General features: G+C 31.2%; 2 protein-coding genes and 1 long non-coding RNA gene across 3 annotated transcripts; 1 reads left to right on the top strand and 2 right to left on the bottom strand.

The window, feature by feature from the left end:
* Positions 1 to 5182: 5182 nt before the first annotated feature.
* LOC133204222 (uncharacterized) lies at positions 5183 to 13691 on the bottom strand. Its single transcript, XM_061339966.1, has 10 exons — positions 13655 to 13691; positions 13198 to 13360; positions 11797 to 11951; positions 9267 to 9515; positions 9063 to 9173; positions 8700 to 8856; positions 8068 to 8279; positions 7591 to 7839; positions 7454 to 7492; positions 5183 to 5758 (listed from the first exon to the last, which is right to left on the bottom strand). Exons 1-10 carry the CDS (start codon positions 13689 to 13691, stop codon positions 5208 to 5210), a joined length of 1923 nt encoding a protein of 640 aa, XP_061195950.1. The 3' UTR covers positions 5183 to 5207.
* Positions 13692 to 23999: 10308 nt separating this feature from the next.
* Positions 24000 to 33123, top strand: LOC133204221 (synaptic vesicular amine transporter-like). Its single transcript, XM_061339965.1, has 16 exons — positions 24000 to 24108; positions 24559 to 24802; positions 24994 to 25052; positions 25251 to 25334; positions 25609 to 25701; positions 26364 to 26453; positions 27238 to 27278; positions 27385 to 27451; positions 27654 to 27749; positions 28979 to 29057; positions 29207 to 29258; positions 30272 to 30335; positions 30450 to 30569; positions 32545 to 32590; positions 32856 to 32943; positions 33025 to 33123. The coding sequence occupies exons 1-16, from the start codon at positions 24000 to 24002 to the stop codon at positions 33121 to 33123; spliced, it is 1431 nt and encodes a 476-aa protein (XP_061195949.1).
* Positions 33124 to 34162: 1039 nt separating this feature from the next.
* Positions 34163 to 40691, bottom strand: LOC133203899 (uncharacterized). The gene is made up of 4 exons (XR_009723495.1): positions 40625 to 40691; positions 40046 to 40096; positions 34792 to 34836; positions 34163 to 34268 (listed from the first exon to the last, which is right to left on the bottom strand). It is a non-coding gene; the product is annotated as an uncharacterized LOC133203899 (long non-coding RNA).
* Between the last annotated feature and the right edge of the window lie 14539 nt (positions 40692 to 55230).

The following is a 55230-nucleotide window of genomic DNA, read 5'->3' as shown; positions in this document are numbered from 1 at the left end:
ACTGGTAAATATCAGTATATTTACGTTTTTAAACATATTCTAAAATGTCCACCAAGTTATATGGTTAATCATGGTAATGGGAAAATCGGGCGGTTCCTTAATTCATAATTATATAACTTGTGTCATCATAGAATAGGAAGAGTGAGAGAGAAAAAAAAATAAGCGCGTTCGTATGAGAAATTAGTTATCTACACCGTATACATGTATTTATTTTTTATTCATGTAAATACGAGAAGGGTGAAATGACAAACCCCAGCTCGATCTCCTTATACAAAATATTTTTATCTAACTTGTGGAATGAACAAACCTTTTCATAACTCATAGCCATACAGGGTGGGAAGGGGGAGATATGGTGGGATCCCCCCCCCACCCTCCAATAATTTTGCTGAAATATATGTATAGTACATGTATATTATAGAAAACATCTACTTTATGCTTGTGCCCTCTCAATAATTAATAATTTTTTATGACTTTTGTTTAAAATAAGTGCCCCCCTCCCCAACTGAAAATGTTTTGTTGCCCCCCTCCCAAAGTGAGATTGCTTCCTACGGGCCTGTAACTTAATGTAAAATGGATCAAAAATTAAAAAAAAAAATATATCGCAACGTCAAACAAAGGCCAAAAGATTAAAAATTACTCAAAAATAAAATAGTGGTACATGATGTATTTAGGAATCTTTAAAATGTGTGGATTATACATTTTTTAAAACCATTTTTTTATGTAAAAAGCTTTAAACATTGTTATGTGGAATAATTTAAAAAAAAAAAAAACGACTGTGTGTAATTTAAAACAATAAACCCCATCTATATACAGACCGAAACAGGTAAACGGAATTGTACAGAATTAACGTTTACGAAAATACAAACAGAATTTGACATGAATAGAACGACTGATTTCTTTTGAAATTTGATAGACCAGTTGTACAGTCTATCTGCATCAATTTATATAGTATCGTGGACAGTGCGTAAAAACATAGAATATGGTTCATGAAAAAAGTCTTCCAATATCCAGGATATCTGCGAAGTAAAATTATTTTGTCCTGATCTTCTTTTCATACTGTTGAAATCACATGGCTTTAGATTGCTTTAATTCGACTGACAAAATTTTTTTTTATACCCTCAGTTTTGTCAGTCGGATTAAAGCGATCTTAAGGTTATAAGAAACAAATTACGTTTACCCGACAAAGTTTTTATGTCAGAGATATAGAATTTCTATGATAATTTTTATTTATATTTATATATTTATGTTAATATCTATATTTATAGTGTTTTAAAATCACCTCGATCATGAAACTGCTATGTAAAATTTCTCTGTTTTGTCAACAAATTCCTTACCCTTCATGCGCGGATCTAGAGGGCTGTCCCCCTGGAATTGACAGAGTCATTAAATGTAGATACTGAAGCAAAAAAAAAAATGCTTTGGATCCTCCCCCTTAAAAACGTGTCCGTAAGTACACGCACGTACGTGTGTGTTGATATACGAATACAAACATCAGTTGTACTTAAGATTGTTATTATATAATATTCCTGTCCCCTAGGGTTATAGTATATGTTGACAGTGTGTATTTACATGTATAAGGTTACAGTACTGCATGAATAGTGAAGTCAGCTGAGTGCATTTTTTCCAGTGGATTGTTACAACGCACTTTGAAAAATTACGCACTTGGAAAAAAAATTTCAAAGTGCGTTAAATTTGGGACCAAGTTAACGCACTTTGAAAAAAAAATACATTATTTCTTTTCGAAAATGCGTTAATATCGACCATATTAACGCACTTTGAAAAATAATGTGCACGGCTTGGTCAATATTCTTGCAAATTTAAGGTTTGATGAATAATTGTTTGAACCTAATTGGATAACTTTTCGGTGATGACGGCACTTCAGGATCTGGGATATATACGTTTTTAAGATTTTTGGGGTTGTCTTGTTCCGAAAGGTTCTCGTAAATGTTTCAAAAGGGAAATGGGTCTTTAGAAATAATGGACGAATGATTATTTAACAGCACAATTTTGTTTTTTGTTTGTTGTTTTTGTTTTTTGTTTGTTTGTTTGTTTGTTTGTTTGTTTGTTTTTTTTTTTATAATTTTTCCAGTCTGTAATAAGTTCGGTAGATGTAGGAGTCGATAAGTGACTTCAAGCATCTTATTTTTTAAAGGAAAAGGGGAGGAATTCTGGCTTTTTCATTGAAAATAATTTTCCCGCAATTGTGTTTTTCTTTATAATTATTTGATAAGTATTTAGAAGTTTGAAACAATTGTTAATTCCCGCACAATATGATGGCCTATTTTACAGTTGTTTGATTAGCATTAAGAGGTATAAAAGAATTACTTATGCATTTTATACAAGTTTTTTCCCATTTGCATTGTATTTGATTTTATGAAGCTACTTTGGCCAAAGTATAGTCAGTTGGATATTGTTGCTTAAATCAACGATATGGTCCCTGAGCCTCTCTCCTTGAATGTAACAAGATGCGTTATTATTATTATTTTTTTTTTTTTTGGGGGGGGGGGGGCTTAGGAAAGCTTATCTCAATTGTTTTCATTTATTTTACGTTGACTCAAATTTATTGAGAGAGTATATCAATGTCATACCAGTTATGTAAATACATATATTTGAGGAAAGATAGGAGAGTTGGGCTGAGGGACCTTGTATCTGTCTTCTCCTCGTTCTCGATGTGAGTATAGATCAATTCATTAGTTTTTTTTTTTTTTGAAAGAAATATATCATAATGATGCTGTCTATGACTAAAACCTAAGTCCAGAATTTTTGTTTTATACATATTTTTTTTCAAAGTGCGTTAAGTGTCTTCATGGTAAAAAATGTTGATGTACATGTACACTCTTAACTCACTTGGAAAAAAAAAATCAAAATGCGTTGATTTTGTTCCAGTTTTAACGCACCTTGAATTTTTTTTTTTTTCAAAGTGCGTAATTTTTTCAAAGTGCGTTGCCACAGTGGATCCTGTAATTTGGAAAATTAGGTTTCCTATAGGTATATAGATATAGGAATGCCGATTCTGCATATAGGAAATAAGCTCACACGAAACTGTGTGGAAAAACTAAAGTCTTAAGGTCAGACAACACGTTCCTCAATAATAATAATAATAATAATAATAATAATATATATATATATATATATATATATATATATATATATATATATATATATATATATATATATATATATATATATATATATATATATATATATATATATATATATATATATATATATATATATATATATATATATATATATATATATATATATATATATATATATTATTGAGGAACGTTTCGTCTGACCTTAAGACTTTGCAGTTACCTATCAAATTATATTATAAAATAAACATTGTAAATACATCAGACTTAGTTTTGATTATGGTTTACAATGCAGAACGAATTTGTGTGACATACATCTCTTCTGTATGTGATACTTAAGTATGTCTCGTGGGTTTCTATATTTTTATTTCTGTCTATTAAAATTAAAATAAAATATACATGGTGTTCTCATCAAAAGTATACATAATATTACTATATGTAACATAATTATAGTTTTGTTTATTTGAGTAGATAGATAGATAGATAGATAGATATAGATATATATATAGATATATATTTTCCAAGATTCTTCTAATAAGTTTCCTGACAAAAGAATAACGGTACCTTATCAAGTATTTGTGCAAGATTCCAGAGAATATTATGTACTATTTAATCCTATTAGAAATCACTAGTATTGCCAATATTACATTTTTTTGTGTCTTTATCTCTTTAGACATTTTGAAAACAGTTTAAAAATCACAAGATAATGATAATTATGATTAATTTGGTGTATATAACGAAGAGATACGAAACAAATATTCGAGCAACGCGTGTCGTCAGACCTTAAAATTAGTATCAAGGAGCTATAATGGGTAACTACCAAGGTATAATTGTATGGAAAAATATTTCATCTGCAAAAATTGTATGCAGGAATCAGATCGTGAGAGCAGCGCCTATAATAAAACTAGTATCAAAAGAGCTAAAATTAGGCACAGGTGCTTGGAGACGGGAATCCCCCCCCCCCCCTTGCGTTCCGTACCGGAAGGGTTCTTCAACTTTTTTATATAAAATATTTTTCAATGACACATTCACGAATAACAAAGTATTACAATTGAAAAATCCGAAAAATACTAAAAAAAAAAAAAAAAAAAAAGGCTTGTTCTCTTTTAGTATCAGAGAATGTGAATTTTTATAAAAGGCTAGTTTTGGGTTATATATTTTCAATTTCAATGTTACATTATAGTTTTAAAATTCAGAGAATTTAAAACTAACTACATGTATTACAATCTTTTAGACAATCACTTATACTTATTTATTATTAATTTGTGTTTGATAATATTAAAAGAATTTACTTTCACTATCTGTTGACTCTACAATAAACATCATTCCAATTTAATCAGAATTGTTTCTCTTTGCCAATTTGGTATTACAGAGAAAAAGTGAGTAGCTATGATAATCCTACTAAGCTAATTCCCCAAACTTCACAGACGAAGTTCATGTGAAATTAATACTTTGTGAATGTGTCAAATATTCAATTAGAAATAATTTTATATTAAAAAGTTGAAGAACACTCGAAGAGTACGGAACACGTAGAAGGGGGGGGGGGGGCGTCCCCAAGCACTTGTGAGTGTCTATAGATACTTCAAGGGTAAACGCATGAAAATAGAGGGTGGTTATACATATAAAAACACAATCACAAAGTGATCAACTGATACATACATTTTCACACAATACATGTACATTGTTTTCACTATTTACCAATTTAAGCATTTTGATGCTAAATTCATGCATGACTTTTCGCTTTTCCCATGTAGGCTCCTGCGCATATTTGCTTTTTCCTGGATAAGCTGAATCTGCAATTATTTTATATTCTACCTAAATGAAACTTGGGTTTCAAAATTTCAACCTTGTTTTTCCTAATTTTAGGAATCCGCTGGAAAAAAGTGCACCTCCCTTTCCAGGAGTCTTACATGTTATATTATTACCTGTGTTGTATGTACAATGTATGTTGATTTTTTTTCTTATAATATTTATTATAGTATATTACATGTAATAAATTAACAAAATAAAAGAAATACAATTGCAAGCACTTTAAACAATACAATAAAAACGCTAAAACAAGAAATATTAACACCTGCTGATTTTATAGTCAGTTAATGTTATAAACAGTTACAACTGTGTATCTCCTTGATGATAAAGATCGTTAACTTTTGATTTTTCATGATTACCGTTTATCTCGTTAACATCACTTTTCTTCATACGGAAACTCTCTGAATTTTGTTTGTCTAAAGTTACTTTGTTGACTTCAGAACTGAACGTCTTCTTATCTCCTTCTTCGTTTGTATCTCCTCCAGCATTATCTTCTCCCTCCATATTAGGTTTAGACCTGTCTTCCTCCTGTTTTTGAATATATCGATGCTTAGGTCCTTTCTTTCCTCTTCTTCCAGAGAAATGTTTGCAGTGCATGTGTAATGTACCTAAATCTAGAATTACAATTCCTCCAACCATAGACACAATTATTATGATACCAACGACGCCGACACTTGTGGCAGAGGGACGCGTGTCTTTGACGCTTGTTCTAGACGCTTTGCGTTTCTTTTCTCGAATCTTGTCCCCAATCTCTTCTAACTCTCGTTTTAAGACGTCAAATGATGCCTCAGTGGTGGTGGGTTGTGTACTAGGTATTGTTTCCTGTGACGTACTTTCTGTTGTGTAGTCCTCTGAAGTGGAAATTATACATGTATTACATTTAGTATACTTGAAGACTATCAAAGACCTGAATTTTTTTGACCGACCCTTCCAAATACTTCACAATAAACTCTGGCTATTTTTTTTCTTTTTGGTAAATGATTAACAAAATAAATTTATTTTACATGTAATTATTACGTATTCATAATAACATTGTTTTTTTACGCAAGTACATATACAATGTATATTTGTGTAATAAATGAAATATATGTGGCAGAATTACAATTAATTACTGATCCATTCAAATATTCTGAGCATGAATCGATACAAATTCCAGTGCATCTAATATTGGGTTTCTGAAAATATTGTTTCTACAATATAGTCTATTCCCCATATCTTTATAGGATCGATGCACCTTCATATATAGTTCTGCTTTTCACGTCTATTTTTTTGTAAATATGTTCTTGACCTTGTGTTTGTACTTCTTGCATCCCTTTTATATGTCGTCTTTTCTTTTACTGAACTAGCTCCATTAATCATCTGGAGAAAGCAAATACACTGTACATGAAATAATTGTAAAATCTACAGCATGACTGCATGAATCTTCCAAACAAGTTAGGTCAATACAAGATTTTACAGCTACTGTAGATGGGCTTTTCCTATCTTTAATTAACACTATTCATTCCTCTTTCATAAAATAGACCCCCTGCAACATTTGACGATGATTGTTATTACACATCTTCATCTAGCTCTTCTAAATTTCACAATTGTCGGACTTACAGTGTAGAATTACTTGGAAATTTAGACATACGTATGGTCACATTATGAAATAAAACCACTTCGAAATGGAACTCTGCCGAAACCTTTAACCTATCTGATCATTTATATGTCACTGCAGCAACCACAGTCTTGTTTCACATGATCTTATACAAAATTAATCTGAAATAATTAATTTCGAAACCCCAAAATGTACATGTATAACAGTTCCATCGACAAGTTTGGATTAGAAATCACCACATTTTCTCCCTGAGAAAATATATCTATAAGAATCATGAATGTTATTTCACACAATAATGAAAAGGCAAATCTAATGCAGGTGGATTTTTAAGACCGGGACTATTATCTGAAATAATATAATATGATTGCACATCTGTATCGCGTGGTCAAACGTAAGTCAAAAGGAATATTTTGTTTCACCCTCTAACATAGAAGGAGATTTATTGACAAGAAAAGAGACGGACAAACCCAGGTAGTAACTGGAAAGTCTGCTATTGCAAACAATATCATATATGTCACCCCAAACTGCCCCAAACGCTGCAGTATTGAAGTTGAAAACATTAAAGTAAATAAGGAAGTATCGACAAAATTAAAACAGACTACAAAGACGCGTTACCAATTACATGATAACAACTTTTCTACCTCCCGAAAGAAAAAAAGCCAACTGATACTAATTCATTCGTCAGTATATATGGCATCGCTGGCAGTCTTGAAAATTTTGATTGTTGACTGCTCAACGTATTAGTTTTGTAAAGTTTTGCTTAGATTGTCTGAACCATCTCCAAGAACATTCGCGGGCAAAACTTTTGCCGAAACATCGCAAAAATGGTAAGTCACAACGTCTTATCTAAAATTATTGATTCTTTCTATTCATCCTAATTTTATAATAAAGCACCCAAATTATCCTCAGAAAGGCTGAATGTAAGAAAGGTATACAAAGCTGAACATACCAGTTGTTGATGTACTTGTAAACGGATAATCGTCAATACCTACAAGAAAATAATTCATTAGATAACATAGAAACATACATTATTATACTACTAGTATAGCAATAAAGTCACCATAAATGAGTTTGTATACGACTTACCATAGTAACACTTTCTATGGTAGTAGTCCCAGCCAGGTATATCTTGTAAGAAATAATGACTCTCAGTCCATCTATTGACGTCACTTAATTGACAGGTTCGGTTTTTCAGGTTGTATTCAAATGAGCGACACGAGAACTGCATGGACGAATTACAAACATGGTAACATTCAGAGAGGGAGGAGTTTATCAAAATGAGTCTGTTATGAGCTACCATTACTGACGCCATCTCCTTCTGGTATCTGCAGGTATCTTATTTAAATAGAAAGGATGTAGGTATTAAGGACACACATAGTTCACCTATTTATGTATTCTTAATTATATCAATCACTTTGAAACTACATGTAAATTTAACATTACTCATTAAATGATACTTAATTTCATAATTTGAAAGGATTCAGTAACAAAACGTTTCCTTGAATGTGATAAATTCTCTCTTTTGCGGTAAAAATATGGTTTAAAAAAATACACAAAAATCACCCTCTTCGAACTGGCAAATAAAGGGTTTAGACTCAGTACACATGCCTTCGTACCACCAATAGGGATGTTTCAGGGTGACCGATGCACATTTCTTTGATCTGTCATATCGGTTGGGTTCATACTTCCAGTTGGTTTCTGCAAGTGAATCTCCATTCACCCATTTCCAATCCATATACTCCTCTTGTGATAAACCAACCCATACCGTCTGTGAACTAAAGTGTTTTTTTATATATGATACATGTGCATATAGATAAAATCTGAAGTGTGCTATGTGAGTTTTGTGATGATTTCAAGTAATATGTTGTGGTGACTTGCGAATTTGTCTTCTTTTATTCATGTAACGTAAAGAATCTAAAATAATGAATGTTTATGAGCGAGGCGAATCTGATTTATAATTCGAACTCAGTTAGTTGGTTATGTCAGAAATGTTAGATTGAAAACATTATAATTCGATAACATTCGTGACATTCACATTTTATAATTCCTGTAACATTTCTGAGCTCCAGCAAAAATAAGACTTTTTACATTGAACAATTATTTCCTGTCAGACAAAATTACAATTCATAGATATGATACTCCTCCAATCTTCTTGGAAGTTTGTTTACAGATACATTAAATGAGACGAGGCATACTTTTCTGTTGATGTTAAATTAGCCTCCGGAATTATCGATTTATCATTCAGGACTGCTAGTGTGCCTCCTTTTGATTTGCAAAACTCGTTGGCTTTGGACCACGACAGTGGGTTTTCAAACATCAGGACTCTAAGCGGTTGTAGCACTTGTGAAGCCACTAGAGAGTAAATTAAAACTAATCTTATCTTTGCAGGTTAAGTATAATTCTTTGACTCTTTGATTAGACCAACATATATCTATATACATATACAATTGTTATTGATAATTAGTATTAAACATGTCAGATAGTAAAAAAACATACTTTTTTTTAAAATCCCAAAATGTTTTATGAATATGATCCTGCTTACATCCTAACAAAGATACCTGGAATTTTTTGGGTCGTGGAAACTATGGAAACTGTCGATGATGTTGATGGCATGGTTGATAGTATGGACAAAGTTGATGAATACTCGAGAAAATTGCTCTTCAACAACGCTACAAGAAATGTGAATAAGAAATATTATTTTCGTTTTTACATTTATTTACATTATTGAAAGTAAATCTGTAATCGACAAAATGAAAGCCAACCAGTTATGCAGGTTTTGTGGTAGTAATCCCAACTTCTAACGTTGAAGGCAAACTGATTTGCTTTTTGCCATCTGTTGGTTTCTGAGAGTTGACAATACTGACTGACCGGATTGTACTCGAAGCTGCGGCAAATGAACTCCGTGACTGTCTCACATAGATCATGACAATGCTGCCATGTGATTGCAGTCTTTGTGAAGATATTATTTCCCCGAATACTTGTTTGTTCGTAAATCCTGTATTGACATTGTCCTAAAGATAAGTAAGCATTTTACTTGGTTTTTTCCCAATAATGATGGGAAAATGTTAAACAGAACAAAATAGGTTTGATAAATAAAAATAAAATCCATTATTGATAAACAGCATTTTCTATTTTTGTATTTTTCTCCCATTTTTACGATACATTTAAAATTGAAAGAATTCAAATAATCGCGTCAGATTAAGCATCTGGACTTAATGGCATGAAAACAACCCGTCGCGACAATTTTCCAACTTTTTTTGCATTGATAGTACTTTTAATCTGAACCAATGTTTAAGAGCTTTTCACCTAAATCATATTGTCTCTACATGCCTAAAAATAATCCTTAAGTGCAAATACAGGAAACCGATAGAAAAGGTCCCAAAGATTGAATAGCCAAAATGGATACCATACCAAAGGTAGTGAGAAAAAACACCAATGCATATACATGTATCATCAATCAAGTTGGAAAAAACAAGACTTTTTTCAGTAGAATGGCCCAAACAACAATGTTACTACTTTATTTTCATGAGTAAATGAGATTTTCAAAGATAATGCATTTTAAAAACAGGATTAGCATATGGAGACCGAAACATGGACCAATCGTACTAGTATTCAGTAATACAACTTCTATAGAGAGGTTAAGATGATTTTTGACGGATTTATTTTAATGGCGTTGGTCTCACCTATGAAACCTAGTTATGGACCAAAGAAGTAAGAACCAGAAAACAAGTCGTTTTTTTCAAGCAATATATTCTTAATATCAAAATTAGTTTAAAAATCTCCGTTATAACTAAGAAACTGAAGTCCTTCAAAATATTTTAAATTTATAAGTGTAAACAGAAAAAAGCAGATGGCAATAGTACATGGTGCACTGAAAGTTGTTTCAATAATAACAAAGAAATATTTTTCTTGTTGCGAAATGCTTTTCAAATGATAACGTCCTCCAAAATAACAAAATGTAGAAGCTTCGTCAATATGGAGTGATCCTACACGTGTTTGAACAGTATTCTTAAACAAGAACGGATCGATCATTTATAAGATGCATTATTTTAGGAGCTTTAATTATTAATCATTAATTTCCTTAGTTTATTCAATATGTGATGATAAATAACAAAACATTTTTTTCTTTATGTTTGAATACTGGACGCGGTCGACAGAGTTCGATACTGGGGAATCATTTAAGCTATCAAAGGATCAGACATATTCAATAAATTATGGCCTGGAATGACGTAAACCTTTATTTATGATTCTTGTAGGGTTGCTGAAACATTTTTTTTTTAAATCAGATATTACGATGATTTATAAGAACGCTTTAAGATATAAATCAGTGATCATTAATATCGTTTAGATCAATATGTACCACAAAACTGTCATTCTTTTACATCTGTGAACTTCTAAACATAAAATCAATGTTCTAAACATGTTCATCAATAAATTCTAGGTTAATCGACCGACATGTAGTATGTCTGTCCGTCCGTCTAGCTAAATGTCTGTCTGTCAGCCCCTAGATATTATCATGTATCTGAGAGGAAAGAGTAGAGGCTGTAAAATCGATTTTATATGTTTTGCATTTTTTTTTCCAAAAAAGAATACTCTTTGAAAAATTGAAGGAATGAAGGGTTCTTCATATCTTCTTAACTTGACCTACTGTAACAGACATGCTATCAACTTACAATGTAAAGAATGGACTTCACTTTTCGTCATGCACCATCTTTGTCATTCATTTTTAAAACATTTAAGCACAAACACAATTTGCAAATAATTACCCAAATCTAGAAAAAAAATAATTACGTTTAAAGTCCACAGGAGATTTTATCCGACGAAATAGTACGTAGCGTAAAATGTCTTCACAAGGAGTTAATCCTTACGTCGCGGGTTCGAATCCAAATGTGGGACGCGGAGACCGGTCCTTCGGATGAGACCGTATAAACCGAGGTCCCGTGTCGCAGTAGGTGCTGGCACGAAAAAGATCCCTCACTGTTCAATGGCCGTAAGTGCCGAGTATAGGACAAAATTTGTAGTTCTCCACTGCAAGTGGTGGCGTCTCCATATGAGTGAAAAATTCTCGAGAGGGACGTTAAACAACATACAAACAAAAACAAATGTCTTCACATGAAAACTCTCAGTATAAGTATCAGTATAAATATTACTGATTGAAATCCAGAGTGCATTGTACAAATGAAAACCTAGACGTTCTCTTGCATGTACTAACTTTCACTGCAGGACGATATGGGGCCAAAGTAGTCACATGTTATACAGAATATACACAAGTTCAATGTAAGAGTTTAGTACCTGTTTGATACTGACACAGAAAAGGCAGTTCTTGAAGACAATTGTACTGTGAAGAAGTTCTGTTGGCATTTAGAGTGATGGCGCCACAAAGGTTCAATGTTTCCTCATCTTTAAAATATCTTTTGCTTGTATCGTCATTCCAAACAGTTATGTTTCTAAAATATCAATACCATTCAATAACTGATCATGGTTTAAATACATTAAGAACTTTTTTCTTTGGATAATTAAAACTTATTGTAAGTGAAATCAAAATAACAAATAGAGATATCAACATTATTTTTAAATTTTAAAAACAAATTGTAAACCTGACATACAAGCAAGCCTCTGAAGTATCTAGATGTAATTGCTTTTCATGGATGTATATTTTTTAAAATTAATATTAGTAGACTAAAGACAAAAAAACTTCCTTTTTTTGCCCCTGGTATGGGAAATTTTAATAGATAATGGAGCTAAAACAATGGATCAAGAATGTTAATTTAGCACTAAAACAGCTGAAGTTGATAAATAAAGAAAATCTAGACGGTTGAACAACAGGAAACGCAAAAACTTTAAGACGAAAAAAAATACTACTGACAAACGGAAGACAAAAAAAAAATTGCATTTCAGCTTGCAAAAGTCTTTAAATTCCACCTAACGGAGCTTTTGGATCCCAGATTAACTAAAGTGCAAATTTTAGCTTCTCCTCTCTGGCTGAGAGCTAAATTGTCATTACAGAATGGAACATTAACAAACCATCCACCAAAGTAAAAACTGTTTGGTAACTTGTAATGTAAGGTTGATTCATATTTAATGATGAAGTGATAAATCCTTAAGTTTAATGACTTTTAGGCACACACATTGTTTTGAAATGAGAAAATTCCTTTTTGCATTGAACCTTCATATAATGCCTGTCAAAACATCTTTTTTTCATAAAGAAGTGGGATCTTCCGCAGAAGTAAGTCGTAAATTGCCAATCTAACGCCATGTACAGCTAATATAAAAGACCATGTTATTTTACTGAGTTTTTTTTGTTGTTTGAATGATTATGATTTAAACAAAAACAAGTGAAATAGCAAGTTTTTAGAAGTGGTTAGCAGTAGAATAGTCTTGTGCAAGAGAACACGAATTCGTCTGACCAATACCTAAAATGTACTAATTGATAACCATTCGCCATAAGATATGGAAGTCAAGGAGTATTTGGATATGATTTATAAACCTGGTCCCTGTTTTGCATTAGGAACCTGGCATAGTGAAGAACCTAATTTAACTTTCACTGGCTTAAAGCACTGTAGCATATAATGGTACCTCACCTACAGATGGTCATGCAAAAACAAAATTGAAAAACATAAGATATTTGATATAAACTATATTTACTTTAAATTCTTTGTTTTCTCTTGAACTTAATAAAATTTTTTCTCTTACTTTATTTGTGGAAGATCTTCTAATATGTCCATTATACTAGAAATGTCCGAAAAATGGGCCAGCGTGGCTCCAACACGTGCACATGTATAATTAGCATTTTTCCAATTTCGTTTATCACTATAGTACACAAAGGTCACAGGTGTGAATTCCGTCCTACACGTGGCTGCAAATCAAAATACGGATTTCATAAGGAGGCAATTGTAGCTCTGCAATGACAATTCTAGGGAGTGTTTTCTTATTTAAGGGAAAAGTCCTTGACGTGTATATCGTTATATATAATATACACGTTCAGATTAAGTAAATTTATTTCATGAAATCTACATGTATTTTCAGGCAAATCTATAAGATGGAACATTTCCAAAATGTTTCTTTTCCGAATTTCAAGATACATACATGTATGTAATTTATTTTTGTTTCAAAAGTACTTGACATTCATTTATCACAAAATAAAACTTACCTAGAAATGTTACACTAAACATGAACAAGGCCCTCATGGTTTGTCTGAAAAAGTGACAATATCAAAACAGTTGGTAACAGAGACTATCTTATATATCCAATAACTTTGTTACCGAGATTATTTGTTTTCTGTTTTGTTTTGTTTGTTTGTTTGTTTGTTTTTTGTTTTTGTTTTTTTTTACTCTCATGTTTGATTTCCAATTTATTGGAAAAAATATCTTAATTCAAGACAATAAAAAATGTTAATAAATGTATGACTTTTTTAGTCCACCAGTGGGAATATACGATAAATTTTACTCAAGAAGATCCAGATTGCCATGCTTACAATAAAACAGGAAATGGTATAAACCATGTCAATGGTATAAATCAGTTTTGTCCTGTAGATGTCTGTTTCACAAAAGCATTTCGTCAAAGAGATAAGTTCAAAGATGGCAGTTGAAATAAATCACATAAATGCCAGTGAATATAGAGTACTATGAAATAGCTTCACCACGTTTTCCTTTCTTTCATTTTTACAATTCCCTGTAACAATGTATATGAATATAAGAAATACTTTTTAAGTCTTTATATTCCTCCGAGCCACCTCCAACACAAAATTCGTTTTCATTTTCGTAATGAAAAATTTGTAACGAAATAGTTGGAAGATGCTTTGGGGACTTTGCAAAATGTTTCGCATAATGAGACTTTTCATTTATATTGTTTTATCATAAAATATAAACATCCTTGAGAATTGACATGACAATTAATCCATTGCCCGCAGAATCCAGCTAGTTTATTTCACGTTAACTATGGAATGAATTTCCTTTTTGGTATGGTTTAAATTTAATGATTCTACCTCCCTTAAGAAACAAATGCTATCGTAAAAATAGAGGTCGAAGCGATGTTGTGGCATAAACTAGGGTTATACGAACACGAACTTTTTTGAATGATTCACAAACTACACGACAAACTATTCATTTTTTGCACATTATTGAGTACCTGTATTTTCGCTATTTTGCATATATATGTAATGGGGTTATAATGTCATATGCGTATGTGTAGAAACAGCATTTAAAGGGTGTTAAATTCAGGTGGTAGGCACACTGCAATTTTTTTCCATTTTGAAAAATCGCATATTTTGGATATTTTTTTTAAATGCCCGATTGTACAAAAAATAATTTCCCAAAATTAAAAACGATAAAAACTCTATGAACTGTCAGATCTAGAAAAGTAATGTTTGAAAATTCATTAATTTAACATCATAAAATGCCATTATATCACCTTATTTGCACAAGCACTTTAAGCTAGGGTATGATCCTTACATGTATCCATAAAAGAGAAGAGATGTAAACGATAGAGTGACTCAAACACACATCTCAGATATGGCTTATAACTGACACAAAAGGTCAAAGGATATCCTGACCAGTTATCCGATGGTAGAGGAGCTAGATCACATAAAATGACGAAAAACTGAAAAGTCAGGAGCTTGACGTCATACGTGGAGACCGCTGTTTAAAGACGGGAGATGTTTATCATCTTGTTAGGTAAGTTGTACATCAGAAGTCTTAATTCACCATGCCTTACCGTTACTTTGGGAGAGTCGCAAGAAAGACAGGGAGAGCCGGGGGAATCAAATTCCTTCGTTTCAAATTCAGCGGAAAGGAAGATAGGGTTTTTTGTTGTACATGTATTTGTACTTCACATTTGTTTAAACGCTATATCGCACAGAACAATACGATAACTGATATACATGAACATCGGAAGTTTGCCAGACCTTACCATCTAGTATGATCAATCCCTTCACCATTGGCAGTATTCAAAGATTTACCTACGTTGTTGACAAAAATATTGAATAAGAAATATTTATGCAGTTTAACTAGATTGTACATAATCTAAATGTATTATTGATTGATGATATTCATTGTTTGACAACCAGAAAGTGGGAAATACTCACAAAAGACGATTTCTAGTTTTACCAGATGGGGGAGTGGATTCCGTTGAAGATTAAAGAGGGAGACTCACAAAATACTTTGGGATCGGACTAAACTAAAATATATTATATAATGTACCACTGATTATATTCTTTTACCTATATACAAAAACATAAACTTGATTTTTTAAAACACATGAAAAGGGGTGTGGGGACCATATCTAGGTCGCCTTTGAAACGGAATTTTTTCAGGAAAGGTTGGGAAGGGGGGGGGGGTACACATCAACTCAGACGTGCGACTCGGAGATGTTTTGACTATCAAAACAAAAAAAACCTTATAATCTCCCCAAACCTGAAAATCCAAAGCAGAGCAAACACTTACCACTAAAAACATCAGAAGTGGATCAGGATCAGATGCCATTGAGGAGCAAGCATATCTTGTCGACCGGTTACAACCGCCATGTATCCTAAGAAGGGAACCGAGGTAATTTTTCCTTACTTCTACATGTATATGTTTTAATGTTTCATCGCTGACCCCTGTGAAATATTTTTAGTAAAATTTCTAATATTTTAAGGTCCATGCCTTGGAATACAGCTCCAAAAGTTCTGTTTTGCAATAATGCAAAATAAATCTTTTTAGTAATACCACTTTATCAAACAATTCATTTTTCTATGATGGAAAAAATATTTTAGATTTAACAATTTTATAAGGGCACATGTTGGACCCCCATTCCATTTTAATCTACCACTGCTTGAATTTATGCTTAATTGTTTTGTAGATCAGGTTTTCATCAGCGAGATAGTAGAAAAAAACCTTTAAAGTTAATGTGTACGTGTATGAATGTGCAATTTGTCAAATGACATAAACTGTTCTCTATCATGTGACTGCAGTTGTCTGAGAAACCGCCTTTAAGTTTATAGTACACATGTAAATAACTGTGATGTTATTTTTACTATGTATCTCGCTGATTATACTTGATCTTCCACCTTAATAATAATAATTAAAAGAACAACGCAAGCATGAATCAAAATGTTTTCTTCATTTAGTGTCTTTAAATCATAAGATACAGGTAAATATATACTCACTAGTACAGTATTTTATTTTAGTTTGTTTCAAACCCAAAGCATTTTGCGACTTCCCGTTTTTAATCTTCACCGAAAACGACTCCTCTGGTGATTCCTGTGAATATAGAAATCGTCCCCGTGCATTCCTTATAACAGTACTTTCCAATTCCTAGTTGTCAAGCAATGAAGATCACCAATCTATAACACTTTTGGATTACTTATTATCTGGTTATATACTGCGTAATTTTTAATGCAATTTCTTCGTCACCGACTTTGCGAAATTGGTGTATATTTCAAATAGATCCAAAGTGTCTGAACATGCATACCAGATGGTCAAACTTGGCAAACTTTCGATGTACAGGTACCTGTTATTGTATTGTTCGTGCTACATAACATTTGTACAAATATTAATTATAAATACAACAAAAAGCAGTGACCTACCTTTTAGTTGAGTTTAAAAGAGGAAATCGATTCCTCTCTCAGCGTTAAAAGTGACGCTACCGTTCTTTTTTTTTTTTTTTTTTTTATTTTTGTGACTCCCCAAAAGTAATGGTTAGGTACAGTGTAATTTCACGATCTTTTGATGTCGGAGTCGGAGATGGACACGTTGCTTCTTTCATGAAGCACTGTCGATATTCTGCATAAAACAAATTTCTCAAATTCAAGTTAAAGGATGCACAATTTCTCAACAAATCCACAAACGCTACGTACTACCTTTTGACATCGTCGTTATTGCACCGACAATTATTATGTAAGATTGTGAAATTTAAATGAAAAGAAAACGGTATGTATAGCGATATTTTGTTAAAATTTCTATGTCGTATTAAAAAACTGTTGAAATTGATGCTGGTCAATTTTTAGTATCATAATATCTGTGAAACAAAAAAGCATTGAAAATGTTAACACTTTTCCAGGACAAACCCTAAAATACCAAACTTCTTAAATCTGTTTGTAATGGGAACTACTATGAAAATATTATTATGAGAGCTAGCTGAAAAACACAGTAATACCCAACTTTCTTTTCTCGAATAATTTCACAAACTAAAATATATGATTAATTTTCTTTCCCGGATAAGTGAAAAAAAGATGAACGTTTGGTGTCAGGTCAAAAAGGTAGACTCATAGAGAATTATTTATGTATATATCTTTATATCAAACGGAATTAAACGGTACCTAGATTACATAATTAGCCACACGACATGTGTTTTTCTTTATGGATTTCAATTCTCTCACACACATTTTTTGACGTGTTTTGGAGATTGCATCCGCTGTATAATACCCCAAAGATAGCTTTTGCTTCTGGTGTCACAAATATGCAAATAACAAATACTACACTGGAGACAGAATGGTCTTTAAGAGGTACGTTTCTGTCATAGATATAAATAATCATTATAAATTTTTATCTTAGGAAAAAAGTTAATGAGAAAATGTCTGCAATCGCATATTATCGTATTTGAAATCGATATTATCATGTATGCAGCTGAAATTGATCTAACTGTCGAAGTGTGTATAATTGAATGAATTGCATATTATCGAATAGTACACGTAAAATGATGCAAAGCATCAACTCGGTCGCCAAAATGGTTTAACATTTTAAAGTATATTTCCGTACAAAAGAGACCCAAGAAAAATATTTCAATCGAAAAAGAATATTATATATTTTTTCTCGCAAAACTGTAAACTTCATTTTCATTTCATTTTTCAATTTCATTTTTTTTATCTTTTGATTTTAATTCATTTGTTAACTATTAATCAAAAATAAATTAAGTCATGGATATGGAAATCGGAGAAAAAGAACAGGATTATAGGCCATACTAAGGGTATTCAAAGCAAAATTTAGTTCTAACCTTTTTCAATATCATTTAATCATTTTGGCAATGTGATTAATATCGGCAAACTCATTACATTTTTTCATATTTTACACGCTCCCAAGTAGGGGAGCATTTCATCTTACAAACAAATTGAAAGGTAATTTCAACCATTTGGACTAAGTATGAAACAAATTAAAAAAAAAAGACTTTCATTTATAATATTTCCGTATGTCAACAAGAAAATATTCCATCGAACCACTGAAAAAATAAAATCTCATTTCCTCATGTGCATATTCTAACACAAGTGATTACTCGGCTGTTCCTGCGGCCGATTTTGATGGCAAACGTCGTTCAACACCCCTTGCAAGTACATTTATGCCGTTTCTTTTCAACAACCTTGGTGATAGACTTTTCTTTGTCAACTTTGTCAGTAGGTGATTTTACCGCAAAAAAACTATAATTTTAAACAGTGTTATCAAAGTTTTTACTATAGTAAATAAAAAATTTTACATAGTAAAAGGGAGTTTGTTTGCTATGAATTTCAATTGTTATTATGTCATTTTCTCCAACATTACATTGTTCTACAGCACTAGTAATAAGATTATTCACAATGAATACCGCCACGTAAAACTGTCTTTATTAAGAAATAGATGAATGACTTTTGTATGATTCTGTATTGGAATTTTATGACATTTGGTACTAGGTAAAATACAACAAATGAAGAAGCCATGAATGAATGAATTTTGATCATTACAGCACTGTTACTGGTAATGTGCAAACCCTAATACATGTATAAAGCTGTGTATTTTTCTTACCACTATCCAGCTATCTCAATAGTACGGGCACCGAAAGGATTCTCATACGAACAAGTGCACACTTACCCAACCACACACTAACAAATGCGTTATTATATCCTCTCCAATTTCGTTGCGATGGGAAAAGAAACTTTCTTTCGGTAAAGGTAATTTATCATTGTAGTGAAATATTCGACAATGTTTAGCTAAAAGCAATAGCACAAATATGCTTCATATGTTTGAAAGTTGTCTCGAAGGACGATAAAATTGTTTTGTTAAAAATGAATGTAAAAAAGAAAAGATAACGGCTTTCATCAATTTATTAAATTTTATCTATACACAGTCAGCACAAAATTATATACATGTATATCTTACTTGCAATTAAGATTAGAATATAGTGTTACATAGAAATGTTTATGACAGGCAAATAAACAAAAACAAGGGGACCATCGTAAGGTGCCCACTATATTTCTATGTTCTTAATTTTGAAATCCTTTGGAATTATATTTAAATTGATAAGATTTTTTAAATAGATGTCTGTATTTCATCTGATAAGCTGAACAAAACCTATTTAATGGTTACACTTATGCTATGTCTAAATTAATTTATTATCAAGTATCAGCCATAGAAAGTATAAGAGATTTCTATACATAGAAAGTATAAGAGATCTAAACGATTTCAGATATTTCAACTCGAATTTGTTTTCTATTGACAAGCAGTGTCTACTAGTTTATTGATTAACAAATTAAAGACTACGGATTTCCTAACATGTTAATTACAATGTATAACGTATAAACCGTTTTTTTAAGCATGGAATGATATTTTCAGATTTCCAATCACCTTTCTTTTTCAGACTTCATCATCCTCCTTAAACCAACTGACTCTTTCATTAAAACAAGGAAAAATAGGATAATAATAGTCATGTGCTGACTTTATGGATAATAATAAGAAAAATCAAGTTAATCCATGTAAGCATTTATCATTTTGACTTTTACACTTTATCGTTGAACAGAAAAAAAAATTGTCGAAACATTTTTTTTCAAATTTGTCATCTGAGCCACATATTTGACCTATTGAACATTCTCAGATAACTAACTACGACATGCATGAACAGTCAAGCTATAACATAATATAATGAGTACATGTAGATACTTACATTTGGAGATTCTTGATACAAGTTCTACTTCTTTCCAGCCAGCATTTAACGTTATACCACAGTAATATACACATTTTACGAAAATCTAGCATTTATTGATCCACATCAAAGAGCATGAAATCACTCCTCTTACCGCGCTATTGACAGCTTAATCTCTTGCATCTTTAGAATGTCTCTTTGATGTTCTGAAACTTAGGAAGGGTTAATTAATCAAAAATAATTAATCACTAATCTCCTTTGATAAACATATTGAAAGAACGTATCAAAATAATAAATAAGTTTATGTAATCAATAATTATTACCCCTGAATTAATTGACCGAGACCAATGCAAATTAATCATTGTTTCAATTGCCGTGAAATACATTTTAAAGCGATTTAAAAAAAAAAAAAAAAAAAAAAAAAAAAAAAAAAAAAACTGGTCTAAGAGTTCCATTGAAAACACATGGATATTGCCTTGCAAAAAAAAAAAAAAAAAAAAAAAAAAAAAAAAAAAAAAAATTATGACACAGAGTTAGTTTAATCAGAAGTTAGTATGACATCACTTTTATTTAAATTGATTGTCCTTTATAACAATAATGGGGCCACAATGTACCAGACCAGGTACAGATTTTTGCTTAGATCTTTTGGCTTATGTTCTTTCCAGAACATTTTGCAATAATAATCTGCATTTTCTTGGGCAAGTGGTAAAATGAGATATAACAGAAAGGATGCTAACAAATAACTATAGTAAAGAGTAAATAGTAGAATATAATTTATATAACTTCATAAAATAATACAAAGAATAAGAATCTCATATTTTTAAATCTGATTTAGACAGTGAGGCATTTATATAAGGAAAACAAATTATGACATAAAAAATACTTTCCATGGCATCTCTTGATCTGAAAATGCGTTTAATTAACTGCAAATGATGTCTTTTGTTTCAAATATTCGTCGTAAGAGAGAACTCTCGTCTCCCTGAAAAATGGTATAATAGGTTTTTGAAAGCATTTCACAAAGTGTGTATATTTACTCAATGTGTGATCAGTAAACATACAAATGCCAGTTTTTAATTATAATTTCCAAAACAGGATTTAATACATAACTGAAATGTATTTAAACCTTCTATTTACAACTCATTATAAAAAAAATGATAAAAAAAAGTAGCAAAACGTTTCTTATGAAGGATGGAACTATTTCAAATTGATTGATAAAATTCCTTTTAATTGTCCATTAAGCAGACATATTATGTGAACTACATTCATTAAGAATCATTTCACACAACAATATAACACCCAGTCAATGTCAAGTAAGCGACAAATGTAAAATGATTTAAAAATCAATTAATCTGGTGCGTGAAGGGTTGATTACGTTTATCTATAATTACTGCGCATTTTGTTGGAAACTGGATGACCGGGAGCCCGGGGTCAATTGTAGACGGCACTGAAACATTGTTTGGTTGTATTCAGAGCGAGAGTCTTTTCTAGGTTAAATGCTTCTACAGGACATATCTGAGAGGTCGTCTAATTTTTGTTTTTGCCAAATCTTCCCAATTGACTATTATTTTTATTTAAATTGTCTTGTCTGTTGCTTCCAGATAAGTAAATTTTCACTTTTGTCGACATGATATATAAATACAGGTCAGTTCTTATTTTATGTCAACAGAATTTTTATTTGGTACTAGATATACTAGGTTTTGTTGTAGTTTTAAGTCACCTAATTCACTTTTAAATGCATAGAAGAGCATTGAAAATCTTTTTCATCTAAGAGTTATAACATGCTTTGTTTATATCTTGCAGTTTACAGTTGCATTTAAATCATAAATATTTGATTTTTTTTTTAAATTAGAAATATACATACCGAATGTCACTATATAAAAGATAAGTTTATTTAAGATTAGTTTATTTTTTTTTAATAAACATGTAAATTGAAAATGTAAGTTCATGTACATTGTACCTACTGTATATCCTAGAATTCATCAAGAAGATTAATAACAAAAGGCCGAAGGGCCTTAATGGTCACCTGAATATACTTGGACCCTGTAAAGGATCCCTGGAATGGTTAATATTTAAGAAATAACGCAAAATAACCTGTAACTTAAAAAAACAAGAGAATTTGGATGACCAGAGATCAATGAAACAGTTATTCTGGTAATCAACAGCAACTCAGAAACTTGTTCTTTAAATGCCAGCTACACTCAATCACTATCACCGTACATAACAATACCATAGAGCTTGAACATAAATTACAGTATTCACAAAGTATGTCAAAGCTATTAGACTCTCTTTGTCTTTGGATAATATTTAATGCAAATAAGTAAGGTATGTTTGTCTCATGTTTTTTTTTTCCATCTATTATTTACAAGTCCTCCTAACTATTACAAACTATGAAAATACTTTTTATATTATAAATGTACACGAGTAATTCTTTAATAATTCTTTTATTCCATTTACTTATCACTTACATCGATTAATTATCAGAAGTGAATAACTAGAAGCAGAGCAAGAATTCCGTTTCATGATTATAAAAGAGTCCTTCCCTACTCCACGGGTCATGAATTTCACAATATTCGGGAAAAAAACAACAACTTTTGCTCATCATAATCACGCACTTACATGTTAACCTCTTAAACTAAGGATAAGACAAGAGAATTTTCAGAGAAATAATACATTTTTACTATGTGAGCTTGACCATTTCACCAGAACCCCGGACTCTGTGTCTAAGAATTGCACAACTTTGGAAAAAGCACTATTGCTCATCATAATTATGCATTTAGTTAGTCTGCTAAACTCCCAAAAGCAGAGCAGAAGATTTTTGAGGAATGTCATATCACCAGGCCCCATTATCATGAAACAGACTTGGACTTAAGTCAAAATTTCAATCATCTGTAAGAAAAAGCTTAAAATGCTTCATGCATCCCGGGGCCAGAACCCCTGACCCTGGGTCCATAGATTTCACAACTTTGAAAATTTTTAGCCTTTTTGTTGGAAACGTGGACCAAATTTCATCCAATTTTCGCATAAAGCATCTATGAATGAAGGGAAATAAAAATTTGGATTTCATGGTCCCTAACCCCTAGGGCTTGGGGGTTGGGAAAAAAACCCATCAAAATTAATGCCATCTTTATAAATCTTCTTAACTTCTAAACATAGAGCAATAAAACTGTTTGCATAGCAAAAGGTTACTTGGGTGACTCAGATGACCTTGTAAAGCTTTAATTAATCTAAAAGAATTCAGGAGTAAAAATGTACCCGAAGTAACTAAGTATCATCAATATCGTGCACTACCATTATGTATGTCCTTTTATTGTGAATGAAAAACATAAATATGTAACTGTTGTATGGAAGTATAGAAATAATGATATCTAGTACATTGTAGGAGCATAATAAAATACAATTAATAGAATTTTTTGCTCAAATGATCTATTGCCATCAATTTTTTCATTACTGCAGAGTCGTCATGTGTGAAATGGAAAAAGAAAAGAAATTGAAGTATCATGTCTAAATTAAGAATACGCTCGGTTGAAGATCTGATAATTAACTTTGATTAATTTTGTTGTCTGCTCAATATATCTGTTTTCAATGTCTCGTAGCTTATTCTTCACAAAAACTTTTTTTTCGCAGCACTAAATATGGAGCAAATGTCTTCCGTTATAGAAAAACTATTTGTCAGCAAAACAACACTTCTAATCATTATTTTTTGCACTAACACGTTGGATAATATTTTACTAACGTCAGTTGGTAAGTACTGTGATATTTTTATACTTAAAAGGGTTCATAATATTAAACCTACATCACAGAAATCATAAAAAAGAATTGGATATTTGAAAAAGAAAGCATTTGAATAACAATGGCTGCATTCTTGTAAAAATCAGGATCCAAAAATAAAAAATACTCGCATATTTTATTTAGTTGGACATTAAACAAAAGATAATGAAAAAAATAATAAAAATAAATGAAAAGTTTCACAAAAACTAATTTTTTTTTCACAAACATGAAGATGTTTAATATAGAAGATATTCAAAGTATACTTAAGGTAAGCGAGTGTGATCATTGTCATTGATATATACATTCGATGCTTTAGTCTTAAAAGGCAAGGAGTAAAGTTAATTAGGTATCTTCTGGAATATTTCGATAAGAAAAAAAAAGGTGTTAAACAGGCTTACTTTGAACAAAATCCATATGTTTAAGTACCCATTATCCCCGAGGTTCTGATGAGTAGCGATAGAAATGAAGAGAGTACTACAGTCGGAAATGACAGCATTAGTCTAGGGACATTGTCTCACCATATGAATGTGTCACTCAGCTTTACAAAACAATTACTGCAAGAATCATACAAAGCACTGGATGAGAACAGCCAAGTGGGGTTACTCCTGTCCTCCAAAGCACTTGTTCAGATTGCAGCAAATCCTTGTGTAGGATATCTGTCAGAAAGGTACCTTTATGTACTAGAACTATGTTTTAATGACTAAAATCAAAATAAAGTATCATCTGCTAATTTTGTACTAGGCTTAAAATTAAACGTTATTTCCATCCCGAAAATAAACCTTTTGGTGCCACTTTTCAAAATGTAATTAAATAAAAAAGTAATTAAAGAAAAGAATTAATGACTTTTCTATTGACTAGATATGGATACATCATTCTTCTTGCTGTTGGAACTTTCTTGTTGTTCATATCTTCACTTGGTGAGTTTAGAAAAATAACTTTACATTACTTGCCACATTCCATTTTTAAAAAATCGTGTTCATTAAAATTGATTATAATGCCAAAAACTAATTCAATTGATAAAAGACAAACTAAGTCATAATAAATTAGTAATTTGCTAATTTTCTCATTACCTTTTCAACGTACAGGTAAAACACATTTTCTTCCTTTTTTATAAGTTTACGCTTGCGCAGGAAAATTTAGCTCCTTCCTTGCCGGCCGACTTGTTCATGGAATTGCATCTTCATTTTCATCCATTGCTGGTAAATCTTCTCTTAATATCTTATCCCTGTGATACACCTCACTGGTTGCAGAAAAAATAAGATCTGTTTATCCATATTCTGAAAGCATAATTTTTCAATGAATGCGATTTTCTGAAAAAATATTTCCTTCATCTTTGGTGTTTATAATTTTTCTTTTTGTATCGTATCATATCATACATCATTGTCTATTATTATTGGATTACTTTTGTAATTTTGACTTTAACATACAAATATTCATATATAAAAAAAAATAAATATTTTTTTTACCTTCAAGGCATGAGTATGCTAGCTGAACTTTATCAGAGTGATTACGAAAGAAGCAAGGTGATGGGCGTTGCAATGGGAGGAGTTGCTCTTGGAGTCGTTGGTAATATAAAAGAAACATGATGCTACACAACATTACTATTCATACAATTGTACAGATACATGTATCAATTATACAAAGACACTTCAAAAATACTCATTTCATAAACTATTGATTTACATGTACAAGGCAGTAATATATAAAAACTAAAATCTCTACATACATATCAATCAATATAATGTTGCATAGTTTTAGTTATAACCCTACAAAATCGAACATAATAACTGAATTAACATCAATATTATAAAGAGTTACTCAATAAGTCTACATGATAAGCGTTACATGTATTAATTCAGGAGTATGATTTTGATAATTGCATTTCATTAATCAATCGTAAAGAGTAAACTTGCAAAAACGTTTATGCATATGTATTCTGCGAAAAATACTGCACGCAATCCCTTATATATTAAATTCAACTACAGTTGACATCAGTATTTATATCAATATTTAGATTACCATGGATATGTTGATATATCTTGATAGTCCAAATCACATTTATGTAATATATTTTAAATTTTAACTTTAATATCTCAAATCCTTGGGGTTTTTTGGTTGGTTTGTTTGTATGTTTTTTTTTCTGTTTTTAATTAAGTTAAATTCGAAATAAAGAACTTCGTATTTAGTTAACAAAACAATGGTAATCATTTTTATGATATTTCTTGCAGTTGGATATCCGTTTGGAGGCTTCCTTTACTCTTTATGTGGACAATCGTCGCCATTCCTTATTCTGTCCTTGTTCATCATCATCGACTTCGGTAAGATGCATGGTGGTTTTAGTTCATTTTATTCCATACTCAGTAATACGTGTATATATAGTTTTCTTAACATATTTATGTAATATGCCTGATGGCCGTATCAGCTTCCAGGGCTGATATGGATCCTGCAGGTCTGATATAGATCTGCAGGGCTTATTTATATCACACCGTCTGAGGAGTAAACCTTAAAATACACCACCTGTGATAATATACATATTTTGTTCATTGAATTTCACATTCTCTGTAAATAGTTGTGTATCTAATTTTAAATTACCATTATTAATATGCAAGTGTAATAAGTAATCTATGGTTATTTATGTGTATGTGTGCTGTATGTAATAAACATAATAAGCATGCCCTTTTCCATATTACGCCCTGTATCAGTCTCTACTAATATCAAACCTCGGGCTTTATGGCTGATATCCGTGTTTGGGCTGATATAGGGTGCAATATGGAAAAGGGTATATTTATTATCTATATAATGAAATTTACTTATTTAAATTTATTATGATACGATTGACTATTAACATATTTTCCTCTAAGCTATAAAAGAACTATGCAAATGTTAAATTTGATAGAGTTAATGTTGAAATAATTTAAATTGTAATGAAATGCATGGAGAAAACGAACAGTATTCAAACTCAAAAGTTCATTAAACAATACAAATTTTTGAACAGGGCAAATGTTTCGACACAAAGTAACACTTTATCAAAGGATGTGTATGGTTCAATCTTAAAAGTATAGTTTTACTTTTTTTTTATCTAGACATTGTTGTTTTTAACAGGTTTACAAGGCTGTATCATCAAAAGATCATATTGGATGCCGGTAAAATTGGTTAACATGATTTTCACAAGCCCAGTGTACTAGCATCGCGAAAATTACACAATAAAACAAGAGACAATATCATGTTGATTTGTTTCTGTAATTGCAGGTCTCCAGCAAAGCAGCCAATTCAATAGTTGAACTCCTGAAAGATCCTTTGATACTTATCACAAGTGGTGAGTAATTAATAATCTTAAATCAAATGACGTCACATGAGTCATTAATAAGATAATGATCTTCATTATGTTTTTTGTAATATTTACGTTCTTTTATCTAATCCAAAAAGAGAATATGGCAGTAATGTATTTTTTTAGATTAATATTTTTTTTCAATGAGCTGTTTTGAGATCATTTTTTTAATGTGTATTTTTATAACAAGGAATAATTATGCTCACCACTATGGCAATGTCGACTCTGGAACCAACGATACCAATATGGATTCTCGATACCATGAAAGCACAAAACTGGCAATTAGGTTGGTACATGCACATATAGTCCTATTAAATTGTTAGTTAACCATGTACATGAAGACCTCGATCGGATTTGACACACTGCATATAATATGTTAAACCAAAACCAATATATATATAAAACATTTATACACAGGTAGATATATAGAAGATATTGAATGATCTGTAGTTGGATATGAAATTTATTTTTTACAATATATTTTTACGAAACTCGGTGCAAAGCAAGATTGAAAATATTTTTAAAAAAAATCCTGTCTCACGAAGTGGAAAACATTCCATACTCAGCTGTGAAATATTGAGTTTTTTGTTAATTACATTTTCTTTGATTTTCCCTTTGTCTCTGTCTTTTCGTAGCAAAGTGTCATAGACTATCATCCTAGCTAAGCGATTGAGACGTTATAACTTAGGGATTGCGTTTGAAAACATTGTATACATGGATTTTAACAACATATTTGGAAAAATGTTGTCAGTTTTTTGTCTCTGTGAGCATTATTCAATTACTTTCGCTATCTTATAACAGGTCAGGGAGTGTTTTGTACAACACTTTTCGTGAAAGGAAGTAAAAGCGAGTTTTGCCGCACTTCTGCAATTCTTTCACAGTGTGACAAAATATAACTTTTATTCAAGAAAAAAATACAGTATTGCATTGTTGAAAATGTAATAAAATTCTATTTTTCATAATGTTAGCTTTATGTAAAGTCAAAGTATGAAGTGTCTAAACAAATACAATATGGAGTTTGAACAATTTGTTGACACATTAGAAAGAGTTACAAATACCTTTATCCGATTAGACATTACTTTAATTTACTTTATGTATAGATAATTATCCAGCTAAAGAGACCTATTAAATGTAAGATGACTAGGATTAAGTCGTTACAGACGTAGCCACATTGAAACTACCGGACACAAAAATTAACTTTTTTTGGTTAAAGGAACTTCCAAAAGTGCACATCTGGACAAAGGCTAAAATAAGTATTGATCTCCTCAGTTGCTTAGAAATAATTTTATATTTTTTGTATGTCATTCATAAACCCATTTAAATGACCAAAAAATAGTTATTAATAGAAAATAAAATAAATGGTTCAAAGTCAACAATACTACTGATAATACAATAAGGAACTTATTTATTCACTATCAGAGAAGCTGTGCGTATTTTGTAATGAAAAAAGATAAGAGGGTCTCCTTGATTCGCCTTAATATTCGTATTAAAACTCACTTTTATTGTATGTTTTAGGTTTAGTTTTTCTGCCAGACAGTATTGGCTATCTGATTGGTACGAATGCCTTTGGAGTAGTTGCCAGGAAAGTAGGAAGGTAACCAATTTTTATATGACGACTTGAGCAGCGCATGTAAAATATAATGGACAAAAAATAAAATAAAATAAAATATAATTTATGACATCTTTCTTCACGATTTTGGAGTTCCCTTGCATTACCTCAGTATTAATCTTGTCTCTTTGTAGATGGATATGTTCGATGTTTTGTATGATATTAGTTGGATTCTGTCTGATATGTGTGAGTGATTTATCTCATCATAATTTAATTTTTCATCAGAAAACCAATATAAATCTTGTCATCAAAATTTGCTTTATGGGTTTAGTATGTGTTTTAATTATTATATGCAATAATGTTTCACGATCTACAATGATCTTGTTTCTGAGATACAATGTCGACCGAAATATTTCTTATTTATGGATGTCAATAAACTGAAGGCGTGATAAACATCTCTTGATAATTAATTACCAGCAAATGTGATAAATAAGTTTGTTTACACTTTTTTTGCTTCGCAATCATTGTTCAAGAGCCACCTTTATTGGAAAGACAATATTAAACAATCGTCCTTGGATTCATTTTTGACTTAAAAATATCATTTTGAAGGTAGCGTTGATTTGTACAAGATCTCTTCACATATTAAGGACATACGCAACGTACTTTACCTACTGATAATTTTTTTAATATTCTTAATTTAAGATTATAGTGCCATCAGATGTTCGTAGACAAAAAATCGGCATGCATTACCAGGGGGTTTGAAAAGATATCAATTGATGAAAATTAGTGTATGATTCAAAGAAAAATATACAAAAATTACTAAACATATATTCTAAATGTTTTGTTTCTCCAAACTTGTTTTAGAAGAAGTGAACAATAGCATACATAGACATTAAAATGTAGCACACAGTTCCTTTAAGTATTGGAACTCTTCAACTTTAGGGAAAAAGACAATAAAGTTCAAACTGCATTGCATATGTCCTAATTATGCATATCTTTAAAGTGTAGATTAAGTCAGCTTATCTCAATACCTCCTATGCTTTTGATTAGATTCTCTGATAAAGAATCTATATAATTTTAGAATATTTCTTCTACGATAAATTGTTATTCGAAATAGAATTAGTTTACACTTCAAGGCAAGATTGATTGATTGATTATTGTTGTTTTACGCCGAATCGGCAATGCTTCAGCCACATTTCGGCGAACAAAATTGAAATAATTATCTTTTATGATTAAAAAAGTACCCTTTCTTTTATTAGATTCCTTTCTCAACATCGGTATCCCAGCTGATCCTTCCTCACTTTGGCATTGGGCTTGGCTTGGGTAATATATTTCCTTTTCATTTCATTTATTTTTTTTCCTGCATAATAAAGCAGCATATGTCATAATGGGATGGGAGAGAAGGAGAATTCAATTTGTTACTAATCTATGTTTTAGGTATCGTGGACGCGGCTTTAATGCCACAGCTAGCTCTGTTGGTGGATATGCGCCACGTGACGTCATACGGAACTGTTTATGCTATTGCCCAGTTGGCTGTCTGTCTTGCCTACGGATTAGGTGACCAATTTTCCCTTGCTATATTTTCTTTCTAATTTCAACAGGAATGCCTTGGATCATATCTCGCATGCATGAACACCATTTACAAGAATACTTTGCCTGCTTTATCGATCGTCAGATATGATGTTAGCTTAATTTTAAGCATCATTAATTTCTATTACCTTGATTACCAAATTCAACTTTGATACCTTGTTTTCGAAATGAAAGTTTACTAAAAATATGTGTATTTCATGTTTCAGTCTTTGGTGTATGTTGTCGGGTTGGGCTGGTTTGACAAATTTTGTGTGTATTATTTCATGAACTAAAGTTTCAAAAGTAAAATAAGCAATAAATTGTTTGCAAGGTTTTGTGTAAAATAGTTCCAAAAGTAATGAGTCCGGGCCTTACTGCATGACTATATACATGTAATTCTACATGTATAGAATAGAATAATTTTACATTTCTTAAGGTAGAACCTATTTCGGAAAAGTCTTTGTCACAAGATTTTCAATATTTTCAAAATGATAAATTAGCACTCGCTTATCAATCAGTTAAAAATATATGGTATGCCTACTTGTTATTAAATGTATAGTGCAGTCTGTGCAACTTGGAATGATAATTTTATACTGCGACTACATATTTTCAGTCATTTTTAGGGGTACTGGTCATAAAGAGAATATAGAAAATCACAAAAATACTTCTTCAAACATCGTAGTTTATAGACTTTATTAACTGAACTGTATTAAGCAATTTTATTCAAGAATAAATTATTTTTATTCAATTGACATAAAAGATTAAGTCCACATTTAAACGAATATATGCAAATGTGCTCAATATTTTTTAGTCAATTTACAACCTAAATTTGTAAATATTTTTCAAAAGTCTTTGTCAGAATGTTTTCAATCTTTAATATGATGAAGAACATACCCAAATAATTAGAAAAAGTGATTAAAATATACACCCTTCCCCGCAAACTAATGAGAGACACTCTATTTATCAATAATTCTTTTGTTGACCTTTTTGCACTTACACGGGATTTAATTATTAAATGACTGTTTTGGGTTTACGTTCAGATTTACAATGTGAATATTTATCATAGAATGTAATTTTCTTTATTTAAAAAGATAATATTTAAGGGAAACATTAATTATTATACACCAACCATTATGAATAATTAACAAATAATTATGAAAAAGAATACACGTCATTTCATGATAGACATTACCTTTACACAAAATCTTTAACAGATCTTTGACTCAGACACATTTCATCAAGATATTGTACTATTTAAATTTCTTGGGATTTTTAATTTCCTTCAAAATAGTTGCATGCCATTCACATTATCACAGTTGTGCGACTTCATTACATGAGACAGTCTTGGATTAAAGCCGTAAAGTACGGGAAAAAGTAACATTAAATTAATTATGACGTCATAATGGATCTAGCACCAAAAAGACAGACTAAACTCATTTACTCGATATGGCGTCATACGACGTAGGTTCTACGTTAAAGATTTATCTTTATAATATCTTATCCTTTAACCGACACTTAGCGAATCCTAAACCCATGATACGAATGTTTTGTTTATGTCTGGTTGCTTTTTTTTTTACCCAGAGCAAAATCATTACATGTACCATATAAAACTTATGGAGTATTTTGTTACAGTAGTTAATTCATTTTATAAACTATGAAGATATGAAGTTTATAAATGAAATCAAGATATGTCTGAAATCCACAAGGTTTGCCTTAAGCAGGTTTTAACGTATAATCAGGTACAAGTAATTCAAGGTATTTTATGTATGTATTTTACCAATAAGGTTGAAACAGAAAAAAACGAGCTTAAAAAGCTTTATCTTGTAACTAAAGGGTGACTTAGGAAATAAGTTTTATATGGATTCAGGATACATAGGTGAAAGTCATTCCGCTCTCACTCTTCCAGGGGCTATTTCTTATTAATACTTTCATGATATTTGTAAATTTTTTTTTGTGCTTGAAGGACCATTGTTTGGTGGAGAAATGGTGAAGCTCCTGGGATTTTCGTCGTAAGTAAAACTAACAGAAACAACCAAAACTCAAAATATTAATTAAAATTCTAAAGACGTAGCTTCTTTTTCAAAAATATTTCTTGTTAGACGGAGATCTACTTTTGTAAGGCATTTTTAAGGTAAAATACATTATTTTATTAACCTTATACAGTACAGAGAAATATATAGCGACTTTGAAAGCATTTCAAAACGAAAGAAAAATTATGATATAGCCGTGAAACCCCCTTAAAATGAAATGCAAATTCATTGTATCTATTCACAGCTTAATGTGGTCCTTGGGCTGTCTGCTAATAGTTACAAGTCCTTGTTGTTTTGTTTTACGTTCTGTGAAAGCTAGAGAGGAGTGCAAAGTAAGTTGTTGCACAACATCAGAATATTTTTTGAGATAAAATCAGGCGATGAAGATGATCACTTTTAAAATTTATTTTCAGTCCTTGATGCTTGACACGGAGGACGAGGTTCTGAAAAAGAGTTCTTCACCAAAGTACACAAAACTGTATACAGATAATTCGATTAATGGGTCTCATTAATATTTCATATAGATATCAGATAATGATATTTTTTTACAATAATGTTTAGAAATTTTGAATCAGCTCGACATTTTTATGGAAATAACTCAAACCTCCTCCCAATAACACAACTGGCTTTCATTATATGTATATCATCTCGTACCCTTAACCGTTCCAATATCACCTTGAGTCAGCTTCTTGATGCATTGTTTGGTGATCAGCATACCAATTTTGATTTTATACCAATAAATTTTTTCAAAATTATATCTTCAGAATCTCAATATATTGTCAATATTTGATCTTAAACTTTGAAATCTGACCTTGAGACAGGGTTTCAATTCATCAGCAAAGACATCCTAATTAAGATTGAATCAATTCAGGGTAAAGACCCAGAAAAGCTATCATTCTTTCATTTCTAGTGACCATAACCATTGAAAGAACATTTCTAGTGACCATAACCATTGAAAGAACATACATACATAATTAAAGACTAAGGAGGAAAACGTACCCTGACAGAGTTTCAAATACTATTATATCATCGCCTGGTGACCTTGATCGTTTAAAGCATTTACAAACAGACGATCGGACAAACAGCTTAGACAGGCGGAAAGCCAGACAAATGAGATAACCATACCGAATCCAATAGGTCTTGGATCACTAGGGGAATAGAGGGCCCAGTCTTTTTGGGGTATATATATCATTTTAATTCGATATTATCCAATTATTATAAACCAAACAAACATTTATATTTTATTGCATAATAAAAAGTATTTTCTACATGCTATTGTATTCACTAAAAAGCATGATTATAGAAGATTTTAATCAAAGTTTTTTACACCTGAAAAATAATATAAAAATTTAAAAAAAACAAAAAAAAAACAAAAAAAAAAAAACATAATTTTATGAAGAGTATGTGTGACGCAAGAATTGGTCTTCATTTTCCTCAAGATTCGCTATATTTCTGTATTAGTTATTGGTTTCATGTTAAGCACAGGAAATAAGAAATGCATTTTAATTTAATTTAATTAAATGTACAAAATTTATGCTGACCCAGGTGTGAAATAAACGAAAGACATTTTCTTTAAGAAGTAAAATATCACTTATAAAGGCAATTAATCTGAGTTTTCAGTTTGTATATTCGTTCATTCGTCTCATCGATATCGTGTCTGTAAAAAGAAAACAAATATATATATCGCCAGTAAATAATAAGGATTCTTAAAATGCATCATTCATTCATTCATTCATCTTAAGGAATCTCTAAGAAGGAATGCCATATCAGGATAAATTGCTTTACCTAAAGCACAGCACAAACTCTAAGAGGTCTCAATACAGTTAAATACAAAAACATTTAATAAAAAAAGATTCTTTTAAAACGTCCTTGCTTTATGGACTTTATGAATTTTTGCATGTCATGTGACCAGGTGACAAGGGAAGTGATGTATTCATCTAGGCACAAAGCAAATTATTTTCCTAATGTTTAAAATTAAGATCTTGTTTCGTCTATAAGAAGTTTTCATTTGTATCATTTGGCCAACCATTTTTATACGAACATTTATGCAATAAATTGTTGCAAGAGAGGAACATTGTGAAGGGTTATTGGTGGTATTTTTTTCTCCGTAACTCATTAGATCACCTGATCGCAGATAAATACCGTGTCAGTCATTAATTTTTTTATTAAATAATACTCACCGGAAAATATTTACTGTGAATAACAATGTGATCTGCCATTTCAATCTAGATATAAGAAAACAAAAGGCTTAGAAATATTGAACAATTATTTTCATTGTATTGAAAATGCATATATTAGACTATTAAAATAAAACAGATTAATTTGAAATTGCAAATATTTGTCAGTTCTTGCCCCTTACGATGATATAGGTGGCGCACGACACGTTTCGGTTCATATTTACTTCCTGTTCTGCTTCGATTTCGATAACATCAGAGTAGTCATAATAAACATCAAATGCCCACTTGCTGTTGTGTGCCTGGTTGTTCCACCAGGGGAGGATTAAGCTTTCCAAAGGAAGAAAGGATAAGTAAGCTTTGGATTCGAGCTATTCGACGAAACGATGAGGATATTGCATATAAACATTGGACGCCACAGCCATTCAGTGTTGTATGTCACAAACACTTTCGTGAGGAAGACTTCACCTCCGAAACACAGCACGGTTAGTAAGATTATTTGGCTTCATTTTTAGTTGCTTAATTATATTTTGTCTTACAACATAATTTGTTTATAGTTCATAACAGCTGTGTAATAACGCGACGGATACACATTAAAATTTTACTTGTATCTATATACATGTATATCAAAATCAAATACCAGTTTTAATACAGCGAAAAATCTAAGACTTCATTGAAACTTTTTTCTTAAATGACAAATCATACTGAGAATTTGGCCATAGAGATGATGCTTTTATATAAGATGTAAACCTTTATAAATATAATGCATATACACATACAATAATATTTACTTTTGTTACACATGTTCATAGTTGACAATGAAACAGCTGATATGACGTAAAGAATTTCAATGATTAATAGTTTATCATTTTTTTTTTTACATTTGCATGGATTATTACGAATTATCTCCATTTATTTTTACATGTTGACAACTGCTTTTCTTTTCCAATGCCAGCGCAGTATCTCAATATTAAACAGTTTGATATTATCAAAATATGCATTGGAGTGGTCAAACTTGTGAAATATATATTGAAAAATACCAAGTTTGCTATTTCATGGCTATTTTGTTATGTCATAATTCATCAAGATGTGTTGAGGAAATAAAGTCATTCTGCAGTCATGCTCTTTTGGAAATTCCTGACGAGTGGATTAGGAAGTCACCATTGGATACGATAAGCCTTATAATACATATAACTTTTATTAGATTTTATACATTTTGGACTAAAAATTTTAAACATCTCCTGATATATCATGTTTTTTTCCAAAACATTTTCATTATGTAGTAAACAATAAAATATTTTTGATAACTTGATAGGCACTGAACCACTAAGAAGGCAGAAAAAACCTGATGCAGTCCCTTCCATCTTCCCTTGGACCAAGTCAAAGTGGAGTTATGGTGTTGATGAGAGGAGCAAGAGAGTACTTGCCCGTCGTGCCAAATTGGAGAAAAATGACCGAGAAAATTCGGAAATGGAAACAGAAATGGTTTCAGATGTTTGCAATGTATATGAAGTGGGCAACAGTGTAGAAGTTGAGGATGAAAAGTCTTGCTTCAGTGATAATGATATTGTCAATGAGATAAGTGTCCCCGTTGTACCTGTTTTTGTAGATTCATCATGTCAAACAGCAAAATCGCCAATCATGTGTATTGAAAATTTCATGTATGATGATGAAGGCATCATGTTTTATACAGGGTTGAGTTCCTACACAGACTTTTTACATGTATTGTATAGTCTTGTTGAAGCAGCCTTTCATCTCAATTATATTTATAATCAGGTTCAAAATATGTCCATTGAAAATCAGCTCTTTTTGACACTGATTAAGTTGAGGCAACATAAGCCCAATTTTGAATTAAGTAGACTATTTTCAATATCACAAACAACTGTTGAAAATATTTGGATTACTTGGGTGAATTTCATGTCAAGACAGTGGAGGGAACTGAAATTCCTGTTAAGAAACCTAAACCACCCGTTGCCCAACAAGCAACCTTCTCTACATATAAAAATAGAAACACTGTCAAAGTACTTGTAGGCTCAACTCCAGGGGATTTAATGTCATATGTGTCCTCTGCTTACGGAGGGTCTGCAAGCGATAGACAGCTTGTTGAACGGAGTCCTCTGGTAAGTACTGACTTATTTGAACCTGGCGATTCTCTTATGGCAGACAAAGGATTCATGTCCAAGATTTGTTTGCTCCTAAAGATGTAACTTTTAAGTAACAAAACAATGCCAGGAAAGACAGTTTTGCGTGATCACAAAATATCCAGCAAAAGAGTTCATATTGAACGGCTGATAGGGTTAGGAAATACATACAAAATTCTTAAAACACCCTTAAATACAACCGAGACAAAATTAGCCAGTGAAATTTTATTTGTATGTTTCATACTTTGTAATTTCAAAAAATGTACTGTTCCCAAACATGCATGATTTTGTCTTCAATGAAAACGAATGAATTGAAGTTGGTTCACAGTGTCAATAACAGAGTCAATAACTATGATAGGACATGGTATATGTTAAAAAATTTTTAATGGAAAGTTTTTATACTTTGACAAAACATATTGTGCAGACTGGTTGAAAAAAGAATTCACATGCTTATAACTATAAATGTATGAACATGTAACCTGTGTAAGTTTCTATTTACAACATATAAAAAAAAAATACTGTTCATGTGTGGCAGTGCCTATAGGTCCATAGATGTCATAATTGTTAACAACTTAAATTTTAGTTCATTTTGAGGTCATGGTAATAAAAGTTCTTCAAAACAGCAGTCTTGAAGTATGTGTCAAAAAATGAAATTAATTTCTGCAACATTCTGTCAATGAATGCTTGGTCTCTTTGAATTGAGATAACTTTAAGATCTTTCAGTGTGTAAAAAACTAAATAACAGCATGTTTTGTTTAAACAGAAAAGTTGCCCTTGAATTTGATAGAAATAGTCATGAGTATTGTCCAGCTCTAAACATCCATCAACATTTTTTAAATACGAGACAGTCTCCTCTGATATTTTATTGTATTTTGCATGGTAGGGGCATTTAACTTCAATTAGCGTACTTTGGTCCAAGATGGCATCAGGCGAAGAAGCTAAAAAGGATGCAACTTTGAAACAAATATTCCACATTTTGAGGTTTTAACATTAAATTTTTCCTCAAACTTTTTTATTGCCACCGACTCATAACATCTACCATGCAAAATAGCAGGTACACGAATTTCAGGCATATGCTTTGTTAAATTTTCAGCCAGCTTTAAAAAATCAGTTTTGTCAGTAGTCTTGCAAATTCTGCCAAAGTTGGAAGAATGAATTCTCTTTCGTCTCTCGTCTCGCCAGATGGCACTTTTACTTTGACCGCGTGTTTGCTCTTCTAACTTAACAATATCCTCATCTGAAATATTTGTTATATTCATGTTTTGTAACCATATGTATGACAAAGGATGACTCAAATAGTCATGATCTTTTTCTAACCCAATTGTGTTGGCATGTGGGAAGATTTGTGAGACTGCTAAATCACTAATGTTGGGATGATTTAGCCAGACATTTCTGAAGGTATCTGGATATCCTGGCATATTGCGATATGCTCTTGGTCTTCGATCATAACTAACATCCACTTCACCAGCTAAAGGCAAGTCATTTGCCTTTATTGGACTGCCTTTATACACTTTGGTTTGATGGAAAGTTTGAAGGTTCTGAGTGCATGTCTCCTCGGTTACAATGTCTCCACTTTTACAAAACATCTGTAAAATGAATAACACAACACATACATGCTTACATGCAGCAGTTGGGCCCATGCCCACAGCACACTCGCACTGATTTTCCACGATACACCCATCCATATCGACACATACATCCACTTTATATGACATACTCTTCTTCATCTGTGCCTTGCATTCTGCCTTCACGTAATAAAAGTTATTTTCAGCACGAGTCTCACATACTTTAGAAACTTGCTCTCATATATGTACATCACATTGCTATTTACACTTTTATTCATTCTTTCTAGATATGCTTTCACTGCCTCTTCTCTCACTCCTACTATCTGAGTATCTTTGTTGATATCTTTAAACTTTTCATAACCAGGCACTTGCATACAATACTCTCTACTCTTTCTGAGAACCAAAATTTGAATTTCTGTCATATGCTTCAAGTCTGAAATATGTTGAAAAGGAAAGACTCATGAATGTATTTACTGATACAACTCAGTGTTTAAAAAAAAATTGTTACATATTTTTTTAGTTACTGCAATATTTTTAAGTCTAAACAGAGAGGTTTCTCATCAATAATACTCTCTCCCTTTCTATTTATCTTTCTATCTAAGCTTATCTATCTATCTATCTATCTATCTATCTATCTATCTATATATATATATACTAGGCAAGTAATGCATTACCATTACATTTAGCATTACCCCAAGCCTGATACTGGCTTACTAGGTGCACAGGCCTCTGAATTTCTATCAATAAGCGTCAGTTATATGGTTGATTAGAGTAATATATATACCCCCTCTATATATAAATGTATAAATATATAAATGTATTTATATATAGAGTGGGTATATATATTACTCTAATCAATCATATAACGGCTTATTGATAGAAATTAGAGGCCTATGCTAGGTGATAGGCAGTCGAGTCACAGTAAATGTTGCGTGTATACAACAAGGCCATTTTTAATTTAAATTATGTAGGTTTAGCTCACAGGCGCTTGACGTTTAAAACTTTTATCACCATTGATAAAGTTCATTAATAAAAGAAAAGATTTAATACGTTAAGCGCCGATTGTACAGATGATCTAAGATGTATTTGACGTCAAAAACTGACTGGAATTTAAAAAAAAAATGTAGATAGTACAAATTGTAATTAAACTCACAAAAATCTACATAAAATATGCTTTTGGAGAACTTTTATTGAAATTACGAAGAATATCAGGTACCGATATCGTCTTAATCACGATTCTGTGTACGACAGAGAAAATTATGGCTAAGAAACTGCTCGCAAGTATACCTTTCAACCAACTCTCTTTTGCGGCCGGAAATGCGAGCATATTTTTCTAAGTGTAGGTAGATCCCACGATCCGTAATCAGCCATTATATCTATAAAATTGAAGCAAAAGAGCAAGGTCTACGAGGTCGAAATTACGTTGACACTCTCTGAAATTGAAGGTACGAATAGTCATGAACTTAAACGTGTTGTGCGCCACCTATTATTCAGGGAAGACAACGTGCAGTTTTATTTGCAATTACCCCCACCCCTACGCCTAGGAAAACTTACCGCATACCGATTTTCAAAGTTGTCATGAACATGGGGAAACCTATATCTCGTCTGTAATAGCGAAAATATTATTAATGAAGAATGTAAACAAATATGGTGAAATGGATAGGAATGTCTTGGAACATATCTTTGCATATTTCTAAGACCTCGCATTTTCATTATACATGTATATACATGTAACGAGTTGTATTATAATAATAAAAAAAATAAGACCACATTTCATTTTCAATCTTCAAGAGTTTATTATCACTTTTCATCGCTTTCTAACGTCATAATAATAATGTTCATTGTATGTGTACTTTAGTAATATTTTGTCAAACACTTGAAGATTAAAAATGAAAACGGTAGAGATAATTCAGTGTTGTGATGTTTTTATTCATCTTAACGAAGATTCAGGAATTTGTATCATTTAAATTCTGTTCCAGCTGATTGAGAAAAAAAATGAGCTTTTGGAGATCCCTACTTTTAATGCAGGAATTAGAATATATAGGACTATATTTAGTGAGTAAAAGTTTTACATGTATTGTTGTTTATGAAAAGAAATGCATAATTAAATTTCACGTTTAAAATTGCACGTACCCTTGACGTCCCATTTTGGATTTTCCTCTCCACCTCCAAATAAGGGGCTTTTTTCTGGTGCTCAACAAACTTAAAATTAACGCAATGTGTAAATAGACACGTTTTTGTTTGATGATAAAGGTTCATTATTCCTCTGTCTAAAAAGACTGTTTCACAAAAATGGCGACACTGCTCTTTTCCAGGACAAATTCATAAATTTTGGTAGAATAACTGAAATGTTCCATAAACGTCATTCAAAAATTATGCAAAACGTCACGAAATTGCTTCGCAAAAGAGCAGTACCGCAGTTATGAAAATGTTAAATGAATGTAAAGTATTGCATTTATGCTTGTGATTTTCAAAATGTAATTTTTATATAATACACACAATATCATACACATATGTAATAGCTTTTTAACTTGAATTTTTTAAGGAATGATAGTCATTTATCCCATTTAAATTTATCTCTCTTTTTCAGAGATTCAATGAACTTCTGGGCGATATTAAATTAGCTGGGTTTTTTTTCTCTCAATATAATGTATTACAAAGGAAATGTGATGTTTACATCCGGGGAAAAAACATTTGAAATCGAAGGAAAACAATCAGAGGCCTAAAACGTGAGACAGCAAAAAAAAAAAAAATAAATAAATAAATAAATAAATAAAAAAAATTTAAAAAAAGAAGTTATTTTACATTTTCTTTATATTCTTCCCTTTCATCTTCAACATACATGTATTCTTATATCAGAGAATGCAAGAACCAATCTATTTTGTGTACCCTTTTTAAAATTTAAACAAATGAAAATTGAATTATTTACTAAAAAGTAATTATTTTATTTAGTTGAACATGGAACTAAATTATTTTTTTCAGCGTTTAAAGATTTTTTTTAACTTCAAAAATATAATTATGTCAATAGTGATTTAAAAACTACCTCATTATGGATACGACTGAGGCACAAATAAACTAAAATCATCATTAGAAAAAAAATGAATGTAAGCAAATTAACTGACTAGTTAGAGAATGAAAAAGGGGGAAAGTTAACTTTTAATTAAAAGAAAACCCGATGCTGAGAAGTTAAAATATGAGTACATTGGCATATATAGTTTACTAGAATATCCAAACTTACCGATCCGGTTCTTTCTTGCATGATGTGCTGTCTTCTTAGAACGGCATACTGAAATATGTGGTCGATTTGATTGTGCATATGCATGCACTGTCAAATCATGTATGTCATGTCATGCAAATCATGCATGTATGCGGATATAATTTCGCATTGAATCCTTCACGAAATTAAATATTATAAGTAAACGTATAGAAAATATTTACAATTCATGAGTTTGCAAAAACTTACCTCTTTACCGAACAGTTTTTGGTTTTTATATAAGCTGTATTGCGGTCCGTTTTCATGTTCTGTAGTATGAGTTTCTCCACTCTGAAAAAAAAAGTGAAGTAGACGTACTAAATGGGTTTTAATGAATAAAAATTATGGTCTCTGGAGAGAGACGTCAAGAGTCATGATGGATTTCAACCAATACATATCTGTTCATCCCTCCTTTCATATAAATGTACATTATACAAATATAGACCTTTGACAAGGTTGATCCATAGATATATCGACTTTATATATCTACAAATACAGATCTCTATTTTGATTTCTAAATTTTCCAAATCAGTTTGCCGAAAGTGAAAGTTGTTTCATGTATTTGTCAATATCTTTATCTTCATTATATCCACTTCAATACAAATGGGAGGAAAACAAAATACATTTTATTCGTTTTGAAATATCATCTAATTAGGCATAAAAGTTTAATTTTGTATAAGATGGTCCTTATTTGGTCAAAAATTTTATTAAATGCGTTTTGAGGCCCATGCATTTGATACATGTACCACCTTTCATATAAATAGTGCTTAGGGGGAAGCTCTACTATACCGAAGTTATGAAATCGGTCTAGATATACGGATTGATATTTTACACTGATACATTTCATTGGTCAGAAATCTTTGTATAATCACATTTATTTGGTAGGTGGACTTGACTTTCCCAACTCAACCTGACAATTATTACTCATATTAATGTTTTCATTTGCATAAAAGTAATTATTTTTATATTAAAGAATTGTTTAACCAACCTCAACTTTATCTTTCATATAAAGCACATACGAATATGAAAAATAGCTGACCATATTTATATCAACTTTTAAATAGAGTTATCTCTCTTTGCATAAATAATGAAATCGCTTACTTTTATTGCCCTTAGATGCTGCTTATAATCATACACAACGTCTGGACGTCTAAGCCAGTCAAACTGTGCATTAAACTAGAAGAATACAAGTTATTCTAAGATCCAATTAAAGCAAACAAAATTTTCAAGTGAATATGATGTTAAAACTTGACAGAAAGTCATGCATAGATTTTATCCAAGTCTACAGCATTACTTCAAATTACTAGGGGGTTCTTTGAAAGATAAATGCAGTTTCTTATATATATATATATATATATATATATATATATATATATATATATATATATATATATATATATATATATATATATATATATATATATATATATATTCCCTCGACGGACATGTAGAAAACTCACCCTTACGAAGAACTTAATACCGATGACATACACGCGCTTTTGAATTTTTCTATTTTCTATAGCTCCATGAAAACTTACCAGTTTGTAAATTGCCGTTTTTATGTTATTATTAGGTCCGGGCCTTGGGGACCTATCAGTGTATATGATGAAGTTCAGAATTTCCTCGATACAGGAATCAGACACCTTGGCCCCCTGTTTAATAATACAATGTATAATACATATACAGTCAAACCTCTTTTGTTTGAATTCGATGGGGCCGAGAAAAATTTCGATATATTCGAAGGTTCCAGATATCGAGGTAAAATACATAAAGAATAAGTGGTTGGAGACCTCCAAATCACTTCTACATATCCATGGTATTCAAGTATTTAGTGTTCGAGATACCGAAGATAAACTGTATTTAATTTCTATTTTAATCTGTAATATTTTTTCATAAGAATAACAAATACATAAAGCATTGTGCATGTAGTTGTTTCCTCGGTTGTTTCCAATGACATTACTGGAGAACAATATTTTCTAAAAAATAATTTTCCTTAGACAAAATCATATCTTCTTTTTGTGACTTTTTCTCGGAGAAAGGTCGGGGGATGGGGGTACTGGTATCATTTATGCTAAGAAATGTTGTGTATGTTGTGTATGTAACATTAAACTATTTTACAGGTGTGTTCAATGTGTTCATACATCAAAAGGAACATTTGGTTACGGATAAATTTATACATGCATGTGTGTTAATAAATTCGTATAAAAATCTAATAAAATAAATAAATATTAACAAACAACTTACTTGCTGCTCATCTATCTGTATCTGTATCTGCATGATATACAAAGTGATATATATATATGATTGCGCCCAGGAGAAAAGGGCCTTATGGCAATTTTTACACATTTTAAGTTCTTCATGGATATTAATAGAGCAAGGTTAGAAGTTGTCAAATCTGAATTTTTATGGCCCTACGTCAACTCTAAGTAGGTTTTTTCTTCATTTATATCAATGATACTTTAACAGGTAAACAATGACGTCACGTTACTTTCGCACCAACGTCAAAAGTTTTCAGAGTGAACATGACTTTCACTTTGCATTGTAATGTTACTACGGTAATAAATGTATGTTATTGAGCATTTCCAGAAACATTTTTGAGTCATTGTCTCTTTTAATAATTGTATAATATGATAATAAATAGTTGTATTAACTATTATCCATCATGCAGTGGTGTATAGAATTATGAGTGCATGTTTGTTCGTTTGTTTGTTTTACATTGCACTATGCTGGAATGTCAGGAAAACCCGAGAAGCAAGCGGCTTCTGTTCAATATCAATTTCTTCTTTCAAAACCAAAGTGTTTATCTCGTGTAATAATCGTTTGAGAAACCTGTAGAATTCATTTGAAAATCATCTCATTTTAAGCACGGCTTTCGATAGGACAAGATGTCAATTTTTCTTTCTTTCTTTTTTTAGGGGGGGGGGGGGGTTGAATCCAGTATAAACGATATCTCTCAAAATGTGAAGTTAAAAAATATTTCAAAAAAAATTTCGGGAACAACAATAAAATAGATGCTACTGGGTAATGAAAATTTGTTGTTTTTTTGTTTTTGTTTTCTAAATATAATTAGACAGAAAATTTGTGAAATGTAGTGAGTTACCGTATACGCTGTACAACAATTTAAGGACATTAAGTTGGTAAACAGCATGTTAAGCAATATAGCAAGGAAATTTTTTGAATAATTAATTTTAAGTAAGCAGGTTGATAAATTATAAACAAATGGATGAATAATAATTCACATGCATTAATGAAAGGAACAGATCCAGGATGACCAGTAGTTGGATTGTTTGGGGGGGGGGGGGGGTTAAATGTTAAATGACAGAAACATGCAATACTTGTAGTTAACATGAGTTTAATAGCATACGAGGGTTGTCGTATTTTTAAAATCTTCCTACATTTTAGGTGTGCAGGGGGGATGCCTTCCCACCACCAACCCCATAACCTCTAAATAGGTCATTTGGTTAGGTTTGAAATACTATTGAAATAATTCCTCAATTTATTTTTGCACCTTGAACTCTCTCCTTACTTACATGTATATGAGCAGGGTCAAATTCAAAACATACAGCCATCATGAGCTCCACATACCTGGATGTGGAAACTTAACTGCTATCAAATCTAGTTAATCATGAGAAAAATTGCGTACTAGAATAACGATTTTGTTTGATTTTGTAAAATTAAATGGTTTCAGAAGAACATGTATACACTGGGTATTAATAGATATCGGGTATTTTATTATCATTTCAACAAATTTTATCCGAACTTTGAATGAAATCAATATGTCATTTTTTAAAATTAATATCAAATAGATTTTTCTAAGAAATAAATCATAAATAATTATATATATATGTTGTTGTTATGAATCAATGACGTGCAGATTAATTAATAGAATTTTTTCGGCTGGGGGGGGGGGTAAAAATTAATTGAAAGTTTTATATATCCAGTCAGTTAAATGCGACTGGTTCATAATATTCCTTGACTGGCTGAGTTTTTAAATGACAAATTTTTACGATGTTGCACCCATTAAGTACATGTAAATATTGTTATGTGATGGTGTGTGTAGACCCCTCCCCCCTCCCATTTCTCGCGGCTTCTTTATCGTATGAAATTCTAATGTTATTGTTTTCAAATGTTATTGTATATGAAGTTTTACAATATAAGAATTCCATTCTGGCCCCATGCCAGAGACTTGGATATGCTTATCCTTGTAAAGCTTTACAGATACACTGTACAGGAGTTAGGTCACGGTAATATATAATGACCCTGGCCCTCTTCCCCGGTCTCCTGCACTGCCACAAAAATAAAAAACTTGCAAAAATATTCTTAGTCTTTTGTGCAGTATATTTTAAGCATTTAATTTAATCTGTACAGTGCATGTTTAAATACAATTTGATCTTAACAAAATTTATTTCAATTAAGCCAAATAACATAATCAGTCCGTTTACATAATTCAACGGCAAGTTAAGCAATATCATACTAAACCGATAACTGAGATTATTATTTCAATAAGAAAACGAGTTTTAGATTGATAATAGAACTGTAATGACATACAATGCTGAGATTCCATGAATGACAAGGATTACATATATTACATATATTTGACTTTTAAGTAACTAAAAACTGCAGATAAAGCTAAAACCTTTGAACTTTTTTATGCACACCAAAATGTTACATTTTCGAGTTACTGAAAATAAATAGACAGCAAAAGGAAAAAAGATAGAGATTTCTTTTCATAATACGATATTGTTGTGTTTTTGAAAAGTCGCCTTTTCATTAAAGTTTCACATTTCACATTGTATTAATAAACTGGATTTAATGTAACATCTCTCTCTCTCTCTCTCTCTCTCTCACACACACACACACACACACACACACATACTCACACACACACACACACGCGCACACACACATCAGGTATACATACATGTAAACTTTTTTTAAGCTAGAACAATTAGAACAATTTTATTTCATTCGGTAGTTTTTGTTTGTTTTCAAGTACTTATATACATCGGAAGTGGCAACAACAAAAATAAGACGAAACAATTTTATTTTAAATTTCATTTTATTTTATTTAAATCTATGATCATTATTACCGGAAAAAAATAATAAAATTCAAGTTATTTTAAAAATTAATTTCATGTTAAAATAAATAGATGCACATGTAACAGATTTAAAAAATAAATGGAAGTCTGGTTCAATGTAGCATCTATTTCTTATTCTATATTTTTTTTCTCTTTCACTTTGACAGCAGCTAGTTCCATGAGCTTTCAAAAATACTTTTAAAGAAAGTATAAATACAATACTTACAATTAAAACGTTTTTTACGGGAGCAAATTTGTATGGGTATGTTAATTTTGAATGGTGTTAAAAAAAAAAAAAAATCCCTCTCTGGTACCTCTCTAGTATCTCGCTTGTCAGAGTTACTTCTCTTCTTTTTATTTATAGTTCTTAAAAATAATATCACGTCTGTCATTCGTTCGTACTTTTGCTAGATTTTTGAAAACTTACAAGAATACTTTTCTTAATTTTCTGTTGAAAGAAGTGTGATCAGTTTCAAATTTTGGCAATTAAAGCATTTTACAACAAAAATTTATGCACGATGTACCAATGCTTCAATGTTTACCTGATCGATGTGTTGAGAATGGTGGGGCGGATCTTATACAGGAAAACGATTTCCTCTACAATATTTTGATAATATACCCGTGTCTAACAAATAACTTCAATTTGTCTGTATATCAAAATCGCATTCGTTCATCCATATTCAATTATCCAGAAAATTGCCTTGTCTGAAGCTTCTATACATGTATAGGAAATGCATACTCCAACATGCTAAAGGTTCACGGCGAGATACTTTCGACTTGTCGCCGAGGTATATAAGGAGCGTAGGGACGTTAACCGAGGCTGTAAGGAAATGCATAGCCCAGATCAGAGACGTATAAAGGTACAATAACATGCAGTAAAGAAACGGGTCTCAAATAAAATTCTAAATAATTAATTAATATCAGTGGACTAGAAGATCAAGACGTGAATTAAAGATATAAATGAAAATAAATAATTATTTCAATGTTGAGAACAACGACAAAAGTGAGCTAGACGTGTCAAAACGTAAAACACGTGGATAAAAAAATCTGCGTCGACGCTCACCGTCTGCAACGTCATATCTTTATGACGTTATTTCTCTGTTTTAGCAAAATTGCCATAAGGCCCTTTTGTCATGGGCGCAATCATATATATATATATATATATATATATATATATATATATATATATATATATATATATATATATATATATATAATGAAATCTATATATGCACAAATATTACGCATATAGCGTTTTTTGTACAACAAAGATTGCCTGTGCATGTATGATAGATATAAATATTTTGAGGTTTGCCTAGGAAATTTGTGAAGGAAATTAAAATTACACTTTCTAGATCTGACATGGACAAAGTGGGGTTGCATTTGATGCTAGTAAATAAATCTGTTCTGAAATTTGAATATTTAGTACAATGTAATAAAAAGTGAAACTCGTCTTCTACTTCATGTTTAGAACAAAAATTGCATAATGTATCTTCAAATGATTCTCCTTTATATCTCCAGTTTCAACTCTATTTGGTAAAATTCCACATTTAAATTGAGCAAAAATAGATCTTTGAAATTGGAATATTCATTTCAAGGTAGTTTGCAGTATAAAATTGTGTTTTGAAGTCTTTATACAAACGTAATTTAGGTAGTTGTTTTATCTTTAATAGCCATTCACTCTCATAATTTAAAAGCAATTTTTATTCAAATTCAACAATGTTAAACAGTAAAAACCTATTATAAACATGTTCAAAATTCACAGATTCAAATAGTAATTCAATTTGCGACGTCCAGCTATTATAATATTTATTACATCGATTTCATTCACAAAAGAAATATCCTTGGTACATCACATATAAATGTTATCTATATATATATATAGCACAATATCCAGCGATAAGAATCTACAGTCTTCAAAATTAATGATTATTGCAAAATTACAAAATTCCATTCAGACTATAATTGCTAGATTTTGAGAATAGGAAGTCAGGCAGCTCGAGACTATTACCGGGTACTTCTCAAATAGTGGTAATTAAATATCTTGTATTAAATACCTTGATTGAATGTTAAAAATATCAAATGTATGGAATATGATTATTCATTTAGTATATGTTTTCTTCAAAGAATAAAGACATAAATTTACTGTTAGATTTACATTTTTTAAATAGTGAGATGCTGGGTAAATAGTTTTTTTCCACTCGGAAAGGCATATATATAAAAACTTAAAAACCCAACCAAAAGAGGGATTATTTGCACCTGATTCAAATGTATACATATATCTGTACCAATAGATATCAATTTTTGTTTTTGTCTGTTATTTTTACGTACCTGTTGTTGATGTTGTTGGTGTTTCTTTTTTGTAGTGCTTTTCGGTTTTCGTTTAACTGTGAGCATTTTCCGTCTTTTAATAACTTTGCTGTTGAAGTATAATGACAGAAGATCATAAGGCTTTTTATGATGCATATATATATATACGAGGGGTTATCAAAAGGTTCGTGGACTAACGCCATAAAATTAAAACCGCTTTAGGTACATCAATGGAATTTAAAACATTATGTTAGCATCATCTTATCTATCTATAGAATAAACCATAAATCATAAGTTTAATTTTTAAATAATTTTTTAATGATTTTGTAAGCAATGGTATGTTCAGGCGGCGCAACCTCAAATATGACGTTTTTTCTACCTAAGTGTAACTGAGAAAAACTCTTTTGATATGACCATTTGTCATCAAAAAATCCCGTTATTTCAGACATGTGGTACGGCACAATTGTTCTGTAAAATTTGCAATTTTTATCCCATTCTGTACGTTCTATGAAATTTTAATGTAAATTTTATATGAAGTGTCCAAAAAATAAAGGCTTGAAAATGACGTCAAAAAGGGGGAGGTGTTTCTTTTTCCAGCATTCTATAAAGTTTCGCACCTGGAAAAACTGGTATAGACCTAAAGAATGCTACAACGGGCTACAGAGAAATAAAAAGGATCCAGAGTACTTGTTTTTAAATGCCCAAAAAGATTCAGAGAGATGAAAGATGCACAGTTAATGTCGATTTGTAGTCAGGTTGTCAAAAGTCAGTTACGTCGAAAAGTGACGTTGATCGTGTGGCAGAAATTGAACTCCATCAAGATAAGTATTTAGGAATAATCAAGTGAGGATATTTCCCTTTATATAGATCCATTTACAATATTAAATGCATTGAAAGCAGCTGTACATGACATTTTAAAGTCATATAAACAAGATGATCTTAAGTTCTTACTAAAGTCTAGGTAATCTCATCAAGATAAGAGTATGAAGTAGAGAGAGCGGACATTGAGAGACAATGACGTTGTCTGAGGTCATGAAACTAAACGACGACAGCGCCGGGTGATCATATAATGTCTTTTTTTATTTTAGAATAATTTAGAAAATTATCAACGTACCAAGCTACAATTTTCAACATTTATTAAACTTTTGGTGTTCTTTGTTTCTTATAAATTTTGTAAGCACAGACTACATAGTATTAATTTTAACGCATCAGTCCACGAACTTTTTGATAACACCTCGTATATATATATATATATATATATATATATATATATATATATATATATATATATATATATATATATATATATATATATATATATATATATATATATATATATACCGTAAGTTCTTTATGAATGGTAGATAATGGTTAATGATTTTAAAGTATTTTTAAGCATATTGTTATAATATAAAGCACTCTAGCAATTATAATTATCCAATAGAAGTATAGAAGTAAAACGCCACTTACCATATTGCTTCAATAAAACAGGATTTTTTTTTTCTTTTTGTCAGTTTCAATTGTTGTCATCAAAAACATAACTCGGAAACGAAGAACACACTTTCATATCCGGTAATCATAACTTTGGTCCCCCCGTTAACAACTAAAACTGGAGTAAAAAAAAGCTTCGCAAAGTAGATATTGTTCTAAGGAAGTATGCACAACTGACAATCAATTCGTGCAAAATGGAATATTCATTGTATCTACACAGTGTTTAAAAAGGGAAACTTATTTTCACAAGCATTAATTATAAATTCAAAATAAAATCATCAATGAAAAGCGATGACACACTTATCTCTCTTTGCTCAGTGTATCACCTTTTTGTGACGAGAGGCAGCTAAGAAAGCTAAAGAATATCAAAATTAAAAAATAAATAAATATTACATGAAATTTATTACAAACTACAAGTATTTCAATCTGACAAAATGTGCAATGCACACAATTTGTACTTAAATGCTTATTAAAAATGAAATTCATTTCAATTCTTTTCTTTCCTTTAAATTAATACAAATCAATGGCAAAAATTAACTGAAACTTCATCATTAAAATTATACATGTACTTCTAACACACGACGACAATACATGGTTTTAAGCCCTGCAAACAAGAAAGATTATAGAACGCGTTTTAATTTTGACATCTCTATTTTGAGGCGAAAAAGCATTGATTGACTACCTTAAAGTTGGAAATTGGCAGGTGCAAAATTCCAGTAATTATATTTAAACAATTAAAATTACCCCCTTCATCCTTTGCCCTTTTTATTTTGTTACCGATTTATATCGGAAAATAAAAACTAATAAAGTCTTGATCATTTGTTGAATTCAACGTTACAATCACTTTCGCATTGGATCAATGGTTCCTTCAGATTTCCCATGTTTACTTTTGATTCAGGGCAATAAATGAAATTAAATCGCATGCGTTTTTCTTCCAATTTGATAATCTGTCTCAAAGCAACAGAGTGTTTGATTATTTCTCATTAGTAGTGTTTGATTTAAAGCGCTAGATAGACATTGATTCTGCCTCACAAGAGTTGCAAAACTTAGTGATTTTAATTGGAGATAAACAAATAAAAGAAACTCTAGTCATTGAAGCTATTTATTATTTTTTCACGGCCCCATTTGCTCATTTCTCTCATCCAATGCCACCTGCGATGAGAATTTACATATAAAACGATCATCAAAGTTAACACCTACATTCTCATTTTTTCAATCCTCAAAGTTCGTTTTCTAAATTTTCTTTTTCTATGATATATTCTTCCGTTGTGTGCCTTACCATTAGCCTGATGACAATTTGTTGAATCTCAAGGACAGTTATCCTTTTTTTTCTTCTCTGCAAAAAAGAAGCAATTTAAATTGGAGAATCTGAAATGAACATATAAATATATATGCAGATTATATGCTGTACAGGTTTTTTTTTTTCTACTTGTATGTTAAGCTTGCTAAAATACATACACATGACCAGAAACCAGTCACACAGGTACCCAACCATTGAATGTAATGGAAATTGAGAAGTCGTCTCTGTGCGGTGTCTCATTGACTTCGCCGCCAGTCTTATATTACCCGGCTCCATTTTCAAGGTAAATTGTATCTTGGAGGTAAAAAATGTAATAATTACGTATGACATCTCATCAAACGGCGAGAAATCGACGGCTTTTTCTGTCGGAATCGAATAGACTCGGACACCTGATACTCATTCAAACACCCCTTGCTCCTGACTGTTTCAGAAATATTATTTATTCAAAAGATATAAAGTTTTTAAATTGCCTTCCCCTGGGGGTGTAATAGATCGTCTAGCAGTGGGTGCAGTCACTCGATCTTGTTTATTCAAACCTGTTATGTGTGTACAGATACACGGTCATCGGAAAAATCTCGTCTAGCTTACATGTGTTAAGACATTTTCATATGCAATGTCTTATTGGCCTAATTTAATAGTTGTGTAGTCTTCAAACCAAAATATACTAACAATATTTCTACAGGAGTTTTTGAGTAAAAATATACTTTTCCAAAAGTTGATGTTGATGCAGTTAATTTGCAATCAATTAGTTTGAATAGGCGTGAAAGAAAAATAAATATATGTAAGACTATCATATAAATTTTTATTTTCTTAACAATCCAAAAGTCTTTATTTCTTAATTCGTAGACTTATTGATGTCTCGTGAAAAAAATCACTGACTATATGTAATATATTGGGTAATTGTTTGTGCATAATATATAGCTATACCTTGATTTAAAACACCTGCATTAACGTTAAATAGACCTCTCAGCCACGAAAGGGAAATAAAATGTTACCAGTGTATATAAAAGTTGCTTATTTGAAAGCAAAGTTTCCCAGATCAGTCTAAATGAATCTGCCAAGATTGATAAGTAATTTTCAGGAACTCAGGAAAAAAATATTTTCCTTTTAAAAGAAACTGAATTTTCACACACATCCATTAAAATTGGTTATTCTTTGATTTTATAAACCGAAAGGCAATTTGAAAATGTTTGACAAAAACTAACTCCACCTGGAGTTAATTATGTCACGTGCACCTCATTTGAATTACTTTTAAAACAGATCCCAATGTAAGAGGGATATGAAAACCGACCGAATTTGTTGACAGCCTTTTGAATAGCCGATGTAGCATTAACAAACTAGTATCTCCCTACATGTAGCCTCCGGAAAAATCCGTCACCAGATTGTCTGATGTAGCGTGAAGGTTTCGGCATTTAGCATCACGATTAATTGACTTCTAAAAGCTTAAGTGATTCCGGTGTGATAGTAAGAAGAAAGATGATTGGATGATATTACGAATTCGTTCAAAATGGCGATCAATTGAGGTGCTCTGACAGTTAGACAGTGAATTGACAGGCAATTGTAGGCTTTTCTTGGTCACTTGTGAAAATTGATAACAGTGCTCTGTTATCAGGGTTTCTTGTACAATCTTTGTTGATTATATTCCTCGGATGGAATACCTTTTTACTTGCGGCAATGCTAATCTCCATTTTGAAATAATGGATTTCAGTTTTCTGCATGTGATTTTGGTTCTCAGGCTTATGGAAGAAAAAGTTGACACTTTTGAAACACCACTCAAAATTCTATATCTGTTAAATAATTTTTGTATCGAAAATTGTATTTGCAGAAAGAGTAATGAAACATTAAAGGGATTAATTGTATTTACGAGAGGAATTGTACTTCAAATGTCAAATAGAATTTATGCCTATGCATTACAATACACGCAAAAAAGATCAAGAGGCATTGTTGGTGATTAAAGAAAATATCACCGTCTTTTGACCTTAGGCGAGACAATGTATAAAAGTCTTACCCTTTTGTTCAACATTATGTTCTAACTTTTATTTAAGTCTTCATAAGAACTCTTGTCCGCTATGATGAATGCATTGATCCTCTTACACATGTCAGATCGATTAAAAAATATGCTTAATTTATGTGTATTAGAGATTAATTCCTTTTCTGATTAACTTTACTTGTAATCACGCACCTGCACCCGCACAAAGACAGAACTTAACAGTAACTGGATAATCTGTACTGAAGAATAGTATAATTCAGACAGGATTGTTTAGTCGGCTTAGCCTGCAGTTAAATATTTGACTTCTGGGTAATTCCGAATGTTTGCGGCAGACGGTTTAGAAATGGTGGATATACCGCAGACGACATTTGGTAATACTTAAGGACGGGAAAGGTTGCGGTTATGCAACAAGTTAACTTACTGGTTAACTTTTAAACTTGTTTTTTTAAACGCAAAAATTAAACTTTTTTCAATCTTTTTGTGGGAGTAATTTAAATGTCGAAGAACTGTATAACACGCTTGTTTTGATTATTATATAATAGGTTTCAAGAAAAGGCCTAACACTGATATAAAATGTAATTACTTTCCTTAGTAAATTTGCTATGTTCACTTGCTTACCTTCAATTTAGTGCAAAATCGTTATCTTAAGAAAATTGCCTGTAGAAAAACCTCGTCACATATGGTAGCTTACATGTAATTCAGCTTTAGATTTATAGAAAAAGAAAGACAGAATCGAACATAAATGCATAAAGTAATTAAAAAAAAAACTTTCAAATTGGAGAAAAAGCAATACTACGTCTGCAATCTTTTTACATATAACTGGAGAGAAATTTTAAATATACATTGTATATAACAAGCTTATTTAGAAAAAAAAGGATTCTAAAAAATATTTGAGAGAGAGAAGATAGAGAGAGAAAAGAGGATAGAGAGAAAGGGGATATTAATATTTCAACACCTATGTTTCCAGAACTTCTTTAAAGCGTTTTCTTTTGTATAGATATTTCACTAGATTTGCATTCAGGTTAACAAGGTTAACTTTGTGAATGCAGGTCTGTACAAAGTCATAAAATATGTCTTAGTAAATGTTTCGAATTATCATGTTAAAACCATTGTGATACTTTCGAACCATTCATTCATAAACATATATATATTAATCTTCATTTCTTTAATTATCGACTGAAAAAATTATTCACATGGAGAAAAATTATGCATTCTACAAATGTAAAAAATCATGCGAAAGGGATCCAGAATTAAACTTTTTTAACGTAAGATCTCAACTGCAAACCTTCAAAATAATTCCACTCGTATGCACACAAT

This window comes from Saccostrea echinata, unplaced genomic scaffold (assembly GCF_033153115.1).
Source record: "Saccostrea echinata isolate AGI-Se365-2 ecotype Australia unplaced genomic scaffold, CSIRO_AGI_Sech_v1 ptg000052l, whole genome shotgun sequence".
NCBI lineage: Eukaryota > Metazoa > Mollusca > Bivalvia > Ostreida > Ostreidae > Saccostrea > Saccostrea echinata.
Note: the sequence above shows the minus strand (reverse complement) of the source record. Positions and strands in the feature narration are given on the sequence as shown.

Excerpts from the sequence above, each read along its gene's own strand:
- LOC133204221 (XM_061339965.1), top strand. The coding sequence starts at position 24,000 with ATGGAGCAAATGTCTTCCGTTATAGAAAAACTATTTGTCAGCAAAACA. Across the intron at positions 25,053-25,250 it reads GTTGTTCATATCTTCACTTG|TTTACGCTTGCGCAGGAAAA; the intron begins GTGAGTTTAGAA and ends CTTTTTTATAAG. Across the intron at positions 29,259-30,271 it reads TTGGATTCTGTCTGATATGT|ATTCCTTTCTCAACATCGGT; the intron begins GTGAGTGATTTA and ends TTCTTTTATTAG.
- LOC133204222 (XM_061339966.1), bottom strand. The coding sequence starts at position 13,691 with ATGAGGGCCTTGTTCATGTTTAGTGTAACATTTCTAG. Across the intron at positions 13,361-13,654 it reads GTTTAGTGTAACATTTCTAG|CCACGTGTAGGACGGAATTC; the intron begins GTAAGTTTTATT and ends TTTGATTTGCAG. Across the intron at positions 7,493-7,590 it reads CCATAGAAAGTGTTACTATG|GTATTGACGATTATCCGTTT; the intron begins GTAAGTCGTATA and ends ATTTTCTTGTAG.